At 34.1% G+C, this 72,089-nt stretch overlaps 3 protein-coding genes, 1 long non-coding RNA gene and 1 other non-coding gene across 6 annotated transcripts; 3 read left to right on the forward strand and 2 right to left on the reverse strand.

Annotated features, from left to right (window-relative positions):
- Positions 1 to 7,027: 7,027 nt before the first annotated feature.
- LOC145041601 (protein transport protein SEC31 homolog B-like) lies at positions 7,028 to 12,842 on the forward strand. The gene is made up of 21 exons (XM_078989739.1): positions 7,028 to 7,606; positions 7,955 to 8,009; positions 8,120 to 8,242; positions 8,432 to 8,528; positions 8,606 to 8,642; positions 8,747 to 8,852; positions 8,932 to 8,989; positions 9,064 to 9,161; positions 9,253 to 9,415; positions 9,496 to 9,602; positions 9,676 to 9,803; positions 9,895 to 10,429; positions 10,512 to 10,604; positions 10,690 to 10,875; positions 10,962 to 11,175; positions 11,256 to 11,371; positions 11,456 to 11,578; positions 11,665 to 11,796; positions 11,888 to 12,167; positions 12,260 to 12,498; positions 12,584 to 12,842. Exons 1-21 carry the CDS (start codon positions 7,278 to 7,280, stop codon positions 12,671 to 12,673), a joined length of 3,309 nt encoding a protein of 1,102 aa, XP_078845865.1. The 5' UTR covers positions 7,028 to 7,277; the 3' UTR covers positions 12,674 to 12,842.
- Positions 12,843 to 14,061: 1,219 nt separating this feature from the next.
- LOC145041603 (uncharacterized) lies at positions 14,062 to 17,983 on the forward strand. 2 transcript variants are annotated; one of them, XR_013680302.1, is made up of 6 exons: positions 14,062 to 14,304; positions 14,421 to 14,488; positions 14,592 to 14,906; positions 15,970 to 16,594; positions 17,274 to 17,331; positions 17,809 to 17,983. It is a non-coding gene; the product is annotated as an uncharacterized LOC145041603 (long non-coding RNA). The 2 variants fall into 2 exon arrangements; XR_013680301.1 differs by having other exon boundaries at positions 16,018 to 16,594.
- A 323-nt stretch (positions 17,984 to 18,306) lies between these two features.
- LOC145041602 (serine carboxypeptidase-like 13) lies at positions 18,307 to 26,035 on the reverse strand. The gene is made up of 14 exons (XM_078989740.1): positions 25,880 to 26,035; positions 25,435 to 25,580; positions 24,621 to 24,697; positions 20,639 to 20,761; positions 20,446 to 20,548; positions 20,287 to 20,324; positions 20,079 to 20,180; positions 19,900 to 19,986; positions 19,732 to 19,806; positions 19,563 to 19,634; positions 19,240 to 19,388; positions 18,975 to 19,088; positions 18,736 to 18,790; positions 18,307 to 18,571 (listed from the first exon to the last, which is right to left on the reverse strand). Exons 1-14 carry the CDS (start codon positions 26,026 to 26,028, stop codon positions 18,479 to 18,481), a joined length of 1,383 nt encoding a protein of 460 aa, XP_078845866.1. The 5' UTR covers positions 26,029 to 26,035; the 3' UTR covers positions 18,307 to 18,478.
- Positions 21,438 to 21,539, forward strand: LOC145044380 (U6 spliceosomal RNA). Its single transcript, XR_013681335.1, has one exon. It is a non-coding gene; the product is annotated as a U6 spliceosomal RNA (small nuclear RNA).
- A 3,752-nt stretch (positions 26,036 to 29,787) lies between the features above and the next one.
- LOC145039482 (uncharacterized) lies at positions 29,788 to 30,756 on the reverse strand. The gene is made up of 2 exons (XM_078987537.1): positions 30,462 to 30,756; positions 29,788 to 30,230 (listed from the first exon to the last, which is right to left on the reverse strand). Exons 1-2 carry the CDS (start codon positions 30,754 to 30,756, stop codon positions 29,788 to 29,790), a joined length of 738 nt encoding a protein of 245 aa, XP_078843663.1.
- Positions 30,757 to 72,089: the final 41,333 nt, after the last annotated feature.

Raw genomic sequence — 72,089 nt, forward strand, 5'->3', positions numbered from 1 at the left:
TGCCAAGGACCAACGAACCAAGCACACGGGTCTCAACGAAACAACTATTGGCCCAATTCATGTAAGTGAAATCCACAATGGTTCACGACATTCCATGACACCATCCAACCATTGGAATAGGAAGCTCACAGTTCCACACCGTTCTTGCCATCACCCAACCACATACATGAAAACTCCCAACCAGCACTTAGTGGCCTATAAGCACACGACCATCATCCCATTCACCCGTAGTAACCCAATTAACTGTTGGAAAATCGGTGTTAACCAATTTATAAAAATGGGTTTTCCCATTTCTTAAACACTTCCAAAATGGATTTATGTGAATGACAAATTAATCTTTAAAGTAAGGGTGTTGGAAGAAGTAAATAAAATAGTTTAATGATTGGGATAAAGAAAGGAAAAGTTAAGGAACCTTTCTTGTAAACATTTCTTTCTTTTGTAACTGAAATTGTAATTAATATTACAATTTAATTACATATTAGCACAAATTAATTTTGTGATTAATAGAGATGTTTAATTGGGAGGTTATAGAATGTGTAGTATAAATACTACTACTATACAACCATTTGAGGAGACCAAAAGAATGTAAGAAAAAATTCTTTTCTTCCCCACTTCATCTTCTTCTTTTTCTAGCTATCTTAAGGATATAATCCAGGCCTATTAAGGGTTTGGGTGGTCTAGAAGAACCACTTCAAACTATTGTATCCTGGGAAACAAACACCCGATACCGGGCAAATTTGTTTTAAGGACAATGTGTTAAACACATGTCTCATTTTTTCTATTTTCTTGTTTGTTTCGTACATTACCGATATATTATTGCTACATTAACATCCTACTCAACACTTACCAAGAACCACATGAGCCATATTAGTATGTAACATGAAACCCTTCCACAGTCCAAGCTGCCACTAATGCATCATCAAACGAAAACATGACCGCACATAACCAGAAAACTAGAGAGATAGTTGAAAATTTGATCCAACTTGAAAACACAACATTTCAAACTCCCCATACACCCATCTCGATAATATTTGTTGAACTACCAACATTTCACACTCCCTATGAGAAAACACAACGCTCCTAATGCCGGATGTGTTCCTTCTTTAACATAACCTTACCCAAAAGGTGAAATACCATCGGAATGAACGAAATGACAAACCTCAACCGCTAATAGAAATATTCTCATAACAACCAAAACAAGATCCCATATATTAAATAAACCTGAACAGATCATGACAATGAAAAAAAGACCAATAACACTTCCAATTTCAGAGAAGAATTCCAAAATTATCCATAAACGTTGCCAACACCCTGGTCGAAGACCCTCAAACGACTCCCATATGCTAATGAGGAATGAAATGACCAATCAAGCGGAAATGGATCGAAAAATAAACTCAATGATCTCACATATACTGAACAAAACCCATACGAAAATACTCTTACCAATCTTCGAGGCCAATCAATAGATCAACAATTGCCCATCTTAACCAAAGATAATTAACCCATACGATAGGCTAACCATGTTCTCTATAACTGATGCACAACTTAAGCAGCTCGACACTCCCCTATCAAGATCATTGATGCTTTCAAGAGGAACTACTGTCCACAATAAGTTCCTTACCTATCAGCTTCCAGCTGCGAGGACAACACATGCTTCTTTAAAGATATAAACCTAACGAAAACTTGCTCTGCACCCATGATCTTACCAAACCTTAAATTCTCCGTAACCATGGACGACTTCGATGGATTTTTGAGAAACACAATGAGAAACTTACTAACCACGAGCACTTCGATCATAGCCTACTTTCCTTCTCTTACGTGGTAATAAAACCAAAGCAAAATCTAGCATACATGGACCACAAGTTCCTCTATCTTATTATGTCGAAACCATAAAAATTGAACTGGCCGATAAACCTCCACGTAGAATACCTAGTTCTCCCCTACTTAGGCTGCATACAATCATTGAAAAACGTCTACGACATTAAAGCCTTAGACCGTCTCAACCAGATACATACCACCCGTGACTCTCAGAATACATAACACAACACAAGATGATCCTTCGAACAATAATCAACAAATTATCAGGAAACTCCAAATATCATATGGATACCTCGGAAAATTTCCCCAACATCCTCGCCTCAATCTTAGCGAAATCGATTAGAATACCATTGGATTGATAAGACACTTTACGAACTGAAGTTCGCACAACCAAAACTTGCATTTGAAGAATTTATCTGCAAGTTTACCTTCCTATGAAGCTTTAAGAATCCCTTACAGATGCTCCAAATATAGCTCTGACAAACTTAGCAAATCAATAGAACTCTCATTTCCGAATTAGGAACATCTCAATCCTCCTCGGATACACCCGGTCTTCTCAATACTACATCACATATCCGACTTGCGACATAGTATTTACCTAGGCCACCAAACCAAAAGAATGGTCGAGTCTCGAACATTCCATTGTTGTAAACCAAAAATGATTCACCACGAACCGAACGATACCCCTTCACAGCAGAAACTAATACGGAGGACACCCTCCCTTTCTTCTATCTATTGACTGACACAAATCTGGTCCCTTCTCCCTCGAACACGAGAGGTTGGAATAACATAACCCCATCATAGAAAATGACATCCAAAGCCATCGGTTGACCACCTAACCTCAGGCTGCAATCCTGAAATCAATCATCATAATCACTTCCTACTTGAGTCTTGTGACTTAAACTAGCACAACTTTGTACAAGGCCCTTGAGCCTGTAAATAAGCTAATTCACACAGGTCTGCACTAATTAGACCCAATCTGTCATACACACTAAGGCTCGGAAGATTACCAGACTCGTCTTCATTCTGAATGACCATTACCGAAAGATTGGCATTGACGGAGGTGGCTACGATTAACCCTAGTGTTATACCATACTATGTACCCTCCTTTAGATCCTTAGAAACCTCATACGAATCCTGTGCTTTCAGTAGTGTAGACGCATACTCGTTTACACACTTATCCGTACATGTACCAAGAATTGTCTCAAAGTTCCTAAGTCACTACACACGACCATCACTAACTGTTCTAATCATATATGCCCACACCCAAACAAGTACACACCACTAATCTTACTAGATTCTCTTTCAAGGATCTCTCTTATTATATGCCCACACTAGAATATTCTAACATTCTTCCTAAGTCACTAGGAATTTCCACCCCACCCTACTATCATCTGTAGAAGAATCTTTTATCAATACCAACTATCTTACAGATACAATTACATGCAATAAGAATTCAACAATCCTTCGACTGAAGGATCCTGCACTACAAAAGTTGGACTCAAACAAGAGCTACATAATAGGGACAAATTAAACATTCGAAAACTATTTAATCTTTGTGGCATGCAACTTAACATATTCACTTAATAGTTAACTAACATCAATATACGTTTCATACAGAACAATGCAAGGATCATTCGAGTAGCAAAACTAGTAGGCAATAAGAAATCATAAAGATCAGATAATCCTAACATTAAATATCGAAGATACTTAGGCTACACATTATCATGCATCTCTAGCAGTTCACATGTCACACACAAAAGACATATCTCCTAAGCAAGCACTCTAGCATGTAGCCCTGAGTAAATCCTTTAGCTACTTCTAGCATGCAATTCATACTGTAACGTCAATATCACATCATGTATGGATATTTTAGGAATCACTTACTTGAGCTCCGATTGACTGTACATATCACATATTCTTTTCACCTTTTTAAATTATTCTTTGCAAAAAGACTTATGAAAATTTTCGGATCCTTAGTTTGAGTTTGGAATCACACAAGTGTTCATCCAAATCCCTCAAACAGGGCAGAGATACCAACTTGTAATGTTCCATTTTCACAACTAAAATTTTCATTTTTAAATTAGGTAAAAACATCGTTCACATAAAATCAAGCCAGGAAAAACCATAAGTATCAAAATACAGTCATCCCAAAATCAAAGTATTATAATAATGCATAATCACAAAAGCTGTCAATGAGTGTGTAAAGTCAAGCCTTTGCCTTTCCATGATAATCTGAAGTACCTGAAACACATTTAAATCCACAACTATAAGCATGAAGCTTAGTGACCTCCCTAAAATATCACATACATCACAACTTAATAATTAGCTATGGGTTATCAGCAACCCTATGACTATCAGCACTCCTAAATATCACATATAAGTATATAACACAACAATATAAACAGTTATGGGTTATCAACAACCCTAGGAATATCAACAGTCCTATGGGATCACAATAGCCTTATAGGTTATCAACAAACCTTCATACTATCAGCAATCCTTGAGTTATTAGCAACTCAATAAATACACATAAAAACAATCAACAAATAAGACTCAACTAGTCTAGCATACACACAATTATGACATATGTAATACAGTGAAAAGACTCACGTCTTAAATAACATACTAAAATAACAGATCCCTAATAATAAAGACTATTGCTATGAATCACTTGATCATCAACATAGAAATACCCTCTTAGTCGACACCCTAAAACCCTCAAGTTGACCAAAAGTCGAGTTGGTCAAGAAGTCAACAGTCAAAGTTAGCCCCAACTGACATCCACGTCGTGGCCTCACATAGGCCATGTCATGGCAGCTAAACAGCAAAATAGTCTTGATGACACTAGTCACCACGTCGTGTTAAGTAGATTACCACATCATGAAAAATGGTCTCTCCCAGTTTAATTGATTAAACTTTTAACCCTTAACCCCATGAGCTACCAATATCAGATATGAACCTTCCCAGGGTCTTGATGGGTAAAGTTTTCAAATTTATCCATTAAGATATCACAATAAGTCAATATCTCAAATCCAAATCTCTTAATGGTTGTACTAGAGGCATAAACACCAGACCAAGTCATGAAAGCCCCCTTTTTAACCACAACCATGGTTCAGAAGTCGAATATGGCACACAAAGGTTTTGGAGTTCACTCAAACTCCAAGAATATGAAGATATGGACCAAAAAGCTCATAAAATGATCTAGAATTAGATCTAGAGAACTAATGAGCAAGGTGAAGACTTTATACCTCAAAAATACCAAAAATGTGATGAAGATGCAAGATCTAAGCTAGAACCAAATATACAAGCATCAAAATGAACTCCTTCTTCCTTCAACCTTCACAAAAGTGGCTTCACACACTTAAAACACACATATGGAGGCTTTGGTTTGGATGGGGTATGATCTTAGAGGGTGGAGGCTACCAAAAATGAGGCAAACCTAGGAGTTAATTCCTTTTAATACGACACAAACCCGAAGATCTAGGGTTTTGCACAAAAACAACTATCACGTCGTAGCCAGGGTGTCGCCACACCATGGTGCTTAATGAATACACGTTCCTTATCCTGATGATGCCACGCCGTGGCCAATCTAAAATCCTCCAAAAATTAGATTTATAAAAAATAAATCCGGAAGAAGCATTTTTGGAAAATGGATGTTACAATGTCACATATAGTATAGTGAGGAAACTCACCTGAGCCGATTACCATAATCTTAACTAGCCTATAATCCACTAAAGTTTGACCATAAGTCAATCTGGTAAAAAAGTCAACGATCAACATATAAATGCATCGTGACCCATCTATTGGTCACGTCAGGGATATTAGGCAACAAATTAGTTGTGAATACAAATCCAAACTCGCGTCATGACCTTTCCATGGTCGCGTCACACTTTTCATGGCAACAACTATTTCTTATTAAACACTTAATCCCTTAAAACCAAGGCTCATCTTTTCCAAAATACCTCATAATATGGACTTAATGGATAAGGTTTCTAGTTTTATCCATCTGCATGCCTCAAATACCACTACCTTTAAAACCACATAAAAATTGTGTTCAAAGATGCTCAAAAATCTTGCATGGTCCAAAATGAGAGCAACACTTACACTTTTCACTACCAAGGGTTCACAAAGCAACAAAAGTTAACCTTTGAACCTGTAGTTATCCAAACTCTATAGAAAATCATTACAAAAAGGGACAAACTATGCTCAAAATATTAGATCTAGTAACCAACAAGTATAAAGTTCAGAACTTGAATACTTACAAAGCATAAGGGTGAGGTCAAGAAGCTTGTATTCTATGGATCTAGCCTTTGGTGTGCCAAAAAATGCTTGCTTTCACTTCAAACTTCATTAACATGCACCAAGAACACCAAATAAGATGAGAAAGGCTAGGGTTTTCAAGGTTTGTGTTTTTTTGGGATGGAGGATGAAGAAAAATGACTAACCCTAGAAGTTGGCGTCCTTATCTACTGCTGAAGGCCCGAGATTAGGTTTGGAAATAATCACAAGGAAAATGTGTTCTTGATATATATATATATATATATATATATATATATATATATATATATATATATATATATATATATATATATATATATATATATATATATAATTGAAGTGGAAACAATATACAAGCCTTTTTTTTTTCTGCCTATTTCTAGGAGGATTAGGAAGGAAAATCCAAAAAAGCCTCATCTCACTTTTTAACTCAAAAACTATTTGCTTTTTTCCTTCTATTTCATTTCATTCCATTCTCCAAGCTTTCATTCCTTCCTATTCTTTTTCATTAAAAAAACTCTCTTTCCATCCTATTATTTTTATTAAAAAAACTCGATAACAAGACATATTTTTTTTTATACAAAAAGTGTTGGAAATCATTTATAGGATGTTTGAGATTGCTTATTTATAATGATTTATTATTATTTTAAAAAATATTTATTAACTTTTATATATTATATTACCAAAACATAACTTTAAAAAAAGTATTTATATTAATTACAATAAACCCATAAAATTATTTTTATATTAAAACAAAAAGTTCATATCTTTATAAATTAAAAGAAAACAACATATTCCAACATACAAACAATATTAACAAACGTAACATCCCAAGTAATTCGAACTTTTGAAGTAAAAATATTTTTAGTTAAATATACGCAAATCTAAAAAAAAAAAAAACAATTTAGCGAAAACAAACATAAGGCGAAAATTAGTTTTGGGGTGCTTCTTGTATCGTTTTCCAAATTCTGCCCTCCCCCAAAAAGCTCTCATGAACGCCCAGCACGAAGAACTGAAGTAACAGACGGAGAGAGAAAGCGACCACGTTTCACCGGAGCGAGATTTGTTTCTCTCTCGTCACCGGATTCCCCTTTCGATCATAACCCTAACCCTACACACTCCTCCCTTTCAGATCTCCCAATTCTAATTTATTGGATCGATAATCAAATCAAATCAAAATGGATACGTCGGCCTGCATAAAAGAAGTGAATAGATCGGCATCGGTTGCCTTTGCCCCCGAAGCCCCGTTGATTGCCGCCGGAACTATGGCGGGAGCTGTCGACATGTCGTTCAGCTCGTCCGCGAATCTGGAAATCTTTCAACTTGACTTCCAATCTGACGATCGCAAGCTTCCCTTAGTTGGGGCGATACCCATTTCGGAACCATTTAATCGGTTATCTTGGGGAAAATCCCCGACATCGGGTTCGGAGGAATTCTCACTCGGGCTCGTTGCCGGTGGCCTTGTCGACGGCACAATCGGTATCTGGAATCCACGGATACTTATCAGGTAAACTACTGTTAATGGTAGAAATCGTCGTAGTCGATTCAAATTGGGGCCCTGTAAATCAATTGATCAAATCCTGCATATTCTCATTTTTCCTTTAAATGTGAGAGATTTGATGGGATCGTTTCAGGATATCCATAATTGAATCGAAAATGTCGTGTAATAGGTAATGTGGACAGATATGGTTGCTTGTAGAGCTTAAAAAAAATAATTTTCTGCATGTCCTGTAGAATAATTCTCCCTCATTTCCTCAAGAACTGTAACAACACTAGTTGGCGTGTCCCTGTTCTAATGAAAATATTTATAATTGTGAAAGCCTTATTGAGTTATTGCTATTATCTTTACCAACAGTTCCGAAGAAAAGGAAGGCGCTCTTGTTCAACAACTTACAAGACACAAAGGGCCTGTAAGTTACGTTTTCCTGTTTCTATGATGTTACACTTGATGCTCTCTTGGCATGTAATGATAACCCCTGATGGGTGTAATCTGCATCCATATATCCTCTTCTTTCCTCAGGTTCGTGGTCTTGAGTTTAGTGGTCTTTCACCAAACCATCTTGCTTCTGGCGCAGAAGAAGGAGAAATCTGTATATGGGATATTTCTAAACCATCAGAACCCACACATTTTCCTCCTCTCAAGGTTAGAATATTTTAACATCACCAATCTACATTCAACATCAAATCCACTGTGAATTTCTGGTTTATAAAACAATATCATAATGTTCCCTAAGCTGGAATCTTTTGCTAAAGGAGCATATATCGTGTATTTTTGTGAACATATCATTACCTTCATCATGTTATAGACATCTAATAAACCACTATTATGCAGGGAAGTGCGTCAGCTAAACAGGGTGAAATATCTTATTTATCATGGAACAGGAAAGTTCAGCCTATCTTGGCATCCACTTCCTTTAATGGGACAACTGGTATGGACATAAACCACCATATACTGTTGAGATAATCTATTTTAAGAGATATTTACGTTGTATTCTGTCTTATTCAGTGGTGTGGGACCTTAGGAAGCAAAAGCCAATTATAAGGTAAATATATGAAATTATTAATATCATGCAAAGTTGGTATGATGAATGTCTTATGGAACTTTGAATTGTTTACAAATAACAACATACGGACTTCCAATTTACAGTTTTTCAGATTCAGTTAGAAGACGATGCTCTGTATTACAGTGGCATCCTGATTTTGCCACTCAACTGATTGTTGCTTCAGATGATGATAGTTCACCTTCTTTGAGGGTAATGATTTATGCTTTTCTTTATGTTTCCACAAGCATATATATTCTATTCTTTTATTTACATTTGTTTTGGCATACAGATATGGGATATGAGAAACACAATGTCACCATTGAGAGAGTTGGTAGGCCACAATAAAGGTATGCTGTGTTCTCATATATGTCTTTTAACATCTTCTTTTTTGGATCTTTACAATAACAAAATGGTGTATCAGGTGTTGTTGCAATGTCATGGTGTCCCAGTGATAGTTCTTATTTGCTTACCTGTGCCAAAGATAATCGCACTATTTGTTGGGACACTGGTTCTGGAGAGGTTTGTAAATTTTCTTTCAGTTTTTCAATTTCAAGACTTTGTTAGTTTCACTTCATAAACATCTTATGTTATGCTATCTTGATGTCTACAGATTGTCTCTGAACTTCCAGCTGGAACAAATTGGAATTTTGATGTTCACTGGTATTCAAAGATACCAGGAATCATATCAGCATCTTCATTTGATGGCAAAATTGGTATTTATAATATTGAGGCTTGTGCTCGATATGGTGCTGGTGAGAATTACTATGGACAAGGTAATGTAGCTCTGGATCTTTTTATATATAATTTTATTTACATCTGTTCACCATTTTTATATATGATCCATGTCATGCAGCACCTTTAAAAGCCCCAAAATGGTATCAACGAAAAGCTGGAGTGTCTTTTGGTTTTGGTGGAAAACTTGTTTCTTTTCACACAACTGGTTCTTCTGGACCTTCAGAGGTATTTTTATCATATATCTACATTTCTCCAATAACTTCATTATCTCACTCTCATCATCTTCCCAATTCTTCAGGTTAATGTCCATGACTTGGTTACTGAGCACAATCTAGTTAACACCTCATCTGAATTTGAAGCTGCAATGCGTAGTGGAGATAGATCTACTTTACGTGTTCTATGTGACCAAAAATCTCAAGAATCTGAGTATGTTTATTTAAATCAGTTACATAAATTTTAAGACAATGAAAACATTGGGGATTCTTGAATCTTGAACATGTTTTGATTGTTTGATCAGATCTGAAGACGATAGAGAAACATGGGGATTCTTGAAAGTGATGTTTGAAGATGATGGGACAGCAAGAACAAAGCTTCTACACCATCTTGGATTCACTTTACCTGTTGAAGCAAGTGAAACTGTTCAAGATCTGACACAAGATGTAGGTGGTTTAAGTTTTGAGGAACATGAAGGGACTAAAGATGGATTCATGGGTGAAAACCAAGCGTTAAATACACCCACTGATTATGGGGAAGATTTCTTTAACAATCTTCCAAGTCCTAAATGTGACACACCTGTCTCAACTCCTGGAAGGAATGAAGAATTGGTGAGCTTTGAAGATGCACTAAAAGAAGGTGATGTGGGAAACGACCCATCTTTTAATGATGCTGTTCAACGTGCTTTGGTTGTTGGGGATTACAAAGGAGCTGTTGCACAGTGTATAGCTGCAGATAAAATGGCAGATGCTTTAGTTATTGCTCAGGTTGGTGGTGCTTCCCTGTGGGAGACCACACGTGATCAGTACCTTAAAAAGAATCGTTCTCCTTACCTAAAGGTGATTTTTTCACTTTCTTTTACTTTCTCATTTCCATTTTTTTAACTTTTTGTATCTTTATTGATGGGTTTCTTAAACACAGGTTGTTGCTGCTATGGTAAATAATGATCTTGTTAGTCTAGTAAACACCAGGCCCCTGAAATCCTGGAAGGAAACACTTGCTCTCTTATGCACTGTAAGTTGTTTCCTTGAGTGTGGTAAAAACTAAAAACTTACAGTTTATGCCTAGTTTTTTACTGATTTACTATATATATACACAGTTTGCTCAAAGGGAGGAGTGGACTTTACTTTGTGATACCCTTGCTTCTAGACTTGTATCTTCTGGAAACACGTTAGCTGCGACTCTTTGTTATATATGTGCTGGGAACATTGATAAAACAGTTGAAATTTGGTCAAAGAATGTTACCACTGAGCACAAAGGAGAATCGTATGTTTCCCTTCTTCAGGTAGACACTTGTTTCTGAAAAGATTTTAAGTTAAAGTTTGAATAGTAAGTGTTAATTTGTGTTTTCTGTATATATGTGTGTGTTAGGATTTGATGGAGAAGACTGTGGTTCTTGCTTTAGCAACTGGACAGAAGAGATTCAGTGCTTCTTTATGTAAACTTGTTGAAAAGTATGCTGAGATTTTAGCAAGTCAAGGACTTTTGACAACAGCTATGGAGTATTTGAAGCTAATGGGCACAGAAGATTTGTCTCCTGAACTTGTGATCTTAAGAGATCGGATTGCCCTTTCCTCTCAACCAGGTATTAATTTTTATTATATTCAGTTCGTGCTAAATTGCTATTTTTAATAATTCTCTTGTGTTTATTTATTTATTTTGCAGAAAAAGAGGCAAATGGTTCTGCTGATTATGGTCACTCTCAACCACAAATGGGAGCTGTATATGGTGCAAACCAGCATACAAACTCTGTCATGGAACCTACTAGAAACTATTATCAGGTATTTATTTATTTATTTTTATTTTTTTTTATCATGGAATTTAATAAAATTAATTAATCTTGGAATTGTGTTTTGTGTTTTCAGGATGAGAATTCTTATCAACGTGAAAGCTATCAACAACCACCTGCTCCTTTATACAACACGCAATATCAACAGCCACAACATCCCTCCATGTTTGTTCCATCTCCTGCAGCTCAAATTCCACCCGTATGTATTTCATTCAAAACTTCTTCAATTTTCCTCCCTTTAATTCACTTAAACTTACAATTTACATCCCTCATGTTTTGTTTTAGACAACGGGGTTCAATCCAGCTCCAGTTGCAACTCAAGCCGCCCCGAAAGTATTTGTTCCTTCAACTCCACCTATCATGAGAAACGCCGACCAATACCAGCAACCTCCGACCTTGGGGTCTCAGCTATATCCTGTATGTATGTTTTTCTTTAATTAATTATTTAATGTTTTTACAGTATATATTATAATTGTAAGTCTGATGCTGATGGCATAATAAATATCAGAATCAGGTGAATGCTAACCCTGGTTACCAAGCGGGACCACCTGGACCGGTTTCAGTTGGGCCTGTCCCATCTCCAATGGTCCCCACCAGCGGGCTGAAAATCACACAGGGTGTAGCACCACCAGTCAGGGGGTTCATGCCTGTAAACAACAACAATAACAACAACACAGGATTACAAAGAAGTTCCTCAAATCAAATGCAACCACCAAGTCCCTCACATCCTGCTCCACCTCCTGTTGCCCCTCCAACTGTCCAGACTGCTGACGTGTCCAATGTCCCAGGTATAGCAATTAATTAATAATAATTATATATATATATATAGTTATGTTTTATGAATGAATGTTCAGTGTTGAGTGTTGTTATGTGTTGATAGTCCAACAAAGGCCAGTTATTGGGACTTTGACAAGACTTTTCAACGAGACATCGGAAGCATTGGGAGGGGGGAATGCAGTTCCAGCTAAGAAACGTGAAATTGATGACAACTCAAAGAAACTGGGGGCGTTGTTTGCTAAACTTAACAGTGGTGATATTTCCAAAAATGCTGGTGAAAAGCTTGTGCAGCTTTGTCAGTCGTTGGATCGTGGTGACTTTGCTACCGCCCTCAAGATTCAGGTAATCTTTTCTGGTTCCATTTCAGTCAACATCACAGGACTTGAGGGGTTAAAAACTAAAATATATATATATTTTTAAAAAATAGGTGGATCTTACGACTAGTGACTGGGATGAGTGTAGCTTCTGGTTAGCAACACTGAAACGGATGATCAAGATTAGGCAGACTGCCAGATAAATGGAATGGAGTCTGTACACAGGAAGTTGGTGGTCTAGCAAAGTTTAGTTCCTTTTCTTTCTTTTCTTTTCTTTTCTTATTATATCCAAAGGATATTATTAATATTTGCATGGATTTATTGATATTTATTTTTCTTACTTTACTTTTTATAAAGCAATTGATGACCCAAGATAGGTTTGTTGATGATGGATGGATTTTTCTTCTGTTTTTATTTGTGTATGGAGTTAATAGACATGACATAATTTTGTCACAAGTTTTGACTTTTCACTAACTTTTTGTTTGATTGCGATGCCATCTCAATTCCTTATACGAGGCTTGCTTTGGCCTTTGAGCTTTTTAACTCTAATTGTATAAAGTTAGCATATCTTCTTATGTATCATGTCAATATATAGCAACAAAATTTGCAGCATATTAATATACGCTACACCACATACATTGACAACATATTGATTAAATATTAATATACGCTACACCACATACATTGACAACATATTGATTCCTTAAACTGTTAAGTCTGTTTCTTTGCATTAGAACTATTTGTAATAATAATAACGTTGTCATGTTAGAAACAAAACCTGAGTTAGGTGGTGCTGATAATTTTTGTGTGGGAAAGTTTTATGGTTGGCAAAAAGAAATTAGGTTTGATTGTACATTTGATTGATTGTGTTAAATAAAAAAAAAAAAATGATAATATTACCTTACTGTTCTATACTGTGATAGATGAAATTGTTGAATAATTATAAAAACATACAAATTATCATACAAAATCAAAATTACATAATAATCATTTAAAAATCTAAATAGAGTGTTGATTAAATTGTTTTTAGTTTATTGTTTTTCAAATTGATATTATGCTGTTATTTTTTCTAGCTATTTTTGTTTTTTTTTAATAACTCAACATGTGATTCTTAACCCGATTTATATCTAATAGTGGTGAGATGAATGAAAATTTTTTAAAATATATTAGAATGATGGTGTTATCCAAAAAAAACAAAAAACAAAAAAGAATTAATCCAATAAAAATAAATTATAAAAATTAACTAAAAGAAATTAATAATCTAATAAAGTAATATTTATTAATATATAAATATTATATATTTATAAATAATATTTATTAATATATAGTAATTTAATAAAAAAGAATTAATCCATAAAAAAGAAATAAAAAAGAATTATTTACAAGAATTTTATAATCGAATAAAATAATACTAGTTATATAATTATATAAAAAAGAGTTCCTAATTCAACAGTTTTTACTGTTGATTGGATCAACCTTTTTTTTTAATTTTATTTTTCTTTCTATTGGACCAAAAATACTTTCTTTCTATATTTTTTTATTTATTTACTGTAGCTTTTGGGTGGTATACGTGTTATTCACTGCTTCAGCCTCCCCATTCTTTCAATTAGACACCGACAACAGATGATAATCACCGCCTCTCTCCATTGAATGATTTCCTCTCCAACCTTCTCTCTCATTTCAATTCCACCCCTCACTGCCTGCCACATCCTCCGATTGAGGAATGTGTTAATCTTTCTTCTGGAATTGATATTGTTGGTCCTTAACCTGTGCTTTCTTCGATTGACCCTCTTGCTTTCGGTTTAGGGCTTTAAATTGTTTCCCTTTTGTGAAGGTAAATGGCAGAAGATGCTTGACGCTTTTAGTTACCAATTTATTTTGATTTCTTTATTTTCATATTATGACATGATTCACTTTGTTGTTTTTTTAATTTTTGGTTTCTTATTCCAGGTTTCTCAATCGGGTCTCTTTCATGGAAGACATGCACTATAGGCCATGGTTTTGAGCATTGAATTGGGGTACGTTGATTGACTATCTCTATTTCTATTTTGGTTCGATTTTAAGAATCTAAAGCATGATTTCTAGGTTTTGATATTCAATCGACTTACCAATTTGTCTTAGGGCTTTGATCTTATCGTACAACAATCGTACAACTCCTCTTAGTGAAGGCTCATCAGGAAGTCATTCGGCCTGAAGTTGTTATCGTGACTATCATTTTAGGCCGATCTTTCTTATGCTTTTCACTGTTTGTGATTCTTTTATTTGTGATTTCTCTCTTTTCATTTATTCTAAATATGTGTTCTTCACAAGCAAGCTATTGACAGTTAACTGAGATAAAGAAGCAAATCAATTTGTTTATATTTCTTCATGATTTCTCGGACCAGTTATGTTCAATCGTCTTCCCATAGGCAGCTACATCATCACCATCTGTAAACGGTACAATTTTTTCGTATCTAAAGCCCTAGTTGAATGTTTATTTTTGACTCTTCATTCCCCTTTTATACGTATTTGAGCTCTTTTTTCATCTAAGTTGGATTCAGACTTCATTCTATCTTACCTGATTTGTTTTCTTGTGTTTTATTCTTTAGCATATTTGTAGTTTGTAACGACCATTATTGATTTGTTTGTTGCTTGAGTCAAGATTTCGATATTCTCACATTCTAACATTAAAAATAAACCTTTTGCATAAGATTTGCAGTCTTTATAGAGATTAACAAGAAATTTGCAAAGATTTAGGTTGTGTTGGTTGGTGTGATGTATTCTGTGAGATCTTATGGAAATATCTAAAACTGGACATCGACATCCTTTAAGCATACCATGTAGGGTAATTACACAATTTTACATATCCAAGGGTAAATTTGTCCGTTTACACATTTCAGATGACTTATTGGATCATTCTATATAATTACAACTAAACAGAACCACACTGCTGATAATACTCTTCTACATTTGTCAAAACTCGAATAAAGCTATACATGTATGATAAAACTTTTGCGACATCTATCAATAATCTAATAATCGAAAAATCTGGTAAGTAACTAAAAAAGTATACTTGTCTGTATGATGGTCAGAGGCAACATCGAATATATAGTGTGCATATGCTTAAAAGTTTGTTGTCATTTTCATATATATTAATTATAAATGAATCTATTCTTTTTGCCATCTGTTATCAATCTAACCTCTGGTAGTCTCACTTAAGTTCATTTTCAATTGCTTCGTATAATTTTCTTTCTCTAATTTCAAGGTTTGCTGCATAAATTTATGTGACTGACCTTTTGATTTCAAGTTTGTTAGTTTGATATCAATTGTATCTACTTAAGTTGAATTTCAACATTCAATTCGTGCTCCATGTATGATTTTTTTTTTTTTTTTTTTTTTTTTTTTTTTTTTTTTTTTTTTATCGATTTTAATCTCTGATTCCATAACTGTTTTATTTTTCAATGGTTGAATCTAATATCTTAGTTCAGTTTTTAAAATATGATATATGATCAATGTACAGGAGAATTGCAGATAATAACAATGTAGTTTACTGTGGCTACCATTTCAGGCAAATCAGACGACCAATCCATGGAAGACAACCTGGCGTTTATGATTGGTTTAATCCAAATCTAACCCCCACTACTCGGGGGCTCTTTTCTAGTATTAATTAATACATAAATATTATATATTAAAAATGATAATTATTAATATATAATAATCCAATAAATGTAACGCGTCGAACCGAGCAGGTATATTTCGAATCCCGCCTTCTTTTGATTATTTTCTTTTATAGCCCTCGGAGAAGTTATGTTGAGTGCCGAGAAGTGTAGGGACCTAAAGTTGAAACTTTGGGCCAAAGGGGGAAGGGTACGCTAAGCGTAAGCCTATGTACGCTGGGCGTACTCGCATCAGCTAAAAACCCTAATATTCGGAGTTGGGACTATATAAACACCCTCATGGCTCATTCTTTACCCTCACCCCAGTCTCCATACCTCAGAGAACGCCCTAAAACCCTAGTTTGTGTGGGAAGAGTGAGTTAGTGTGCATCTTGAGCTTTGGAGAGTGGAGTTATAGCACCAAGAAGCTAGAGGAGGAAAACAAGGCCTTGGATCTGAGGTTGGGTTACACCATTAGAGCTCCAGAAGGTAAAAAGATTGAACCTTTATGCTTATTTACCTTAGATCTAGACTTTTTAGCTTTATGAAGGTCTTTTGGTCCCTAGATTTTCCAAGTTGATGCATGTGAAGTTATAGACAAAATAAGTTGTCCTTTCAGATGTGTTGAGAGGCCTTAAGTGATAAAAATCAGTCCTTTTTAGCTAAACTTGATCCATGCATGTGATAAGAAGGTCTTGATAGATTAAGACTATGAGTTAAGGACTTTTTGGACGTCCAATGTGATAAAGTCCAAAACTTTATGATTCTATGACATATTTGGTCGATGGATCTGGAATATGGGTTCAAGAGCTCAACCCATTAAGCACTTAATAAGACTTTGGTAAATCCGTGGGTACGCCTAGCGTAATATCTGTACGCTCAGCGTACGTGGTCAACATTCCCGATGGTGGTCAGCGAAGATCTATGCTACGCCCAGCGTAATTGGGAGGTACGCCCTGCGTACGCTCCCTGTTGGACTTTTGGCTTGTGGGCTTTACGCTATGGGCCGATTATGGGTCAATTGGGTTAATCCCTTAATGGGCCAAGTTGGACTTGTAGGTTACGTGTAGGCCCAATAGAGTGATGGGCCCCATTTAATAAATTGGGCCAATAATAGATTTGGACAATTTGGGTCTAGTTGAGTAATTCGTATTCTTTTATCTCTTAGTCGAGGGTGTCGAGCATAGCAGTTGAAGACTCTCAGTTCAGTTCTGCACTATTGCAAGGTGAGTTATCCTGACTATACCATCAAGGTCTACGACACTAGGTCGGTCCCTTGGGATTTATTCCCGGTATTAGTATGTGTTCCATATTCATGATCACTTGGGTTGGTAACTTGATGGATAGAATGCTACTATGTTAGCCGTTAGTATGATCTGTGTTTATTGTATGATTATGTGCTATTTATATGTCGACATATATGGGTGGGTTGGGTTGAGGCGGTGTCCTGCTTTGTGCGGTTGAGGCCAACATACCCGGAGCGGTCCGGATAGGCTGTAGGCCCGTAGGAGGCGGTCCAGTCATGCCGAAGACTCGAGAGCGGTCCAGATAGGCTGTAGGCCCGTAGGAGGCGGTCTAGTCAGACTGAAGACTCATTATGCATGCTGTTAATTATTATTCTTTTGCGATGAATGCTAGAGCTTGGTATTTTGGGGGTAACTCACTAAGCCTTCGAGCTTACTTTTTGTCGTTTATTGTTTCAGGTACATCAGTTGACCATGGCAAGACGAAGACGTGACGTACACATCCCCGTTTTTATGATTCTGGATTTTGGAAACTCTGATATGAAAACATTTTGAAAAACAATTAGAACTTGTTGATGCTGAATAACTTTTAATTGTGTAAAGATGGTTTTGAAAAGTTTGAATTTCTTTTAAATTTTTTTGGGTTGTTACAATAAAAAAGTAATAATTTAATAAAAAAGAAGTAAAAAAATTATTTAAAAGAAATTAATAATCCAAGAAAGAAAGAGGCGGGGGTTGGGGTACGGTTGTCTTTCCAATCTATTCAACTAGAAAGATATGGTTTTGGAGCTTTCTGAGAAAGACCTATCTTACCAGGAAAGACTTATTTTCTGTGCATATCAAACAATCTTTCCGGTCAATTCAACCAAAAATATCTGTTTGAACCTGGAAAGATGTCTATTAAACGGATCTTAATGATTGCCCTCACTCCATAACGGAAGCTGTGTCACATCTCAATATTCCAAAGTTTAAATCATATTTTATTGATTTTCATGTCTTGAAATGTCAGCCAACAACTATGATACATTATACATAGAGAGAGTGAAACAATGCATGATACATAAAAAGTCCAATAAATAAATAACAAACTAAACGTTGTTAATTATTTAAAGAGCCTAGCTAGCAAAGTTTATTTTGTAGAATTGGAATGAGAAGCAAGCCATGTTTCTATAAGCACCATAGATTCTTCCGGCTTGTACAATGCCACTGAATGACCCGCACCCTGCAATTGCATTTTAAATTTTAATCAAAATCACCATTATATTTGATTTTGATATAAAGAAAAGCATTCTGGTTGGATTTTTTTAAAGCATGATCCTTCCAAAAATAATTTAACAAAATCTTGAAACGCCCACACATATATATAAATACGTTACAACTTCTTACCTTAACAGTCGCATATTTCAAAGAGTATTTGTGTTTTGAGTATGTCTTCTGATACCTACATAACAAGAAAATGGCCAATTTTCGATTATTACCAATGAACTTGATTTCCACCTACTGCATTTGTTACTTCATAATAAAATAACCATGAGATTAAACATGAAAAAACAATATCCTTAAACTAATTAATATATAGTAGGAAGATGTCTACAAACATTAGAAAGTAAAGTTGTTGAACTCACCCTGCAACTTGACTGCTAACAAACCATGGTTTCCATGTGGTTTCAGTTTTAAGATTAAGACTATTGATCCATTGCTTCGTGCCCATATATGGAAACGTCATGTCATGATCACCACTGCAAGTGCAAATCAATTCAGTAACCTTTCAAATACACTAGAAATATATAAACCAAATTTAAAACTTATCTTTTCTTATTTCATATATAATACATTCAAAACCTCAAGCATATATAATTAAATTAGATACAAGTTTGAGAGAGAGATTACTTGATAATCAAAGCATAACAGTTTTTGGTAGTAAGTTGCTTATGGGAGGCTACACTGCTGAAGATATTGTAGGAGTAAACTACGGTGTCGTTTTTCCCCAATAAAGCATGAATGCTTGTGTTCCTATATTGCCATTTATCCACTGTACCCTGTACATTAAAAAAAAGATTCCTAGCTATAATGAAAAAGAAAAAGGTACGTAATATTATATTATGTTTTGGCTATTATATATATATATATATATATATATATATATATATATATATATATATATATATATATATATATATATATATATATATATATATATATATTAAGATTACCTCACGAATGTGTAGAGCTTGTCGGACTTCTTTTGTGTTTGCCCAAATATTAGAATAAGAATAAATGGATTCCTACATATAAAGAGAAAAACATGATATTAATTAGTATGTGTACACGTGTCATGCATTAACTAGTTTTGAAAAAAAAATGTTTATAGTTATGATTTACTGGACAGATGGATTTTGGAGCTTGTGCATCGCAAAGGGGATCTAAGATGTTATTTACGTTAATTCGAGATAGACACTGCAAGTGAAAACGTTTAATTAATTATCATGAGTTAATAATATATCATTATTTAGAACATATTCAATTAATTGTATATTAATCATCACTCACCTCATTCAAGGGCTGAAGACTATTCAAACACAATGTGTTGTTTGGATCGACGTATACGTATTTACCTCCACAGTTTTTTTTCGCTGGCTGACAAATCCAGATTACAAAATAACAAATCACATTTCAGTTTTTATATTAAATACACTAAACGAGCCATGTATATATATTATGTATAGTACCTTGTAGAGTTCATCTTCTATAAGCCCAACTCGATAAGCAAATTCAACTCGTGTATTGAAATTTATGAATTTATCCGTAAGAGGGTTCACAATCAAGAAACCCTATACCAAATCAAGTACATGATGACATGAGTATAAGTCCATAAGAATTACAACAAAAGTAAAATGTTTATTATTCAAGCTTATGTGAGATATATATGATAAATACCTTGATGTTTAATCTTGGTTGAATGCTTTGTTCATTACCTACAAAATACAAATATGGTAAAAAGAATGTTTTCAAGACGGTGGTCTCGTTTTTTTGTTTTTTTTTTTAGTTAAAAGCATGATGTAATTAATTTTGAACTAAAACTACAAATTTTTGTACCATTGTATATTTTTAAAACGACATTTGGAATGATAATTCCCATATAAGAACTCCCCGTAATGTACAATGGATTGCTGAGAAACTTCGGATGATCCATGAGCCACTGCAAAATGAACATACCAAGTTTTATGTAGGAAAGATTGACATACTAAAGTATCATGGTAAACTAATGCGTTTTATGTGTGTGCCTTACCCGTCTTATAAAAGCATACACATTAGTAATCACAAGAGAATCACTACTCCTTGATGATTCCCATGTTTTAGCATATGAAAATCCAGCACCAGCAGGTTGATCTATGAATATGATGTTAGCTGTCTACAACATACACAAAAAACTTTAGATTGTTACATGATGCAATTATTAAAAAAATATTATAGAATCCTCCAATCTTACTTGTAATAGATAAAACGCTTTAGGCATATAATTGTTTAGGTTTATTTTCTAATGGACGTGCATTGTACTTTTTCATGTGTGAGGATGATGTTCATGGATCAAAGTGATATGTTGATGGGCTAAGAAATGGATTGGGCTGAGTATTCTAAAGATGTAGATGAGCTAAAATTGATGGACTATTTCTAGCAACTTGTGATTTCCCAAGGACCGAGGCTGACTATTATGGAACCGGATAATGACTTGGAAGGGTAATAAGGTTTCCAGTTTGTCCGTATTAGGTCACTAAGGTTTTTTTTGTGCGTATTAGACCAATATGGTTGTTACTACCGTTTAGAAATAGTCCTTTTACCGGTTTTAATGGGTAAAAAGGACTATTTCTAAATGGTAATAACAACCATATTGGTCTAATACGCACAAAAAAACCTTAGTGACCTAATACGGACAAACTGGAAACCTTATTACCCTCCTAAGTCATTAACCCTAATTTTAAAGACATTGAGAATATATGACCATCAACAGTAAACTACTTCGTTTAGAACTCGCGTCGTCCCATATAACCTGCTACTCCTCTATATGGCGAAGCTCTTCATCTATAGTCGTCCCTTTGGGGACATCCGATAAAATTGGAACGATACAGAGAAGATTAGCATGGCCCCTACGCAAGGATGACACACACAAACAAGAAATGGTCCAATTTTTTTTAACCCTAATTCCCTTTTTAAATGCTAATAGAGTTCAATTGCATTTCTTGCGTTTCAGTAGTTCATCTACTAAAGTCATAATCAGAAAACATGTGGATTCTATGGTCAGATTGATCTTCTTGTTGATGTCTTCAACCATTTGTGGCAAGTAAGAGTGATTTTTCTTTCTATAAAGTCTCCTTTAAGTTTTTTACTTTTCCTGTCATTAAGTTTCATGCTTTATAAACTTCCGTTTATGTGTTGTATATAGTCTGTATGTGTTTGTTTATGTGCTGATTTTGATTAATTTTGCAACTTCAATTTCTTAGTTCATGTTGTGGTTTTGCTTTTTATAAAATAATTAATAATAGGCATCATCTGCAAGTCCCTGTTGGTTTTACATTTCCATTAGTTATCAAATGTAGACATTGATGGGAGGTATCAAAGTGATATTTTGTTTTTGTACATATGGATGTGTTCATGTAAACATTTAAATGACAAAAAAGAAGTTATTGATAAAATGTTGCATATTTATGTAATGAAGATCATCAATCATATGAGTTTCTGGACTTAGAAGTTCTGGAAGGGTTGTGAGATAAGTTTAAATGGAAGCAACTATTTTCAATCAAACAAATCAGTCACATTGATTAGTAAGCATGTTTTCTAAATAATTAGGGTTAATGACTTAAGAGGGTAATAAGGTTTCCAGTTTGTCCGTATTAGGTCACTAAGGTTTTTTTGTGTGTATTAGACCAATATGGTTGCTATTACCGTTTAGAAATAGTCATTTTTACCCATTAAAACCGGTAAAAAGACTATTTCTAAACGGTAATAACAACTATATTGGTCTAATACGCACAAAAAAAACCTCAGTGACCTAATACGGACAAGCTGAAAACCTTATTACCCTCCCAAGTCATTATCCCTTATGGAACTCAGTATGTGTGTGAACACACATACCCACAGGTCTATCCATAGTCCGACCCGTGATTGACGCAAAGTATATATCGAAGTGATGTTGTATATGTTTGGTCATTCATCAGAAATTCACTCTTACACTTGTTGAAATATTCTTTCTTCCTTTTTCTATTCTTTTGGTCCGTTGATTAAAGTTTGTTCTCTGTGAACTCTATGTTTTCCTTCTTGAAATCATTAGAGTTTTATAGCTATTTTTTGTTACTTCGTTGAATATGAATACAAACTATGTCATGTTTTATGGTTGGTTCTGATTAATAAAAGTATCTTTTAATATGATATCACTGGTCAGTAAGACCCATATATTACATGGATTAATTAAAAAAAAATAATATAAAAGTTAAAATATTTGAGAACTTTGAATTTATAAAAAAATAAGAAAAATAATGAATTATTATAATAGAAATGTTTTTTATCTTTTATATTTAATTAGATAAACGAAATTAATGGCTTTAATTTTGAAAAATTTGAAATTTAAAGTTAAGCTCATTAATAAAATTGATATGCATTTATTAATATATTTATTGCAATTATTACATTTGAATCCATACTAATAAATGAAAATCTTTTTGCCACATGTTACATTTTTATTATTTTGACACATGTAATTTTGTGGTTAATTCTTAGAAATTAATTTCCACTTGTCATTTTGTTGTAATTTTTGATTTTCTTAATTAATTATTCGAATTTTTAGGTTATATAAAGTAACTAGTTTATAACCCGTGGGAACCACGGTTATAAAAATTAATTAAACTTTCATAGTAAAAAGTTAACATTATTAATCAGTTATTTTAAATAAATAATTAATTTAAGAGATATTTTTTTTAGTTATGTGAAATTATAATCGTAGATTCAAATAAATATGTAAAATTAATTTTTAATATATATTAGATATTTTTTATTTGTGAATGAATGAACACATTAATATAAAATTTAAATTTTAAAATAGAGAATAAATACATTGACAAATAGCATAATATTAATAAGGAGATAAAAAAAATTTAAAATGGAAAATTAATATATTGACAAGTGACAATACATTAATTAAAAAGTCTAATATGATGATACATGACAAAAGAACTACTCTTTTATTAGTATAAGGATTAATGTGCCATTAATTTGTTTCTTTATATTTTTAAATTTTAATATGTTTCCTTCAATATATATAATTCAAAATTGATATTTTTCTTTCAAAGTTCATTGTCATTTTAAGCAAAATAGTCTACATGTAAAAAATAATCAAACTTTGTTGTTTTTCATTGATAAACTAAAAAAATGGTTGTGTCCAAAATATAATTATTTTTATGTAGTTTATTAGTATAAATTGAATTATTTATTTATTCATCATTTTGTTTGTATATATTTTGAAATTTCACTTTAAAAAATATTTATTTTTACACTTTGATATTTAACGTTTTTTTTAAAATACTTAATATTCAAAATTTTATATATAATTATTTTATTAATCAGCCCGTATAGTATACGGGTCTCACACCTAGTTTAATAAAATAGAAAACTCATAAAATGACATTTGGAAAAAAAAAATTAATTCAAAATAATCACAAAATGATATTTAACAAATTAAATGAGAGTGTGGTAAATGACAAAAAAAACCTTTATTTATTATAGAGGATATGTTAAAGGTTTTGGAAAGGAGTAGTGATATGTACGAGTATTATTATCGCCTTAATATTTAAAAAAAACTTACATTTGACTTGAATTACATTGCAAATTAAATGCCCCTATGTTTTTCTCCATTATTCACAAACCATCCAAGTTATAGAAATAGTCCCTAGACTTCTCTTTTTTGAAAAATCACACGACACTCATTTCTTCCTAGACTCCTCTTTTTTTAAAAAATCACCCAAACACTTCTTTCTTTTAACTTTTTGGTGTTTTGTGGCCCATTATCATGCACAATTTTCCTGTTTATATATGAGATTTTCTATCGTTTACCATCTTTATATAATTATTTTTTTTACAACCTGTTTTTGCTTTTATGTATATTTTTAGAATTATAACTGATGCATTTTTTAAACCTTTGTGTGTTTTTGTAATGACACCTTAGTTATAAACATATATGATGAAGCTATGCGTACATATACCCACGAGTAAATAACGCTAACCTTTGTCCATGAATATGGGTTCACATCCAAATTTACTTTACTTCTCCTTGCATCCGCATATCTGAATTTAAGTGGGCCTACAATAAAAGTTCATCGAATATAATGTTTTATATGATAGCAAATGATAAAAATGATAAACGATAATAATACACATTGCAATGTATCTTTGAATTGACTTTGGACTCAACACAAATGAAGAGAAATTAAGTCGACATAACACACAACACATAACTTAATATTTATTTTCACAATATCATTTATAACAAAATTTTTATGACACAAAATAAGCCTTAAACTTTCAATTGTGTAGATATTTGGAATTGATATTTTATTATAGTATCTTATTATTATCATTTGTGTTAATAACAATTTCAAAAATATTAAAAAGACAATGACATAAATAATTATTTTTAGTGAATCTTTTTTTGTTTTTGGTAGGGTATGAATTGAAAACATTCTGACAAAGATTATGGATTATCGATAAAATCTAAATATATTTGATTGCGTTCCAAAAAAAACATGTGGCCAATAGGAAACATAGAGTCAGTGGATCTCAGATCTACTATTTTCTTCTCCCTATATCTAACTATCTATTTTGCTTATTATGCATATAGAAATTCCTCATTCCGAAGCTAAACGTTGTTAACTTTTTGACAAAGACAAGTGTTTGATGAAACTACAAAATCAAATGTTTGGGAAATTTCATTATTTAAAGTCGCTAAACTTGTTGTAGCTTTTAGTTTTCCAAATTGTTACCTGTTTAGAGTAATTAGACAAAATTTTAAATAAATGTGAAGCCAAATAAAAAACATACCCAGTTGAAAGAGGAAGGCAAGAAGGCCGGAAGTTCCGGGACCACCGGTGAGAAAAAGGAGCAACGGATCTTTCTGCGGATTTCTTTGAGACTCCACAAAGTAGTAAAATAATTGCACTTCTTCGTCTTTTCCGACTCCAACATAACTTGAAAACACAAATTCAATCCGATTAACTTTTTTCTAAATCCCTAGAAACCATATTCAAGGGGAAACTTCTGTTGTAAAGTTCATTTGGCGTTATATAAACTCATCATAATATCTATATGGAGAAAAAACATGTAATGTAATAAGCAATCTCTTTTGGCAGTTCAAATTTTGAAAACCCGTAGCTGAGATTTTTCTGGTTAGAGGTCGACAAGACCATGTTTTAAGAAGATTTTGAACGAAGCAGGTGATGTTTGAAATTTGAAGAGCAAAGATCTCGGTAGATAGGTGCATACATACCCGGTTTCAAGTGTAAATGGAAGCTCGTCTGAAAAGCCAGGGAGGTTTTTCACGATTGACTTCGAATGTGAAAAAGGTAACATGCGCGATTGTAGTATGAACATAACAATGAAGAAAGAGATTCTCATTTTGCTTCTTGGCTCCATCATACTTCACTTCTAACAGCTCCATGACTATATATATATATATATATATATATATATATATATATATATATATATATATATATATATATATATATATATATATATATATATATATATATATATATATATATATATATATATATATATATATATATATATATATATATATGAGTTAGGTTCAAATGTTTTTAGCAACTATTGTGTGCCTAAATGCACCAATGAGAATTCAAGAAATAATAAAGAGTTAATTAAATCATTAAAGGGTATTTTAGACTTTTGGTACTTATAATTAAGGAAATGATTTAATTGAATTCATTCAATTAAGGAAATAAAGTTAATATATTTGACATAGTTATGTTTGGGGCTGAACACATTCATCATCGGCTCACCATCGCCGATTATGCTTCTTCTTCTACAATTGATGTATCCTCTTGTCTCGCACCCTGCTTCTTCCATGTACCTATTTGCACCACCGCCTGCAAGGACCTTCAACAATATTCAGGCTTTATTCGATCTTATTTTACAGTCGTTATCTTTATCTCTCTCGTTCCAAATCCATGGACCGATCCTAGAATACAATGATTTATACTCACCAGTCATAGGTATGTAATTATATTTCTAAAATATTATCAGTTCAATCAAAACCGAAGCCACATAACCATTTATGTTTTTTTTTTGTTCGATCGCATGGAAACCGAACATAGGAGGTATACCCTCCTGTGTAACTCATTTGATGTTGCTGGTTCTGAATTGGTATTTTTTTCATTCATGATTCATAGAAAATTTGGTGATTTAGGGAGCACCCTTAAAGTGTTTGATGAAATGCCAAAGAGAAATATGACAGTCTCGGATTGTATTCATGGTTAGTAATGGAACACCGGTTAATGAGGAGATGCTGGTAAGTTTACATGAACTTTATTGATCTTTGATTAAGTTTTTTGAGTTGGGTTTTTGTAATTTTTTTATTTTTTTCAGAAATTCAGAGACACCATTCTTTGATGGCAAAGAACTTGTAGCTTGAAGTATAGATGATTCAATCTATGTTTATGATGTTGAAGCAAATATCTATCCTGATCATAGATTTGATGTTGAAGCAAACTGACTTGTCCTTATGTTTATGATGTTGAAGCAAACATACATATGGGCTGATCATAGCTTTGACCTTGTTTACCTTTTTATAATATTTCCATTCTGAAAGAATAGTTTATTATATAAGAATATTATTGCTTTATTCTGATAGAACTTGTAGTTAATTAATTATATGTTTAATGTGCAGTTGTTAGAAGTGTATCACTACAAAGTATTTGGCAATGAATTTGTGATCGAAATGGCTTGGAAGAATGGCTTGAAGACCTGATGGGAAAGACTCCTTGTATAAAATCACTCTCATGCAATCCAATTCTGACAGAATGTCAATGTCACAAAATATCAATCTCATAGAATGCTAGCATATTTTGAATTGGCTTAGAGGTCAAACATACACAAGACATCTAGAATGTTGTTATTTTTTAAGAATTATACTTGTTATTCTTTCAGAATGTTTGTTATAATTCAATGAATCACAATCGTACAATGTAATTATTTGGTATATTATTAGTTCAAGAATCGATTTTGTGTATTCTTTCAGAATATATTTAGTAGTTTATGGTTGACATTCTGTCATTCTGACAGAATAAAATCAAAAAATATGTTTACTACTTTATGGTTAATATTCTATCATTCTGACAGAATAAAAATCGGATTTTTAATTTTAAATTAATTTAAAATATTTAGATTTTTAAAAATAAAGGAATTAATTATCCCTAAAAATCCGAAAATTTTCTTTTTTAATATAGGTTAATTGACTAGAATGCCCTTATGTTCAAATTTGTGTGATTATATGGTACATGTTATCCTATTCTACTATCATAGACCCTCAGATCATGACCTTTGATTATATTCCATCTAATGGTCCAGATCTGTGCATTATGGCACACAATAGTTAGTAAAAACAAAATAACCTAACCCATATATATATATATATATATATATATATATATATATATATATATATATATATATATATATATATAGAGAGAGAGAGAGAGAGAGAGAGAGAGAGAGAGAGAGAGAGAGAGAGATTCAAATGATAACCACAAAAGATTAATAACCTCATAATCCTAATTAATTATTAAATACTAGTTTATAACCTATGAGAACCATAATTATAAAATTAATTAAACTTTAATAGTTAAAATTTAAAATTATTAATAACTTTTTTTAAATAAATTATTAATTAAGAAGTTTTTTTAGTTATATAAAATTATAATCATTGATTTAAATAACTATGTAAAATTATATTATTTTATAATTTGTATTAATTTTATTTTAATTTTAATTCAAATGTTGTTAATTTAGTGTAATTAGAATGAGAAATTTAAAATTTGAAATTTGAAATGGAGAATCAATATGTTGACAAATGGTATGCATTAATTATAAAATATAATAAGGTAAAACATGACAAAAAAAAATTGCATTAATTATGAGACTTAATATGGTGACACATGTCAAAAGGAGATTAAAAACTACTCTTTTATTAGAATAAGGAGATTTACACGATACTCTTATTAAACATGTTAAAATCACAACTTTTTGTGTTTTTGGTAAGAAAAGACAAACTTATAATTTTTACAGTCAAATATTTTTATCCGTATATGCTATTATATTTTAACATAAAAACTTATATAAAATACATATTTATCGAGTTCTTTTATAGTTTAATGCAAAAAATATACAACTTAATACAACCAGTTTTACAATAATTCATTAATTCAAAGAAGTCAAAAACTCAAATTCTACCACCACATTTTGCTACCAACCATCTGTATCAACATAGTAGTCGTCATTTCTTCTAAATCAGATATGTATATAAAGTCATGCATTAACAACTTAAATATTGTATTCATAGTCTAATAAAACCTATTAATTCACTCGTTTTGAATTTAACGCAAAACAATTATAAAAACTAATGGATTCTTACAAATTTATACAACAAAAAAATAAATAAATATATATTCATAAGAAAATTAAAACATAAATTTATACATAAATCATTCATATTTTAACACAAATTATAAATAATTCACAACAAAATACAGCTAATCCATAGTTTAAACAGAAAATTCATAGTTTAATGTAGTCAATTCACATTTTTAAACACAAAAATCACAGTTTAATATAAAAAAATTATAGTTTAATATAGTCAATTTCACAATTTAAATAAATATTCACAACTTAATGCAACTAATTCAAAGTTTAAAATACAAAAAGCATAGCTTAATACGTAAAATTCACTGTTTATTACAATAAATTTACAGTTTAATACAAAAATTTTAAATTCCCAACAATATATCAATTTAAGGGGCTGTTTGGCAGGATCTGAATTTTTAAGATCTGAATTTTTAAGAGGTTTAAATTTCTAAGAGGGTCTGAAATTTTAAGAGCTGAATGTTTAACATGCTGTTTGGTTGAGACCTCTGAATTGCTGTGCTGAATTATTAAAATGACCATTTTACTATTCTGTTTTATTTTTTATTGAATTCAAGTGTTTGTTTAGAAAATAACCTAATAAATTTCTTAAATAGGTATCAAAAAAATATAAACACCATATAAAATCCCAATTTAACATAAATTTAAAATTAAACACAAATCCAAATCAAACATAAATAGTTTTAAATCCACCCAATCATACTAAAATCCAAATAAGATCCTATAAATTTAAATTTAGCCCAATTGATTCGCAATCTGATCACGCAAACTATCCATGTATTCATTGCCTTGTGAACCCCATTCCATATCGTTTATATTTTGGCCATCATTCTCTCCCCCTTGTGTGTGACCATTGTTCTCCTCGAATGCCATAAATAACTCATCATGAATATTGCACTTCCTTATGAAATTATGGATTGCAAAACAAGCGACAACTATATCTCTTTGCACTGAAAATGGAAAAGGAGCCATTCGCTTTAGGATTGAGAATCTCGCCTTCAAAACACCGTATCCACGTTCAATAACATTTCTGAGTTGCGTATGTGCATGACTGAATTTTTCTTCCTTAGTTAACGGACGTCGCCGTCGATAATCGGATAACCAATATCTCGTGTTGTGGTAAGGAGCCATAAATCCACGAGTGTTGGTGTATGCAACATCGCAAAGGTAATATTTATCTATAAACATGAGTGAATGAAGTATTATGTATAGAAATTTAAAATCCTATTTTATAATAAATTTGAAAAGAATTGAACAAACCTGGAGGAGGGAATGGAAAGCCTGAGGTCGAGTTAAATACAACTTCTTTCAAAACTAGTGAATCATGTGTTATGCCCTCCCACCGGCCCATACGAATGTGAATATCATATCAAAATCACAAATTCCTAACACATTTTGAAAGCATTCACCTTTTCCTCTTCCCCTGTAGCGAGTTTGTTGATCAGCAGACACGACTGCATGTACAAGAGTTCCATTTAACGCAACTATTGCTCCAGGAAATATTTCTTTTACCCTACGATGTCTCTCTGAGGAATTGACAGTTGCATTTGAATTCGTTGGCACTATAACTTCTTTTGCAAAAATCATCATTGCATTTAGCACCTCATGAAAGCATCTATGAACAGTTTCTGTAGAGTGTTGAAACCCTCGTTTGATAATCCTGAATCGTTTATTATGTGCTATAGTTGTCAAGAACATAGCCATCTTTTCTTCAACGCTTATATGTCTACTACTTTGCAACCAATTGCTTCGTCTAAAATGATTGCATAAAAGTACATACGCTTCACGTGAAAGACGCATTAGGTCATGACATTGTGTAGAAGTTCCATGTAACAATTATTGTGTATGTTGATGACTGCTCATTTCCGAATCGTTATCAACTGCCCTTCCAATTCTATTGGATGCTAGATTGAACCAATAGCAACATAGTAAAATGAAAAATGCAATTTCTTCATCCGAATCCATAAGCAATCTGTTATTTTGAAAATACATAACAATTATGTTAACATATAACATAAAAATTCATCCAAAAACATCAAGTCATTCATGTCATATAAAAATCTAGTTCAAACCAAAGATCAAGTAATACAAAACATCAAGTCAAAACATCTAGTTATCCAAAAAAACCATCAAACCATTCAAAACATGTAGTCATTCAAAACATCTACTTATAAAAAAACAAAAAACCATCGACTCAATCAAAACTTAACGAAACATTCCATAATGTGCTCCAACAGTCTTGACCCAATTCTCACAAATAGCTGGATCAATGGTTAACCACACATGCCTCTTATCCGCACCTTCACCAAAAGAGCAACAACAGTAGTGTATCTTGGGTCAAATATTCCCCATCCTAACTTCTTCAACTTTTCCATACATGCTCCCAAATTTGAAGAAGTTTGTTTTTCCACAAATATCTTAGCAACTGTTGCAATATCTTCCCCGATTTCAAGCAATCTTGAATTCGCTGCATCTTTACCCTTATCTTCACTTTTATTTTGACTCTTTGCCGAATCTGTAGTCTTTTGTTTTTTTTGATGGAGCGGAGGACTCTTCATTGAGACCTACAGTTTCTTGTTGAGTGCAGTCAATGTCGTCAAAGTCATGCAAACTATACTGACTTGAATCTTGAGTAGGACGGGGAATGGTAGAAGTTGGCCCCTAACTATGAATGCCTGTCACAGTCACGCCTTCAAACAACTGTGTGCAAAGTTCGGGGTACGGTAGTGGCGTGCGTCTCAAAGAATCCACATGTTTGTTTGACTGTTTGGAAAAATATTTTATTATTTAAACATGATAATATATTTTTTATAACTAAACAAATTACCTTCGATTCTAGTTCCTATTCTTCTTTGGAAAGATTGAAGGTGTTGGTTGTTGGATTATACACGTTACCTGTTTTGTTTTTTTACTTCAAAAGGCACCAAACTTTGACTTTAGCTAGTCATAGTGGTTCTTCATTTGTTTTTGGTCAGCAATAAAATTATGTTCAATTTTTAATGTTTCAGCTACATTCCTCCAAGATAGTGCTTTCAAACTACTCCTTTCACGTCCATTGATTGTAACTTCACGTAAACAAGCTTCTAGAAACATTTTCTCTACACCTTCAACCATCCAACTAATCCTATCCTTCTTTTCTCCCATTTCTTTGATCAATTCAACAAAAAAAAATGCATGTTTTAGCAACAAGTTAAACATTAGAAATACACATTTTCAACAACAATTTACGTAAACAAAGGCACATTTTCAATGACTACTTCAACAAAACAAATGCACATTTTCAACAACTGCTTCAACAAAAAAGGCATAATTAGAAAAACTAATGCATATTTCATGATAACAACAAGATTGAACATTAAAAGTTGTGTATAAAAAATCAACCAAAACATCAAAAATTCAAAATCAACATTTTATCATATCCATTGAACACATTCAAATTCAATCTTATATCATCAAAATCGAGCATATAACATCAAAATCGAGCCTATACCATCAAAAATTCAACATCAACATTTTTTCATATCCATTGAACACATTCGAATTCGATCGTATATCATCAAAATCGAGCATATAACATCAAAATCGATCCTATAAGATCAAAAATTCAACTTCAACATTTTATCTTACCCATTGAACACATCAAAAATCAAGCATATAAAATCATAAAAATATTGATTACAATTGAACAAAACAGGGCCTGATTACTATAACATAAAAACTTGATTTCCATTATGTATTTTCGCATTAGGGTTGAAAGAAGGAAGAACCATAAGAAGATCAATTGAAATCATATAGATTAAAATGGAATAAATTAAAAAAAAGCACCTGTTTTACGTTACAGCAGGAAGAAGACGAGATGGGTGGTCGGCGTCGGTGGTCGGCGTTGTCTCCGGCGGCGCAGGGTTACAGGCGAACAGATGTAGGCGCCACAGGGGAAGAAGCGGCAGGAAGAAAACGTGAAGAAAGACGGTAGCAAGAAGATAGTTCGATCGTGTAGTTTAGGGAAAAACAAAACACACGTTCCTTTTATTATTTTTTTCAGACTTTGTTCCTTATCTGATAAATTAAGAGGTCTTTTTTTAATTTTAAGAGGTAAAAAGTAAGACGCAAACAAATGATCTGAATCTAAAATTTTCAGATATTGCCTCTTAATTTGCTAATTAAGAGGTAAACAAACAGGGCTTAAAACTCTTAATACAGACAATTCATAGTTTAATATACAAAATTCACTACTTAATATAATAAATTCATAATTTAAGACAATTTTTTTTTAATATTTATAATCATATTTTCAAATTAAAACTTATATTTAGACGTTAATATATGGAGACATTTATATATATTAAATTGTGAATTTAATATATTAAGTGTTGAATAAAATTTACAATGTAATACACAATTCACAGTTTAGTATACAAAATTCATCAAATACATTGTGTGCACCACATAAGTTCACAGTTTAATAGAGCTTTTGAGAACTCTCATTTACAATTTAATAATCAATTTAGGACTCTCATTCATTGTATTTATAACATAAAAACATATTAATTCACGTATTCACAGTAACTAACTTAAATAGAACTAAACAGTAGTTGAAACATTAAAACATCACAGTTCAAAGCTTAAAAAAATCAAAATTGATATAATTTGAGAAAACACTAACATAATAACACACATTTTAAATTCAATTCACAGCTTAACAACAATAAAACATAAAGTGAATAAAAACTTGATGCAAACATTATAAAAAACATAATAAACATGGATTAACTACTTAATAGTAGAAAAAAACTATGTTTAACAAAAGTAAACAACAAATGAGAGATTAGAACATTGAGTTCATAACTTAACAAAAAGAAAAAAAAGTAAACAAATATCAACATACCTGATGCAAATATGTGTTTGAGCTTTTGAAGGCGAGTGGGAGTGTTTAGATGCAAGAAAAATAACCCAGATCTTATTTTGTAGTTTAAGTTTAGAGGTTCTTCGGGTTCTTAACATTTAGGGGTTCTCAGTGGAAGATTGAGTATAGAGAGCATATTTTGTTGAAGGAGGAGTGAACATAAAGGGATGAAGCTAGCTTATCAAACCGTTTCGCCGGAGATTCCATCTCTGCCATGGTGGATATGAGTGGTGTAGTTAGGATGAAGAAGAAGAGGTGAACAATAGTGGAACGACATTTTGCTAAAACCCTCTGCCCAAGATTAGGGATGTCAAAAAGTCCCGTGGGACCCCGTTCCCGTTGGGGCCCCGTCCCGTTTGGGGGATTTTTTTTTAAAAAATCGGGGGCGGGGACGGGAGCGGGGGCAAGGTTAACCCCCATTTTAATTTCGGGGGCGGGGGCGGGGGTAGGCAATCCCGTCCCGAAATCCCCATGGGAACCCTGTTAATAAATTACAAATATATTTACATATACTAATTATATAAATATAATAAACTATAACATGATTTTGAGCTTCCAAAATTCATCAAAAAACATGTTTTTAAGCTGTTAGTATAATTTTTTACAATGCCATAACTTTTTTATTTTTAACATATAAAATTTTGCTATAAATAATTATTTGTTACCTAAAAAATAGCTTATATTAACCTAAATAACAACTTATTTTAGCTAAAAAAAAAGTAGCCCAAAAGCAATCGGGGGTGGGAGAACGGGGGCGGGGGCGGGGGTAGGAACATTGGACATTCCGGGGATGGGGGCGGGGGCAGGGGGCAGGGAAATTTCGGGGGCGGGGGTGGGAGATGCACTCCCCGCCCCGTTTGCCCCCGTTGACATCCCTACCCAAGATGAACTTGACTAGGCAAAGATGAACTTAAGAAATCAAATGACTTGACAAATCTTGACCTAGATAGATCCGTTTAGCCTAACAATACGATGCTTGGATAGGTTGAGCAGGGAGATATACATGAGAATCCACTAGTCACACTAAAGAACCCGTATCTAGAACTGTGGTTTTACTTTTCCTCGATGTACAGATTCTGTCCTTCATTCTGGTATTGACAGAGTGACTGGGGAATTCCGATAAAGTAGGTCTGTAGAAAATTATTTTCTTTCTTTCTTACTGTTAGTCATATGTTGCCTCCTTTACGTGATTGGAAGAGATCCGACCTGGACTGCAACATATGCAAATGTATTTCTCTGCATATTATATCTATGAAATTCTTCCTATCTGTTAGCCATATGCTGTCTCCTTTGTGTGATTAACAATCCGACCTAGTACACATCATATGCAACCTTCTACTTCTCAATCCCTCTATAACTATAATTAATTATAATATAAATCTATCCTCTCTATGAATAATAGTCTGCTCACCTAAAGTAAGGAGTATCTCGGAAGTTCTTGATTATTGGGGTATATCAGGAAGCGGGAAACATGTTCTAGTACATCTAAAATTGAACAATTCTAGATTGTTTGTAGATTTCGCTGTTTAATCTAGTAACGTAGGATCAATCAGTCATGTCACTGATAGCATTCCTAAAATTTGTCACAATTTTTCGTGCTTAAGTGGACCACAATACCGACGATCGACCAGATCTATTCATGAAGGGGAAGGTACTGACAAACCGATTAAGACGGTCTAACAACTTTGATCCCAAATATTTTTGTTTTTGTTAAATTTGTTCATAGTTTTCCTCTATGCACAAATTTAAGGGGAGAATTAAAAAAAAATCAAAAATCAAATAAAAATCAGAAAAATTCAAAAATCAAACAAAAAAATAGAAAATTAAAAATAAAAAAAATTGTGTTATTTCTGTTTTTTTTTCCCCAGAAAATATCAAAAATCCAAAAATATTTTTTGTGTGTTAATTTTTCTTTTAGTTTTGTTTTGTCTTGAAAAGTGATTTAAGGCGTAGATGAGACTCGTGGAGACTGTATCGAGATTTTTGAGCCAAAGCTTCATCCGTGACCATCGAAAAATTCTCATTCGAAGGAGCAAGAAATGAAGATTATTCTTTCGACATTCGATCCTTCAATCCTAGAAGCAAGGTGAAGTTGACTTCAAGATTATGTGACGGATTGCATTGAAGCCTCCTCAATTAGTGTGCTAATATCTATAAACTTGCGGAAGTGATCCAGAAGATTCGTTCTCGCTATTCTCTCTAAAGATTCTCAAGCTGAAAGCGCTCTCTTTCAAGAATCAGTACATCAAGCCTCCTCACCCAATGTACGTTCAATGTCAAATTTTGAAGAAAAACCCAACCGCTCGAGATGAAGTCATTCATTGAAGATTAATATGTTCATCTTGAAGCTGTGAAGATATCGAAGATAAAGGCTGAAGCCAAAGCTCCCAATGAAGACTAACAAGAATAGCTAGCTACTTTTTAGGGGGAGTTTGTTGGGTTAATTAGAAAAGAAAGATATAAATCAAGGGGAGGATTGTTGGGTCAAAAAATATGGTTTATACTTTGCTTTTCTAGGAAAATATATTTTTCTATAATGTAATATGTAATTTTGTGGCTGTGTACGGCTGTACATGTGTGTGCGGCCACACACCCTGTGTACGGCCGTACATGCGTGTGCAACTGTACACTTGTGTACTGCTGGGAGTGCTATAAATAGAGGAGTGCATGTGGGAGTGTAAGGCTAGAGAAGAGAGAGAAACTAGAGAGGAACTAGTATGTGTGTGAATCTCTTGTAAGGAGCATAATCAATACATTAGATTCTTCTTAATTATTCTTCTCCTTCTCTTCTATATTGATATGAAATCATCCAATTAATTGGGATTCCGCACCATCAATTGGATCTGATTGATACTCAAGCAATTTGGGGACTTACACCTAAGTACTTGTTCTTATTTTAAATTCCACTTATTGCTATTTAAAATAAATATATTATCAATTAAGAATAATAAGTGTAAAGATATTCCAACTATCATTAAGTTGTTATTAACTTATTTTAGTCTTATTTTTATATTTATATCCGAGTTGAAGTGTTTCTCTAATAATTTGTAAGTATTACACATACATAATAGATTGATTGTTACTTGTTTTCGTTAAAGTTTTTACATTTTGGTAATGTTGTGAAGCATTTTGACTTTGTGGTCGTGAACAAGATGAAACGTAACTATTTTTGTTATTGCAATTTTCTTTATGTAAAAGTGTTTGTCTAATAATTTAGACAATTGCTTGTGTAAATTTTTATTAGAATAATAATATATGAAATATGTTTGGTTAAAAAATTTAGGGTCCTTATGTATAAGTAGAGTTTTCAAAATATGAAAATAAACAATTATAAGACATTGATTACTTTAAATTTTGGTTTTAGTATTTGCTATTAATCAATTTTTGTTCTATCTATCTGTTAACATTACCACAAACAACTATGTTAAATGTAACAGAAAACGTAACATACATGTTACTGCACCAGAACCTTGGCCAAGACCCGGTCTCGGCCTAAGAGAGCCAAGACCAAGGCGACAACTCACTTTCCTTCAGAAGGAAATAATATTCCCCGTGATCCTCTAATTCATTCACGACCAATTAGGACGTGACAAGAGGTTTAGGTGATGCCCAAAACTGACGTCACCAGAGCAGGCCATGTGTCACACTCATTGGACGAGATCCCCCGATCCGTTAGAAACAGATATAAAAGGATATTTTCCGCCTCAAGGAAGGGATCCATCTTCTATCTCACGAATATGACCCTAAAGTTACCTTTCCCAAAAAATTTACTTGATCGTCGGAGCGACGTCTTGGGAGAACACTCGGACGTCCCTTAACGATTCTTTTGTGTTTGTGTTCTCATGAAAGCCTCCAGGACAGATCCATCATCCAACATCTAAACCCCTGTGGAACATGTCACAACATTTGGCTCCATCCGGACGCATCCTCAGAGTGATACAACCAATATACGACACTGGTTCTCTGCGAAAGGGGGATCTAAGCCCAATGGTATCTGGGATGACAACATAAGATTTGTTCAAAATACCGGTGACGTTCAACAACAACCACCGGAAGTGTAGAACACAGGAACCACTCTAGGTGCTAATGCCATAGATCCCACCGATTATGATAGGAACAATAGAGCCAATACTCCAAAGCAGTTTCTAGCAACTATCATCAGATGTTTCACAACCTCAGATAGCGATATCACATCCCAGTATGTTGCACACAAATCCATATGACGACACTGTGGTACTCACTATCTCTAACCCTAGTAAGAGGAACACACCTCACTACGCGGAAGACGTTATTAAGGCACTCTCGAGAAACCTACTCAACATTAGTTTCTCGAGCAGCGATCCCAGACCGTCGAATTGGGATCCATGAGACCCATTCCTTATATCTGGATTCATTCATAACATGAAACTCCACCGAATATACATTGACAATGGTAGTTGCTCCAATATACTTTATGAGCACCATTTCCAACAACTACTAGATACGTGGAAGGAAGGGATACATCCCCCAACCCATGAACCATCGGTAGGATTCATCGGGCATAGCTTGTGGCAACTGGGCACTATTCAACTGCCCTTAATGTTGGCCAGTCACGATGAGAGGGACCGACTCACAAGAATAATCGAATTCTCTATGATCCGGTACCCAACAGAACACAATATTATGCTCGGACGATCAACAATCTCCTTACTACACCTCGTACCATCAACGATCCATGGAATTGTTAAATTTAGCACACGCTAGGGATCGGTGACAGTCCTTTCCACAAACACCAGGGTATAACATTGCCACAAGATCATAGCCACCCCCGAACTCGTGCCCGCGCCAAAGAAGTCCAAGGAGGGATGTTCCACCGAGCAACACCAGTTAAACATGGAATATCCAGAAAAGTTTGTGTGAATCAGCGCTCACTTATCAGACAAAACCAGGGCATGACTGGTAGCGCTCCTGAAGCAATACTCCACTGTCTTCACCTGGAAGCCAACAGATCTGACAGGCGTTGATTGACAGGTTATAGAACACAACCTTAATATCACGCCTGGAAGTAATCCGGTTAAGCAGAAAAAGAGGGGCTAGGCGGTAGAATAGAACAAGGCCATAAATGCAAAGGTGGCGTACAAGGGCTACCATTAAGTACAGATGAAACGAGAGGACGAAGCGAAAAATGCCTTCCACACCGAAAAGGGCACCTTCTGCTACCAAAAAATTCCATTTGGACTCAAGAATGCAAATGCTACTTATTAAAGACTCATGGACAAAGTATTCGCCAATCAAATTGGTAGGAATATTGAAGTTTATTTCGACGACATGGTAGTTAAGAGCCGCAATGAAGAAGCATTAATCCATGATGTGGAAGAAACCTTCCAAACGATTGCCAAAGCAAAGATGAAGTTAAACCCAACTAAGTGAACTTTTGGAGCAGAGGAAGGGAAATTCCGTGGATATCAAATATCCAAGGAAGGAATTCTGCCCAATCCCAACAAAATCCAGGAGTTCTTCAAATCGAAAACACCTCACAACCTCAAGGGTGTGTAGGAGATCAAAAAATGGTTGATGGCATTAGGGGGATTCATCGCCAAATCTATAGAAAAAGCATCCCCTGTACCAAACACTTAAAGGGTGCATAGACAAAAAATAGTTCAAGTTGACAGAAAAAACGGATGCGACATTGTAACAACTGAAAGACGCCCTACACCAACTACCGGCTCCTGTCTGCTCACTGCCAGGGGAAACACTGTAGATGTACCTAGCAGCTTCCGAAGAAGCTATCTCCTTTGTATTAGCGGTGGAGAGTGAAGGCAAGCAGGTTCCCATCCATTTTGTAAGCACGACCCTACAAGGACCAGAGGTCAATTACCCGAGCTTGGAAGAGATCACTTACACACTATGATTCGACTTCCAAGTATCAAACAACGATGCAGAGTACGAAGCGATCTTAGTAGGTGTGAGGCTAGCCAAGGAGGTTGGCACAAAACAACTAGCGGCTCTCAGTGATTAGTTACTTGTCACGACCAATTAAGCGACTCCCAGAACTGAAGTCACCAGGCGGTTAGTTAACATTATATAAGGATCTTTTCCGCCTCAAGGAAGGGATCCATATTCTCTCTCACGAATATTACCCTAAAATTAACTCTCGAAGAAAACTAACTTGATTATTGGAGCGACGTCCCGGGAGAACACCCGTGTGACATCTCCGTTATTACGGCCAGAAAAGACCGATTATGTTTATGCTTTATAAAAACTAGAGTACCATTTTTTAATAAAAATGTTGCGGAATTTGTTCCCAGTAAAACATGATAAATACGTTATCAAAGCATTTCCAAAGAAAAATATTTTTATTCATTTTAAAACATTTGGGATTTCATCGTCAATATAGAAACATTAGCATAAACAGAACTTACATTCATTATCACTAGTGATTTATATCTCCTTAATCTCTCAGTGTAATGTAACTTCATATCAACACCTGTGATATAAATAAACTGAGTGGGTCAGGTTAGGAAACCTGGTGAGTACATAGGGTTTTCAACCCACAATAAATAAGTTTATTAACTTTATCAAACCAAACAAACCTGTTTACTCGTTCCCGTTATCCTCACTTTACGTCCCTAAAACATCTAACACAAGGGACCTAGTCTAAGGACTTTCATTAGGGTGACAACACATGCTTTGGGGGTTCCTCAGCAATTCATGTCAAATAGGGCAACCATGTGGGGAATGGAGTACTGCTAGTGAGCACACAGTTCAAATAAACACCTACAGGTTGTGAGCCTGCTAGCGTTCCACTAGACTATCTAGAACAGTCCGTGGTCGTTATCTATACTCTGCTAGATGATTGTATCATCAATAACATCTATAACGAGGTCTCTCATTATTTTATTTGGTCACACAACAACTATTACACTTGCCTATGTTTTACCCAACATATTTTGTAGGTATAAAATATATAAACAGTTTAAATCATTTAAAACATGTATAAAAATATATCACCCAGCATAGAAAGCAAGTATTCAGACAATATGCACACATAGCATGCAATTTATATTAAATACTTCATATCTATGTGTAAGATGAAAGGGACCATGCACTCACCTAAGAAGGTGGTGACTCGGTACTCGGACAACGCTTCGTTTACTTTAAAATAATTTCCTTCGACGAAACCTAGTATTATTACAGGTACATTTTAGTCTAATATTTACCGTGACTAATTATTATTCTTATTATTATTATATAAGCGTTTAAACAATACTTTCCAACCACTATGTACAGACAGGGGCCAGACATAAAACACCGGAGGGCAGGACCATTTTGGCATATAGCACTTCTGAAATCCAACAACCCTATGCGGTCCTTTAAACCAGATTCCTCGTACCGCGAGAAGTTAAAATGATATTATAACGACACTTATATAATAATAGCTTAAATATTTATTATAAGTTCATAATAACAATACTAATTTTAAATATAAGCTATATTAAAATAGGGTAAGCATAATTTACTTACAAGGGGGTTTTAGCTAGGAGTCGGGCTCTGCAGGGGCTGAAGTTCGTCGCCGAATCTTTCTAAGAAAGATTCGTGTAGCGCTTCGATGCTCACCTTATTATACTAAAACTACAGAAAGAGAAGACGAATCATGAGGAACCGAAATGCTCGGGGGATAAGAAGAAAATACTCTTTAATCAAGAGAACGGTGCAAGAAATATGAGAGCTAGAGGCTCTTATTTATACTAATTGAATTTTTAAAAACTACCCTCCATAATTACTTAATGACCTTATAATTATATAAACAACTAAACACCAATTTATAATACTATTCTAAATAGATTTAACGATATTTTTACTAAACTAATGTCGAAAGAACTCAACATTAGTCGTATAAAGACCACATCGTTGATACCTTTCTAATGATATATACATATGTATATATATGTGTAAGTATATATGATTTATACTTTATTTTAATACATAAATATGCTATTATAATTTCTAACTCGTTTATACAAACTCCGTTTTTGATGTTATTTATATCCACGCGTAGGTGGAGACGTACTCTAGAACTTTCATTTAGACTCCATCGGCTAATTTTGACTTTATTTTTAAAGTTATATTTCTAACAGGCCGGGATAGGATTGGTCCGTTAAAATCTCATAACTTCTTCATTCAATGTCCATTTTCGTCTGTCTTTTTATTGTTACGCTACTAATAACAAGATCTTCAATTCTCGTTTAGGTTGTGTTGGCTAAAAACTGCTCGATCTAATACTCGAACTTCGGGCTGTACACCGCTAAGCCGAAACTTTGAAAAATCATAACTTCCTCATACGAAGTTAGATTTGTGCGTTCTTTTTATGGATGCTCTCAGGTTAACATATTCTACGACTTTAATTTAGATTACTAATGATAAAAGTCACTCTATCATAATTTCACTATTTATGTCTTCCCGGTACCGTGCCGATTCCGTCGCGAAACTTCGACGGATCATAACTTCTTCGTTATAACTCGGACTTCGGCGCTCTTTATATGTACAGAACCCTTGAGACATATTCTACAACCTGGTTAAGATTATTTATTCTAAATAATCTTTTGTCAAAAAGTCGTTTTCGACCCTTATTATCTCTAAATTAATTAGCCCGGATATATGGGCGTTACGATTATCTCCCCTTAGGATGATTACGTCCCGGAATCATCAACGAAATAAGGCTCACATGATGAATCCATACGTTGTGTCTTCATCCTAAGTAATAACCGTAACTTCGATGTTTCTTCGAACGAATATCTAACTCTAAGACTTCCTGATTGTAGGTGGTGCTCGATCTTGCACTTGCTCCCTATCTTACGTTAGACTCCAAATTATGACCTTCAAGTCACAATATCAATCCTTACTGGAGACTGCTTCTTCTTCTTAACAAACTTAAGATAAGTTATTTTATTACTAAAATGGACCGATGTGTCATATTCTAATGACTTATCATCGTATGTTCCCACACTTAGACTCAGGTCTCTTAGAGTCTTCCAGAACAGACTATACATTTCTTCATGTTCTAATCACATCTTAAAAGGTAGCATTTCTAGCTACAAGCAACTATCGTGATACCTCTACTGATCGCTTTGATTATCTTTTATTTCAATCTTCCGACTTAAGTCAGATGCTACATCAAACTTGGTTCTTTGAACCACGTAACATACTTATTGTAGTCAGACTCAATTTGATATGACCACTAGGTTCGGCATAACAATCATCCTCTTAGTCATTACCGAAACGATGGTAATGACATATTTGAATAAAACGATATCAATTACAAGCTTCTTGGTAACCTTGTGACTTTCCTTGATCCAAGTGTGAGTCCTGTGCTTCCGGTAGTATAGGCCTCTACTACCTTTCACACCTACTCATACTCGTCTCAAGTATTGTCTTGCTGTTCTCCAAGTTATTATCACAAAAACAATTTTAACACATACAAATATGTCCAAACAACCATATAATTTTCTCTAGACTCTACTTGGACTTCTTCCACGCGTATCTTTAATCATAAATTCTACTTCAACTCGGTTGATGGTGGAAATGTCAGACGATGGGATAACTTCATTGATTCTACCAAAAATCTTTATTTCTTCTAATCGAAAGTGAACTTCTTCCGTACTAGACGTATTATTTATTAGACGCATTCTAAAGGCAAGATATCACTCTTAAAATATCTTCCGATAGGTATCATTCACTATCGTAAGCCTTCTCGTTTCCTCCATTTTCTCAGTCTACTATGAGTCCTTATCATGAGATTCTATACACCAAAGCAGGCGTTCGATGTATTGAGACGAGAATATAGATAGAAGAAGATTTAGACGTGTATTCCTCAGTATTACTCCAAAAAGTTACATGTTAGTTTTAACATCGTAATTAAACATTTAGAAACCTGAGCACATAAAATTTCTAGATCTGGTTGGCAACAGACCATAGATCCGATCAAACGATAGCATAAAGCATCACAAATCATTTAACACATAAAGCATTTTAGGCATCTTTCCTAATTAAGCTACTTCTTTTGTCTATTCAGGTGTACTTCCTAAAATATATTAGACACACTCCTCACAAGCATCACATAGCATTCTAAGTTTAAGTCTTGAAATAAATCCTTATTCCTAGTTCGCTTAAACTAATGCTCTGATACCAAATGTGACATCCCCATTATCACGACCAGAAAAGACCGATTATGTTTATGCTTTATAAAAATCAGAGTATCCTTTTTTAATAAAAATATTAAGGAATTTGTTCCCATTAAAACATGATAAATACGTTATGAAAGCATTTCCAAAGAAAAGTATTTTTATTCATTTTAAAACATTTGGGATGTCATCGTCAATATAGAAACATAAGCATAAACAGAACTTACATTCATTATCACTAGTGATTTATATATCCTTAATCTCTCAGTGTAATGTAACTTCATATCAACACCTGTAATATAAATAAACTGAGTGGTTCAGGTTGGGAAACCTAGTGAGTACATAGGGTTTTCAACCCATAATAAATAAGTTTATTAACTTTATCAAACCAAAGAAACCTGTTTACCCATTCCACGTTATCCTCACTTTACGTCCCTAAAACACCTAACACAAGGGACCTAGTCTAAGGACTTTCATTAGGGTGACAACACATGCTTTGGGGGTTCCTCAACAATTCATGTCAAATAAGGCAACCATGTGGGGGATGGAGTACTGCTAGTGAGCACACAGTTCAAATAAACACCTACAGGTTGCGAGCCTACTAGCGTTCCACTAGACTATCTAAAATAGTCTGTGGTCGTCATCTATACCCTGCTAGATGGCTGGATCATCAATAACATCTATAACGAGGCCTCTCATTATTTTATTTGGTCACACAAAAACTATTACATATACCCATGTTTTACCCAACACATTTTGTAGATATAAAATACATATATAGTTTAATTCATTAAAAATGTGTATAAAAATATTTCACCCAACATAGACAGCAAGAATTCAGAAAATATGCACACATAGCACGTAATTTATATTAAATACTTCATATCTATGTGTAAGATGAAAGAGACCATGCACTCACATGAGAAGGTGGTGACTCGGTACTCGGACAATACTTCGTTTACTTTAAAATAATTTCTTTCGACGAAACCTAGTATTATTACCTGTAGATTTTAGTGTAATATTTACCGTGACTAAGTATTAGTCTTGTATTATTATTATTATTATTATTATTATTATTATTATTATTATTATTATTATTATTATTATTATTATTATTATTATTATTATTATTATATCAGCGTTTAAACTATACTTTCCAACCACTATGTAAAGACAGGGGCCAGACATAAAACACCAGAGGGCAGGACCATTTTGGCATATAGCACTTCTGAAATCCAACAACCCTATGCGACCCTTTAAACCAGATTCCCCGTACCACGAGTAGTTAAAATGATATTATAACGACACTTATATAACAATAGCTCAAATATTTATTATAATTTCATAATAACAATACTAATTTTAAATATAAGCAATATTAAAATAGGGTAAGTATAACTTACTTACAAGGGGGTTTTAGCTAGGAGTCGGGCTCAGCAGGGGCAAAACTTCAACACCAAATCTTTCTAAGAAAGATTCATGCAGCGCTTCGACGCTCACCTTATTATACTCAAACTTCAGAAAGAGAAGTCGAATCACGAGGGACTGAAATGCTCGGGGGATAAGAAGAGAAAGACTCTTGAATCATGAGAATGATGCAAGAAATATGAGAGCTAGAGACTCTTATTTATACTAATTGAATTTTCGAAAACTATCCTCCATAATTACTTAATGACCTTATAGTTATATAAACAACTAAACACCCCTTTATAATACTATTTTAAATATATTTAACGATATTTGTACTAAACTAATGTCGAAAGAACTCAACATTAGTCTTATAATAACCGTATCATCGATACCTTTCTAATGATATATACATATGCATATATATATATATATATATATATATATATATATATATATATATATATATGTGTGTGTGTGTGTGTACGTATATATGATTTATACTTTATTTTAATATGTAAATATGTTATTATAATTTGTAACTTATTCATACGAACTCTGTTTTTGACGTTATTTATATTCACGTGTAGGTGGAGACATACTCTACAACTTTCGTTTAGACTCCGTCGGCTAATTTTGACTTTATTTTTAAAATTATATTTCTAACAGGCCGGGACATGATTGGTCCGTTAAAATCTCATAACTTCTTCATCCGATGTATATTTTCGTTTTTCTTTTTATCGTTATGCTACTAATAACTAGATCTTCGATTCTCGTTTAGTTTGTGTTGGCTAAAAACCGCTCAATCTAATACTCGAACTTCGGGCTGTACACCGCTAAACCGAAACTTCGAAAAATCATAACTTTCTCATACAAAGTCTGATTTGGGCGCTATTTTTATGGACGCTCTCAGGTTAACATATTCTACGACTTTCATTTAGATTACTAAGGCTAAAAGTTGCTCTATCAGAAATTCACTATTTACGTCTTCCCGGTACTGTGCCGGTTCTGTTGCGAAACTTCGATGGGTCATAACTTCTTCGTTGTAACTCAGATTTCGGCGCTTTTTATATGTACGGAACCCTTGAGACATATTCTACAAATTGGTTAATATTATTTATTCTAAATAATATTTATCAAGAAGTCATTTTCGACCCTATTATCTCTAAATTGACTAGCTCGGATCTACGGGCGTTACAACCCAGACGTCCCTTAACGATTCTTTTGTGTTTGTGTTCTCAGGCAAGCCTCCAAGATAGATCCATCATCCAGCATCCAAACCACTGTGGAACATGTCACAACACTATCTTTATTAGTTAGTTTTGTTATATGCTTTACATTAACATGAAAAAAACAATCTACTATTGACTGGTGTTTGAAGGAAAATGCACCATTATATCTAATTAATAAATTCAATTGTTGTAGTTATTTAAATTTTAGGAAATAAATAAGACAAAATAAATCATATAGATTAAAGATGATATTAGTTCATAATGATTTATTTTATTAATAGAAAACAGTGTTTCTATAACATATTATATCTACAAAAGATTTATCAAATAAATATAATTACTACTTTTTAAAATACATGTAATCATATGCAATTAATACATATAATTATACGTGATTAAATAAACGATAATAAGTAGTAAATCGATAACGCGATAACATATTTTGTCTACATAAATCAAATATGATTAAATACATTTAATCACATTTAATTAAATACACAAGAACAACTACTGAATCGACAACACGAAAAAACTCGTGTCCACATTAATTATATGTGATGAAATACTTATTATGACATATGATAAAATTCTTGAATCGAGAATACGAAAACGAATATTGTCCACATAAATCATATGAAATTAGATAAACATAATCATATGTGATTAAATACAGGAAACAACTCTTAAATCCAGAACAAAAAAAAAGAATCCTATCCACATAAATCACATGTGATTTAATACTTATAATCACATGTGATTAAATACATGAGAAATATTATTGAATTAAGAATGCTAAAATAAATATTATCCTCATAAATCACACGTGATTATATATATTTTATCATATGTAGTTAATCACATGTAATTATATATATATATATATATATATATATATATATATATATATATATATATATATATATATATATATATATAATCACATATGATTTATTTTCACAAGATACGTTTTTACGTGCTCGATTTAATAGTTGCTTTTTGTGCACATTACTCATACGTGATTAAATACATGAGAAAAAAACTATTGAATTGAAAATATGAAAACAAAGCATTTCCATATAAATCTTATGTGATTATACACATATAAATCACATCTAATGCAACTACAAGGTATTTAATCACATGTGATTGATTATATGTATCCAATCACATATTATTTATGTGGTCAATATTCATTTTCGGTTCTTGAATTAATAATTGTTATCTATACACTTTAATAATATGTGCTTAAATATATTAATCACATGTGATTATATGTATCTAATCACATATGATTTTATTTGGAAAAAACGAATTTTATCCATATAAATCATATTTGATTAGATGCATATAATCACATGTGATTATATACACGAGAAAAACTATTGAATCAATGAAACGAAAACAAATATTATCCATATAAATCATATATGATTAAATACATACGATCACATGTGATTATAATTATCCAATCACATATGGTTTATGTGGACAAGATTCATTATCGCGTTATTGATTTAATAATTTTCTTTTTCAACCTGAATCATTTGTTATTAAAGACATCTAATCAAATGTGATTGTATGTATCTGATCATATATGATTTCATGGACAAAAAAGAATCTTGCCAAAATAAATCATATGTGATTAGATATATATATAGTCACATGTGGTTATATGCACAAGAATAACTATTGAATAAAAAATGCAAAAACAAATCTTTTTTTCACAATAATCGTATGTGATTAAATATTATATAATCATATTCGATTAAATACATGAGAAAAATTGTTGAATGGAAAACATGAAATTGAATATTGTCTATATAAATCGTATGTGATTAGATACATATAGTTATGTATGATTATATATATTTAATCACGTTTAACTTATGTGAGTAAATACATATAATCAGACACGATTTATGAGATTATATGCATTCAATCACATTTGGTTGCAGATAGTACATGGTGGAGGTATGGTGGAGATGGGTAGTGATGGGTGGTAGTGAAGGTGGGGGAGGGTGGTGGTAGGTGGTGGTCATAGGTGGTGGGTGATGAAGGTTGTGGCTGATAATTGGTGTGGTGGTGAAAGGTGGTGAGGATGGCATGTGGTAGGTGGTGGATGAGTTGATGAGTGGATGATGTAGGGTGGTGGTTACATGTGGTAATGTTGGTGTTGGTGGATGATGGTGGTAGGTGGTAATGATGTTGGCAGGTGGTGGTAGGGATGGTGGTGGTGGGTATGTGGTTGTGGTAGTAGGTGGTGGTGCTGGGTAGTGGTGGTAGTGGGTGGTGTTGTTTGGGTGGTGAGTGATGTTGATTAGTGGGTTTTTTAATTTTATTATTATTATTATTTTTTAATTTATATTACTTTTATATGACGATCTTAATTTAAAAATTGTGTGGGTTATATTTGTTCTCAAATGTTCTCGCAATAACAAATGTTTTCGATTGAACGCTTCCTTATATATATATATATATATATATATATATATATATATATATATATATATATATATATATATATATATATATATATATATATATATATATATATATATATATATAATAAAGATTGAACAAAATAAAACATGATAAAAAAATTAAACAATATCTAAAACAATATACTTTAAATAATATTTTATTAAATTTAAGAGTGGATAGAAAAACAATAAATGGTTTTATAGACATAGGGGGTGCTTGTTTTTTCTAAAAAAAAATCACTTCTGACCACTTATTGTTGCGCCGCGTAGCACATAAGCAACACTTGGCTCTTAATAATCGTTAGTTTTTCAGAAGACTTCTAACTTCAAAACTGTTGCGCGTATGATGCGTGATGCAACACTTGATATTCTGCTTCAAATATCTTCACACCTTACTTTAACTTATTGCAAGAGTTTGCAGAGGTTAAAAAACAAACAAATTTTTTATTCCATGCTACAGCCGTTTGACCCACTCTTCTGTTACAAAGGGTTGCAGATGTGGTCCGTAAACTTCAGACATTTTCGCTTTAAAAAAACAAACGTAAAGTTCAGACATTTTCGCTTTAAAAAAACAAACGACACGATAGTGTCTATGTGTCTATATACCCAGTGAAGATGACATTTTCGAAACACCATTTTTTTTAAATGGTGGTTAGAATACAACTTTCTATTTCAAATGAAATTTTTGAAAAACCATTTTTTTAAATGGTGGTTAGAATATAACTTTCCATTTTAAGCGTTCATTACGTAAACTTTTGTTAGAAAAAAAAGTATTGGGTCCATAACCCATTTTATTATTATAATAATGTAGATTATTATTATTATTATTATTATTATTATTATTATTATTATTATTATTATTATTAAATCTGTAAAATTATTTTTAATCATTTTTTTTATTTTGAAAATTTCCTAATCAATCATATATATATATATATATATATATATATATATATATATATATATATATATATATATATATATATATATATATATATATATATATATATATAAAGTAGGTTGATTAGTCTCTAGGCAAGCTACTCACGTTATTTGAGACGCTTAACGAATAATCTCTGCCTACGAAAACAAAATGAACGAAGCTGTAGAAAACGATAAAATTTGAGCATTTTGAAAAAAAAAATTCTATTTTAATAGAAACTATTTGATGAATGGTTGGTGCTATATTAATCATATTAATTTATTTAATTACGGTATTAGTAGTATTTAAGAACTTTGTTATGATATTAATCATATTTGATTTTTAAAATTCAATGAATTACCAATTTAAGGTCAACGATTAATCCCCCGTTTAAACTTCGTTTATCTGATTAATCCATTAACCTAATTCACCGACTAGCTAACGTTGAACGTTTTTTTTACAACATTGGTATATATATATTCCTAATATTGTTATTGATAATATTTATTTTTATTATTTTTATGATAATATATTATTATTAGTTATTATTATGTTGTTGTTTGTCTTTATGGAATATTTGTTCGATATGAAATCATTATATGTCTACTAATAGTATTTTTTTCATTAAAGCCAACATTTTTAATAATAATTTTTATCTTAAGGGAATTGTTATATATTGTCCAATCAGGAAAACATATTGTGGAACGAGCCAAATGGTTGTTATGCTCCTTAAAGAGGGGTGTTAAAAACCCCATGAGACCCCATTTTATGTTTTGTATTTGGATAATTAGTGTAATATGTAATATTAAATGAAATAAACGAATGAAAAATAGGAAAGAAGTTTAAACACGGGGTTTCGTGCCAAACATGGTTAATTTGGGGTGGGGTTGCAAGGGAAACGAGGTAAGTAGCAGGGTTGATTTTGATTTTTTTGGGGTGAGGTCGTGTAGGAGGAAACATAGGCATTCGGGGGCAGGGGAGGCAATCTTTTTCCCTCGATTGTTCCTGTTTACATCCATATACTTGATAGGTATTTCTAAAACTCTCTTACACTTCAAAAAACGGTTAGGCTTGGAAAGTTTCGTTGAGGGGTTGTATGTATTCGGGAAAAATCACAACTGATTATTTGTTCATAGTTATTTGTATGGAAATCAGTTGGTTGTCCATGTTACAAAAAAGTGTTTCACTTTAAACCAAATAAGAGTACATAGTTATTATGGAAGTATGCACAAAGCTTTTATGTTTGAAGAACTTTCTAGCAAAACTAGGGATACAACATGGAGATTGTATATTACATTGTGACAACCAGAATGCAGTTCACTTGACGAAAATTTTTGTGTTTGATAGTAGAAAAAACACATTCATATGGGTTTATCCGAGAACTAATAAGTGACAGGTCTTTGAATTTGATGAAGATCCTTGGTACAATGAATCCAACAGACATGTACCAAGGTGCTTAGAACAAAGAAGTTGAAGTCATACATGGTTACAACTGGCTTTCTAGTTGCTTGAAGCAAAGGTGGGGGCTAGAGAAAGTGAGACAGAGGTTACATTGCTTGGATGGGAGTAGAGATTCGATCAAGTTCCAAGAAGAAGATTGTTAAGATATGAAGTCAGATGTAAGGTGATATAGGTTTCAAGAATAAAGTTTGTGGTTCCGAGTACAAATCTTATGATTCTTAGAATTGAGGTTTCATGAATATAGGTTGCGATTCAATGAACAAAGGCTATATATAGTAGAGAAGTGTAAGGTCAAACCTTATAATCTGATGAGTCAAACCTTTATCATGCTTCCACTTTCATCAACACCATCAACCTCTGACTAGCTTCTCACTGCAGCATGATATTACTTTTGTTACAAGTTTCTGATCAATTATCCTGGTGATAGGATCCTTTGAACTTTATGGAAATTGGATTTTTGTTTAGAAGGCCTTAGGGCTGGTATGAGTTGATAGAAGCGTAGGGCTTCTCGTCATTTTTCGTAGATATAAAGTTTGTTGGAAACGAAATTAATACAAAGAAGTTATGGATTTCGGAGTGTATTAGGGTTTTAGAGGGAACCCTAGTATGCGGGGCGTACCTAGGGTGTAAACGGGCATATTGCTGCAAAGGTTAGTATGCTTGGCATAATTTGGTTTACACTTAGCGTACTGCAAAGGGTGGAGCAGGAGTACGAGGCCTCGTACGTCGAGCGTATGAGAAGTATGCTGGGCATACGAGGGTGAGTAAGAAAACCCTAATTTTCATGATGTACCCTATATAAGCTTTATGTTAGCCTCTTTTGATAATTTCTAAGCCAGCCCCCATACCCTAAAAACTCTAATTCATCCCTTAGCCTATGTTTGGTGACCTTGAGATCTTGTGGGGTTTTTGTGGAGAGTTTTATGGATCTAGAAAAAGAAGGACAAGATTGAAGACTTGTTATTTGGAGGAAGGCTTTGAGATCCACCATTAGTATCTCTTTTTGGTGTCTTGGGAGGTATACCGTTCAAACCTTGACATTTTATTTCATGGATCTACTTCTTAGCTCATTTTTGGTCCTTTTGGTTAATGATTAGGAGTTAAGGTTGTTTTGGGAACTTGTCTTTGAAGATATGGATGTTTTATGGGTTCCTTGGTCATAAAGGTGCAAACTTTAAGTCAAGTATGAATCTCCTTTGAGCTCTAGAGTCCCATTTAGCTATGCATGCACATAAAGTTGGCAACTTCATGTGATTACCAAACTGGGGAAGTCAAATCTGATTTTGGATGAAAGTATTAATGGATTAAGGGCCAATTTGGAAAGTTAGCCATGGATGGTGAGTACATTAGGTGTATAAGTATGTACGTCGTGCGTGCAAGTGTAAGTCCCAAACCAATGAAACAACTAGTGATCAAACAATATGAACAAGCTAAATGATAAATCAAGAAAGATAAGAGGGGAGATCAATCCAAATGCACACAATTTTCTATTGAATCCATTGTCAGGTACAAAGGATATTAAACACAACAATGACCGAAAACAACTAACCCAAAACCGGTCATCTAAGTCTCTTATTTATAGAGAACATAAACAACACCCTAGTTTCCAACCGAAAACGTCATAGGACTGAAAACGGGACGTTTTCGGTCCACCCTACCGAAAAATCAAATCAAGCTCTAAATAAAACAAGAAATGCCTATAAAACATATATGCCTAGCACAAACCAACAAATTAGGTCCTAACAGTAAGCCTTTTATGTCGTACGTTGAGCGTACAATCTGATTACACCCCACGTACTCAGTAGACTTGGGCTTCTTTGTTTTGGGCTTGGTTGTATTGGGCCATGTTGGGCCATCTAGATTTTTATGGTTGGGCTTTTGGTGACTTGTTGGATTTTCTTGGGTGAAGGCCATGAAAGGAATTCGGCCCAATTTGGAAAATTGGGCCATATTTGGGCCTTAGAAACTTATTTTGGATTTAATGGCTTTTGGTCATCTAGTTTGGGCCTTGGTCTTGGGCCAAGTTTGAGGAAGGGTAAAAAGGTCTTTTACCCTAATTTCGACTCATGGTGTGAGTTAGGAGCTAACTATTAATGGGTTGTCATTTTGGTGTTTGATAGCGCGAGGATTTTAGAGGATCTACAGTCAAGGATTTATTCGTGGGTTTAGCTATTAAGGAGAGTTTTCCACACTGTACTTACGGGTTGAAGGCACCAAGGCTAGCCCATTGGTTTGATATCCTGCTATTCGCTGATATGCAGATTATGGAATAGATATGCATGAATATGCTAGTTGTCGATATGCTAGTTTGGTAGATCTGTAGGAATACTTGTGATTCTGTCTGCCTGATTATCTGTATATGTTTGTTATCTGTTTTATGTCAACACAATGTGTGGGATTGAGGCTGTACTGCTTCGTGCTGTAGCCAACAAACCCTGGAGCATTCTAGATATGAGCTGAGGACAGGGTGGTATGCCAGACTCATAGTGAGGGCTCAAGAGGAAAGCCAAACATAAACTGTGGGGCCCGGGGGGCTTGCTAAACTTATGATGTGGGCTCAGAATCAAGCCATATTTGAGCTGTGCACCCGATAGGCAAACCATACTCATACTGTGGGCTAAAGGTTAATCCAGTCTCTTAGCTATGGACCTAATGCAAACTGTTAGTGAATATGTTATTTGTTCGTGTGTTGGTATTTTAGGGGAAATTCGCTAAGCTTTGTGCTTACAGTTTTAGTTTATGGTTGCAGGTACTTCAGTGGAGCGTGGCAAGGCAAAGGAACGACCATACACATCCTTGGTGTTACAACTATTTAGATCTTAGGAGACTATGATTTTATATAATGTTTTGAAACAATGGTTTTGTAACACTTTTATTAGTAAATGGGTTGTTTTGAAAAGTTTTAAATTTGTTAAATTTTTTGGGATGTTAAATGTTGGTATTAAAGCCTTGGTTTGAGTGAATTGGAGGACCACTCGTGTGAATCCAGTCTCAAATTAAGGAAGATGGTTTTAAAAATGATTTTTAAAGTAAGGGTTTTACAAATAATTTTCAAAGTTGCTTTCCAAATAACCAAAAGAGGATGCGATGCCTACGATCAGTCGGAGCCAGTCGTTAGACCCTAAATTACCACACTGTTATTGACATCATTACTGTGGTCACTTAAAGTGTGCATCATAGTCGTACATAACAAAGATTCTATAGCCTGAGATGTTTGATCTAATGTTACTTCCTATTATTGTCTGATTAAGGGATTGGAGTAGCGTCAAGTATTCGAATGTTTATAGGATCCAACGTTATGTGTGATTAGCATGCACATGCGGCTGTGGGGTTGGTGGAAGTTTCATGAGTGGGTGCAGCTCATCGCTGGATAGCACGTGGAACTGTTATCCACTCTTGAGAGAGTGAGGGTAGGATGAAGGTGTATCTGAGATGCTGAATTAAGAGATCGAGAATTTCATATGAGGATCTGTCTGATTTTATTAGTGCTAGTCAGCTCTTCTATTTGAATGTTGCTGGCTTTGTGCTTTTAAGGAACCATATTGATGTGAGTTAACCATCAAATGAATACATTAAATTACATGCTATGAAGGTTAAATAATCTTAGAATGAAGGACTTGGACCTATTTCACAAATCTTATATGAGTCCAACCGTTGTAGGGTTGAGTCCTTTAGTTGTAGGATTATTTAAGCTTTGTTTCATGTAATTGTATTCACAAAGTGGTTAGCTACCATTGGTAGGGGTTCTTTAGCAGCTGATGGCAGAGGAGGTGTGGGTGGAATCCTAGGAGAGCCTACGAAGTATTTTAGCACGGTTGTTTCGTAGTAGAACATGTGTTGGGAGTATTTTTAGGTAGGTCTTAGAGGACCCAAGATGATCCTTGAGGAAAAGTATGGATATGTATAGAAGGTAGTAATGGGCCCGTACTAATGGAAGTAAAGGATCCATACTCGACCTAAGGAGAGTCTCGGGGATTCTAAGGGCTGGTCGGGGTGATAGCATGGTTTGATACCATGATTCGTCGCAGTGGTTCCGTACCTGTTGATCTTGTGGTTATGGTTGCCCATGCATTAGGATGGGTCTGGTAATTGTTTTGGGCCCTAGTGGAGATATCGATTTAGGTTGAATGGTTCAGACCTAGATGAGTTTGTTGGTTTGGAGGTCTCGAGGGTTTTGCTCGAGGCTGTGCTTTGAGTCGCAGGATTCCAATAGGAAGCGATGGTTACAATCGGTTTTGGGATTTTAGTTGGGAGTTGAGTGCGTGATTTTCAAATTGATTTTTCGCTACCTGTGGCAAGGATCATGCCCTTTTTAGTTTTCTGAGTTTAGGGAAGGAGTGAGCAGGCTTGTGACTTCCAGGGTTAGGTTGTAAACTCAGCTTGGGGTCTGTTGGCCGCAGTGGTTGGCGACAACACGTCAACACCGATGTGCGTATGTAGATTGATGTGGTATGGGTACTTTGTGATGTGAGAAAGAGTCTGTATTCTTGGGATATAGGAAATCTAGGTGCCGAATTGACGGTTGGGATTGCATGCAAGGATGGTATGTCTTGGATCATAAGTGGGTATTTGCTTATGTATTTGAATGATTGGGAAATTTCAAAGGTCTTCTGTTGAAATCCAGGATTTTATAAGGATTTGTTTGATACTTAGCTGGAATATCATCCCGCATATGTTATACACTCAGAGAGTCAAGGGTGGTTGTATCTGCTTAAGCTGTTTTGAGATGTGGTTTGTTCGCAACACAAGTGGAAGGTAGTTCGAACCCTAAGTGAGGGAGAACTAGGTATTCTGCCAGGAGGCCCATTGATCTGTTAGAGTTTGTTATATTGAAAGTATGGTTCTTAGGGGTATTGTGCAAGCAGTGTATTTGATTACTGGGTTAGTTTTCAATGCAGTCTCGCTCATTGGTCTTTTCATTCATCATTCAGTGGAGGTTCTCTGAAAGTTCATGTTGTGACAATTGAATTTCAATGGACGGATCAAACTATCATCAAATTAAGTATGATCTATGTTCCTTTGATTTTTGAGTATGTTTACCCTCAATTGCGGAGTGGAATTTTGGCTCATAGCAGACTCAAGTTTTGGTAACATTCAAGATCACCTTGGAAATCTTCTCGAGCTAGTTTTGTATTGGTGGAATCTATTCAGTCTCAATCAAGTATGGGATCTTGTTTCGACCAATCATGAGTGTGTCTTTTATTATTGATTGAGGTGTTGTTTCGATTAAAATCTCGCACTTCTTCCCTCTTAGATGAGGTTATGGGTACCCTAAGGAGGTGCATCGTGGTAAAATTTTTATATATTGCCGAGAGGGAGATATGTGAGCTGGGCAAGATAGCATTGGAGCACTTGGTTCAAATTATGTGCATGATTCTTTTGGGTTATAGCCATCGAATTGGACCAAGATTTAGATCGTTATCCTATTCTCGGGTCGCGTGCAACCATGTTTTCGTAGGGTTTTTCTTTGGTAGCAGCATGTTCCATAAAGGGAATCATGTGTGGTAAGATCACAACATTGTTGTTCTCGGTTGGCGATGGGAGGTACGTTGTTTAGGTCCCTTCAAGGAAATGAAATAAGGTAGGTATCTTTAGGTTCGGAGTGCGGGGCGAATGATGTAATGCCGACAAGGCCGATGTTACATCAGGAGCCTTCTAGTCGTGGGCTAAGGGTCAGGGAGGGCATTCCAGAATCTGGATGTGGGGTTGGGGGAAATCCAACCTATGCGGAGGACCATGTAGGGGTATTCAAGTCATAGGTTGTGGGCCCACTGAACATGATTGCTTATTTTTTCTACTTGTGGTACTTTTGGTGTTGGCACGTGGATTGAAGTCGGTAGACTCGCAAATTAGTTGGTGTGGATAAAGACATCATATAAGGGTTGTTGGGAGTATCATTTGTTCATTGGAAAGAGTCTACGAAATGTTTGCGGTGTAATCTCATTTGTTTGCAATATATTATTAGGGGTTCAATTATCATGATTGGGTATCGGTTATGAAGTCTCGAATCATAAAGTTTTTGGTGAATGTCCTGAGTGATTTGCCAGGTGGGGGTACACCTGAGTTGATAAGGATTGGAGGCAAATGTGAAAATTCTTGGATTCCTTATCTTTGCTCATGGGAGAAGTGGTTGTGAATGGCGTGTCAGGGAGTCAAGGGTTTATTAAAGGCTTTCGGTGCATATTATGGATTTAGAGTTAGAGGGAAAATTTTACTGTTAATGGATGAGGCTCACATTAGGAGTCATCATGGTATTGATGTATCAAATGTTTTCATCATCAATTCATGGTTTATGTGATGGTATATTGGGCTGAGGCGATCCGGTCATACTAGAGGTTTTGTATTTGGGTTAACCTGCGTGGAGATCACGCAAGTTTGGGCTTCAGATTCACCAGTAGCATTTGTTCGTCAGTAAAAGGTTCAGTGTTTGTTCTCAGTTATGGTGTGGGTCGGAGTGTTTAGTTCCCAGGTGGGTTATAAGGAGCGATTTCGAGGACGAAATTTAATTTAAGTGGGGGAGAGTTGTAATGCCCTGTTCTGAATCGATTCCTAATCTGAAGCCGTGGGCCGAAGATCGGTCATCTTAAGGCCTAGGTCCTTTGGAAAGGTGAGATCTAGATCTATTTAGGTGCGAGTAATGTAATTGAGGTGATCTGGGTATTCAGTTTATATCTTGGAGCCTAGGGGTATTTTAGTAAATCGTCCGTTCGGACTTTATGGAAATTGGATTTTTGTCAGAAGGCCTTAGGGCCGGTATGAGTTAATAGAAGCATAGGAATTCTTGTCTCCTTTCCATGGATATAAAGTTTGTTGGAAATGGACTTAAGACAAAGATTAGGGTTTTAGAGGGAACCCTAGTATGCGGGCGTACCTAGGGAGTATGCGGGGTGTACTGTTGTAGAGGTTAGTACGCTTGGCGTAAATTGGTGTACGCTTAGCGTATTGTGAAGGGTGGAGCGGGAGTGCAAGGCCTCAAATGCCGGGTGTACGAGGAGTACCCCCGACGTATGAGGAGTACGCTGGGCATACGAGGGTAAGTAAGAAAACCCTAATTTTCATGATGTAACCTATATAAGCTTTATGTTAGCCTCTTTTGATAATTTCTAAGCCAGCCCCCATGCCCTAAAAACCCTAATCCGTCCCTTAGCCCATGTTTGGTGATCTTGAGTTCTTGTGGGGTTTTTGTGGATCTAGAAGAAGGAAAAGCTTGAAGACTTGTTATTTGGAGGAAGGCTTTGAGATCCAGCATTAGCATCTCCTTTTGGTGGATTGGGAGGTATAGAGTTCAAACCTTGTCATTTTATTTCATGGATCTACTTCTTAGCTCATTTTTTGGTCCTTTTGGTTGGTGATTGGGAGTTAAGGTCGTTTTAGGAACTTGTCTTTGAAGATCTGGATGTTTTATGGGTTCCTTGGTCATAAAGGTGAAAACTTTATGGTGGTTTTGGTTCCATGCATGTATTAAGTCAAGTATTAAGCTCCTTTGAGCTCTAGAGTCCCATTTAGCCATGCATGCAAATAAAGTTGGCAACTTTATGTGATTAACCACCTTGGGGAAGTCAAATCTGAGTTTGGATCAAAGTCTTAATGGATTAATTGCTAATTGGGAAAGTTGGCCATGGCTGGTGAGTACGCTGGGCGTACAAATATGTAGGGTGCGTGTACAAGCCTTTCATGTTGTACGCTAATCGTGTTGGCCGAGTACGTCCTGCATACTCAACATACTCGGTCTTCTTCGTCTTGGATTTAGTTGTCTTGGGCCATGTTGGGCCATCTCGGTTTTTATGGTAGTATACCTTGCATACTCAGCATACTTGGTCTCTTTCGTTTTGGGCTTGGTTGTCTTGGTCCATGTTGGGCCATACGAATTTTATGGTTGGGCTTTTGGTGACTTGTTTGATTTTATTGAGTGAAGGCCATGAAAGGAATTGAGCCTAATTTTGAAAATTGGGCCATATTTGGGCCTTATAAACTTATTTTGGATTTTAGGGATTTTGGTCATCTAGTTGCGGCCTTGGCCTTGGGCCAAGTTTGAGGAAGGGTAAAAAGTTCTTTTACCCTAATTTGGACTCATGGTGTAAGTCAGGAGCTAACTACTAATGGTTATTCATTTTGGTGTTTGATAGCATGAGGATTTTAAAGGATTTGTAGTCAGAGATTTATTCTTGGGTTCAGCTGTTAAGGTGAGTTTTCCTCACTATACTTACGGGTCGAAGGCACCACGGCCGACCCATTGGTTTGATGTCCTGCTATTAGATGATATGCTGAGTATGGAATAGATATGCATGATTATGCTAGTTGTCGATATGCTAGTTTGGTAGGTCTGTAAGACTACCTGTGATCCTATCTGCCTAATTATATGTATATGTTTTTTATATGTTATATTTCGACACATTGTGTGGGGTTGAGGTTGTATTGCTTCTTGCTGTAGCCAACAAATCCTGGGGTATTCCAGATATGTGTTGAGGACCGGGTGGTGTGCCAGACTCATACTGAGGGATCAGGTGCATTCCAGATACAACTTGAGGACCGTGTGGTATGCCAGAATCATACAGAGGGCTTAAGGGTATTTTGGTATTTCAGATATGATATGAGGGACGGGCAGGGCATGCCAGACTCATACTGAGGGCTCAGGTGCATGCCAGATACGAGATGAGGACCGTGTGGTATGCCAGATATGATATGAAGGACGGGCAGGGCATGCCAGATACGAGATGAGGACCGTGTGGTATGCTGGACCCATACTGAGAGATTAAGGGTATTGAAGTATTCCGGATATGATCTAAGGGCCGGGCAGGGCATGCAAGAGTCACAATGATGGCTCAGGTGCATTTCCGATATGAGTTGAGGACTGTGTGGTATTTCAGACTCGTACTGGGGGCTTTAGGGTATTTCAGTTCGATGACTGAATGGGCTCATTGGACAAGCCAGACATAAGTTTTAGGCCCCGGATGGCAATCTAGACTTATGTTACGGGCTTAGAAGCAAGCCAAATATGAGATGTGGGCCCGATGAGCAAGCCAGACTCATACTGTAGGCTTAAGGGTAACCCAGTGTCTTAGTTGTGGACCCTGTGCATGCTATTATTGAGTATGTTATTTCTTTGTGTGATGATATTTTGGGGGAAACTCACTAAGCTTTGTGCTGACAGTTTTGGTTTATGGTTGCAAGTACTTCAATGGACCTTGGCAAGGCAAAGGCGCGATCGTACACATCCTTGGTTTTACAACTGTTTGGATCTTGGGAGACTCTGATTTTAAATAATGCTTTGAAATAATGGTTTTTTGAACACTTTTATTAGTAAATGGGATTTTTTTTGAAAATTTTTAAATTTGTTAAAATTTTTAGGATGTTACATTTTTTGTTATCTTATTGCTTGAGATTTTCCGTTAAATCTTGATCCTTCAACTGGAATCAGAGCATGTATTATTATCAAGCAATGTTGAAACCATCTTCATTTTCTGAATCCTAAATTCTTGATTAGTACTACCTTAGGAAACAAAATTCCTCCTTTTAATGAGAAGAACTTTCCTATGTGAAAAAACAAAGCCATGGTTGTTCTCGAAACCATGGATCACAATATGACGAACATCATCGAAAAAACTCCTCACATTCCATTTGTTGAAGAGACTAAAGACGGTATTAAAAATGGTGTAATTAAGAAGACTCCAAAACATCAATTCACTGAAGAGGATAAGTAGTTGTTCAATCTTGATGTTCGTGCTTGTGTAGTTATTGGCAACTCTCTTCCTTATGACATCTACCATCTTGTTCAGAACTGTGTTTTAGCCATGGATATGATTGATATATTGAATGTAGCATATGAAGGAACCAAAGACTTTAAGGTAACTAGGGAAAACTCTCTCAGCTGAAAGTAGGAACACTTCTTTGCTCAAAGGAATAAATCTCTTACTCAAAAATTTAATCGTTTTAACTGTTTGATTAATGACATGAGAATATTATATATATATATATATATATATATATATATATATATATATATATATATATATATATATATATATATATATATATATAAACATGAATCTATTTTAGTTTTGAAGTTTTTAGATTCTCTTGATGATGAGTGGGAACATCATGTGGATGTTCTAAAAAGGTGAGAAAATTCACTCCATTGATCTTCAAAGCTTGTTTGGCAATCTGAAATTTTTTATTCTGAGAAAAGTGATTATGAGAGATAGTTTTAAGGAGAAATCTTTAGTGTTTTTCTTAAAAAATTCAAGCTTTGTCCCTGATAGTGATAGAAACAAATAAGAAAATGTTGATTCTGAATAAGAATATCATGCCGGCCTTTATTCAAGCATTGCAATGATTATGAATCATTATGAGAAGTCAGAAAATAAGAAGATTGGAGGACCTAGAAGGTTTCAAACAAACTATGGATTTTCAGTATCCAAAAGGTTTGATGGATCATCAACGTCCAAAAAATTGAGTATGGAAATCTCAAGAAAGATGAGGGTAAATGTTTCTATTATGGAGGTGATGATCACTTTACTCATGATTGCAAAATCAAGAAGAATAATTCAAAGGATGAATCTTATGAGACTAAGTACAAGCGATTGGTAGCTTCCCTGAAGAAAAAAAATTTGGAGTCCAAAGTTCTTATCACTGAAGGTGAAGAATGGGTTGATGAAGAAGAGTCATTTGATGAAGAAGTCAAAAGGGACGTGTGTTTAATGGTAGTCGCTAGTGATTTTGTTACCAATGAAGGAGGACACAACTCAAGTACTTTTCAAGGTGATCTTGCTAATGTTACTAGTGACTCTAAATTTTATAATTGGGATTCCTCAATGTTGTATCAGGTTGATAAGTTTGTATCTTATTTAGAAAATGAAAAATCCACAATGTTTGAGTATATGGGTCTTGATCTTTCAAAATCTAGTCAAGAAATTTTAAACAAAGAAATCAAATTGAATCTTTACAAAAATGAATTTTCCAAAAACGAGAAATCTATTTCACTGATGAGCTTACGACTTCATAATGTATCTCTTATAAATCATGATCTCAACAGTGAGAAAGAATCTACAATTGAACTTGCAAAAAAATGTCAAAGTATTACTAAAACCTAGGATCTTTCTCATTTTAAAACGACTAAGATTGTAAATGATCAAATTCATCATAAATGTGAAAAGATCATTGGAGGAAATATTGATTAAGTTGTTGATATTTTCAAAATCATTGAATTCGAACCAATTTTTTCCTTCTCAGTATGAGCTTATTCATGAATACAAAGTTAAATTCATAAGAGGTGGTATTATAAATCATCAAGACCTTTAGAAAAACATTATGTTACTAATACAGATGGTCATACCTCATCTGTTTCTCCATTAATTTCTGGTGACTTTTGTTACACCTCTTGATCATGTATATGAGGGTCATAAGATTTCTAATTTATTAAGTTTCCTATTTATAGTGGTCATATTCGCATTTTCAAGGATATTCATTGTGAATTCTCTGAATGCACCACTAATTACTATGATATTCATGACTGCTTGGTGATTTCTTACAGTGATCATTTTGAATGTTCATCCTCAGGGTGTCATACCATTGGGACCACATCTTGTTTCATTGATCACTCTAATTTTTCCAGAACCAATAAAAGAGTTTTTAAATTAATTGAAAATACTTATACTCCATCGAAACCCAAGTCTTTTGAAAAACGAAAACCATATTTTCGAAAGAAAAGTTGTTTTGGAATTACAAAGTGCTATACATGTGATCCATCTCATAAAGTGGAAAATTGTAGATTTAAGGAAAACACAAAAAGAGCCGACAATATTTTGATTTGAAAGAAAAAACGGTTAAAGAAATAAATTCATTAAATTCTATTCCTGTTGAATGTTATAACATCCTTAGCTCTACTAGGTCTTCCATCGTTAAACCCATTGCAAAATGGGTTAATATAGTCATCTAACTGTTTGCAAGTGGTGCATGGTCAAGAGCATATCTGACATATCAATAGTGGATCCTCTTGACATAAGAGATGATTTAAGTCTCTCTTAGAGGATTTTGTGAAGAAAGATGGCCATGTAGTCACCTATGGAGACAATGTCAAAGGAAAAACAAAAGGTTTTGGTACAATCCTCTTGTAAGATGAGATTTGTCAAAGATAATGTTTATGCCGCATATGAAAAAGGGAAACAAAACAAGTATTATTTTAAACCAAAGTTGTGTTCTTTCATCCCTGAAACATTTCATCTTCTACACATGGACTTATTTGGTCCTGTACTCATTAAATCTCGTGCTGCTAAAAGATACTCATTATTTATTGTTGATGAATTTTCAAGGTTCACATGGGTAATGTTTTTATGCAAAAAATGATGAAGCTGATGATATCATCTCCCTAATCGAGTAGAGTATAGTGTTATATGATTTAAAAGTCAAGAAACTCATAAGTGATCATGGCACTAAGTTTCGAAATATCACTCTTGAAGGTTTTGTGAAGAGAAAGGAATTGTTCAAAATTTCTCAGCTGTTTGAACTCTGGAGCAAAATGGATTTGTCCAACACTGAAACATGCATCTTAATGAAGGGAGGAGAACTACGGTTGCTGATGGTATTCTTTCTCTTTTGTTTTGGACTTAAGTTGTTGATACTTCTTGCTACACTAAAAATCGATCTATAACCGTGAAGCGTCATGGAAAAAAATTCATATGCTCTTATTAAAGGTAGAAAGCTAGACATTTATTATTCTCACGTTTTTGGTTGTGTTTGTTTTTATTTTGAACCAGAAGGATTAACTTCCCAAGGTACAAGCGAAAGCTGATGAAAGAATATTATTGGGCTACTCGTCCATTTCTAAGTCCTTCATGGTTTTCAATTTAAGAAAGATTTTTTTTAAGAATCCGTCCATGTTAAGTTCGATGAAGACTCTTTCTCTAAAGATTATGTCGATCATTCTGAGTTCATTTTGGATGAGCTTATCTCTTTAAATATCTGTCCTGATTTTGAAGTTCTTGTTAATGATGATTCTCCTCACCTAGAAACTAAATTTCTCACCGATAACAACACTCCTTATGATAAATTTAATCTTCATGGTGTTCATGATAACCCTCTCTCTCAAGTCATTGGAGATCCTACTACTGGTGTTCGTACTTGTTGTCAAGAATCCTTTAACTTTTTCATGTTCGTTAACTTTGTTTCTATCAATGAACCTAAGAAGGTTGATGAAGCTTTAAATGGTCCTTATTGGATTAGAGCAATGCAAGATGAATTTCATGAATTCAAAAGACATAATGTATAGACCCTTGTTCCTCGTCCTCAAAGAAAAACTGTTGTTGGTACTCGCTGGATTTTTTGAAACAAGATGGATGAACATGACATCATTACAAGAAATAACACTAGGCTTGTTGCTCAGGGCTTCACTCAAGTATGGGGATGATACTATGATGAAAATTTTTCTCTTGTCGCTCGTCTCGAAGCCATTAGACTCTTTCTAGCATATGCCTCTTTAGTTTTTTAGATGGATGCAAAGACTTCATTTCTACATGGAGATCTCAAGCAAGAAGTCTTTCTAAAACAAACTTTTGGATTTGAAAGTAAATAATTTTTTGATCATGTTTATATGCTAGATAAAGTTGTCTATGGTTTGAAGCTAGCTCCCAGGGCCTAGTATGATACACTGACGTTGTATCTTCTTTAACATGGATACAAGAGAGGAGCTCTTGACACCACCCTTTTCATCAAGGAGTTAGGATCTGATCACATTATTGCTCAGGTGTACATCAATGATATTATATTTAGATTAATAAATGAAGAATAGAGTCAAGAGTTTGCTGATGTCATGTCTAAAAGCTTTAAGATGAGTATGATGGGTGAACTAATTTTCTTTTTGGGTATCAAGTCAAGCAATTAATGGATTTTTATCAAACAAAGAAAGTATATTGTTGATGTGATGAAAAAGTTCTCATTCTTCGATTGCAAATCTGCAAAAACTCCTATGTCCTCTTCTTTAAAGATTTGTACTGATTCAGATGGCCCCGATGTTAAGCCTACACCTTTTAGAGGAATGATCAGATCTTTGTTATATCTTACTACTAGTCTCCATGATATTATGTTTGCTACTAGCATGTATAGACATTTTCAACCAAAGCCTAAAGAATCAAATCTTCTCACTATCAAGTGTATTTTCAGATATCTTAAGCGTACACCCAATTTTGAGCTCTGGTATACTCATGATTCTGATTTCAACTTAATTGGATTTACGGATTTTGATTATGTAGGTTGTTCTTCAAATAGAAAAGTAATTCTAGAGGATGTCAACTCTTACAAAATAGTTTGATAAGCTGGTCAAGTAAAAATCAAGCATCAGTGGCTTGCTCAATCATTAAAGTAGAATATATCGCTGCTGGAAGATGCTGTGCTCAAGTTTTATGGATTCAAAATCAACTTCTTGGCTATGGATTTACCTAAAACTCTGTCTAATACTCCAAGACCAAGCAAATTGAGATCATACATCACTTCATCAGGGACAACGTGAAAAAAAGGAAAAATGAGCTGATTTATATTCCCATTGATGATCAACTTGTTGATATCTTTACTGAGCCTTTGGATGAGAAAAAGATTTCCTTTCTTATTTTCAAAAAAATTTAATAGTTATTTTTAGCTTTTTATGATAAAATTCACTCCACGGATCTTCCCAACTTGTATGGAAATCCAAATTGTTTTTGAAGAAACAAAGTTATTAAGAAAAGAGATTACGAGAGACATTTTTATGGAGAAATCTTCTGTGATTTTCTTAAGAAATTCAAGCTTTTTCCCTCAAAGTGATAGTGACAAATAAGAAAATGTTGATTCTGAATAAGAATATCATTCCGACCTTTAATAAAGAACTGTAATGAGTGTGAAGCATTATGAGAAGTCAGAAAATAAGAAGTTTGGATGACCTAGAAGGTTTCAAACAAAGTATGAATCGTCAATGTCCAAAAGGTCTAATGGATCGTCAACGTTTAAAAAAAATTATTCAAGAAATCTCATGAAAGATGAGGGTAAATGTTTCAATTGTGGAGTCGGTGATCGCTCGTGATTGAAAAATCAAGAAGAATATTTCAAAGGACGAATCTTATGAGACAAAGTACAAGCGATTTGTATCTTCATAGAAGAAGAAAAATTTGGAGTCCAAAGCTCTTATAATTGAAGATGAAGAATGGGTCGACGAACAAGATTCTTCTGATGAAGAATTCAAAAAGCATGTGTGTTTAATGGTCGTAACTGGTGATTTTCTTAGCAATGAAGGAGGCATCAGCTCAAGTACTTTTCAAGCGGATCTCAGTAATGCTGCTGGTGACTCTAAATGTCAGAATTGGGATTCCTCTACGTTTTTTGAGGTTAATAAGTTTGTATCTTATTCATAAAATGAAAAATCCACAATGTTTGAGTATCTGTGTCTTGATTTTTTAAAATCTAATCAAGAAAATTTTAAACTAAGAAATAAAATTGAATCTTTTAAAAATGAATTATCTAACACCGATAAATCTCTTTCACTAATGAGCTTACAACTTCATAATATATCTCTTATAAATCATGAGCTCAATAGTGAGATAGAATCTTCAATTGAACTTGCTCACAAATGTCAAAGTATTATTCAAAACTAGTCTCTCTCTCATTTCAAAACCACTAGGATTGTAAATGATCAAATTCCTCATCACCGTGAAAACATATTTGGAGGAAATATTGATGAAGCTATTGATATTTTCAAAATCATTGAATCCGAAACAAATTTACCTTTTGAATATGAACTTATTCATGAATACAAAACTAAATTCATAAGTGGTAGTATTATGAATCATCAAGACCTTATAAACAAACATTGTGTTACTAATCCTGATGGTCATACCTCATGTGTTTCTCCTCTAGCTGTTATTGTCCCTTCTGTTAAACCTCCTTATTATGTATATGAGGGTCCTAACATTGCTAATATTATTCAGTTTCATATTTCTAATGGTCATATTCACTATCAAGGATATGCTTTGTGAATTCAATGAATACATCGCCATTGATTATGATACTCATGACTAGTCAATTATTTCTGATACTAATGATTATGAATGTTCATACTTAGGGTATCATACCACTTGAAACACATCTTGTTGCACTAATCACTCTCATGTTTCCACAACCAAGGAAAAAGCTTTTAAATTAATTGAAAATGCTTCCGCTCCATTGAAACCCAAGTCTTTTGAAAAATGAAAACCATATTTTTGAAAGAAAAGCTATTTTAGAATTAGAAAGTGCTATAGATGTAGTGATCCATCTCATAAATTGGAAAAGTATACATTTGAGGAAAACACAAAAAGAGCTGATAATATTTTGATTCGAAATAAAACCGTTTAAGAAAGAAAATTCCTTAAATTATCTTCTTGTTGAATGTTATAACTGTTGGATTGGGTGTCTAAGACAATAAATAAATTAATATGTACTTGAATTAGAAGCATAGTAATTTTGGGTTGCCCTCAAACCTTGTAATTGACAAAATGATTTTTGAGAGATAGGTTGGTTTATTGATCTAAGATTAATAAATAGTAATAAATGATTTATTAATATATTATGAGGTTAATATATTAATTAGAAATAATATTATTTAATTAATAATTAATCAAAAATTTATTGGATTAATTTTGGGATTAATTATATTAATTAAAAGTATACTGACTAAAGATGATTACATTCAAAGGTTGAGCATTGAAGAATTCCAGAACCTTCCTATAGATGGGACAGTTTTGGAGAAGAGTTATAGGGCTTCTTGGAAGCATTAGGGAGCAATAAAATGGATAAGGGTTATCCAAGGAAACCTACCTTATCCTAGCTTACTTACTCACTTATATAAATCCCTTATGGGTTTATAATTTCGGCCATACCTTTCTAACAACGTAGAGCCAAAATTACTCCCCTTCTCTTGTCTCTTCTAAAATTATACATAAATTTTATTTATGTGCGACCTACGAATAAAGACAATAAAAATTATACAATTGAATATAAGTATTATAATATATGTTTTAAATGCCAAACCTTTTAATAAAACATCTCTTTTATCAATTAGTTATATATAACATCGTATGTATGTTCTATAATTTTGACAATATAATTTTCTTCATGCACAACCTGCGGTGTTCGACTAGTAAGTATGAGAAGCAAGCCATGCCTCATGACTATAGCTTCTTCATGCTTGTACAATGACATTGAAGGACACCCACCTTACAAAAACCAAAAAGTAATCACAATTAATCACCATCATAATCCCAACAACTTTATTCTTACTATCACCATTATAACCCCTACAATATTTTAATTAATGTATTAAATTTTTTCTTAAATATATCATTAGAAAAATATTTTTAAATTATAAAACGACAAATAGTCTAAAATTCTAACATCCTATTTTTAGGGCTAGATTTTTTGGGGTTTTGTTAAAAAAAATCAATTTAAATTAAAATAAACAATTAAAATGAACAAATAAGTTGTATTATTTAAAATTTGATCAAATAATAATAAAAGATCATGTTTTATTAGATATTTAAAATAAAATAAAATTTTAGTGTTGAACGAATTGTTTTTATTAGAAGGGTCATTTGTGACAAGTTGGTGAAACTTATGTTTGACTTGAGAGTTGACCAATTTGGTGACTAGTACTAAGTTTGTGATTCTTAGTATGCACAAGGATCTTATATGACTAAATCCTAAGTCTTTAGTGAGTTTGGATCCATTTTTAGAAGATAGATTAAGGAGGGTCCTAAATTGCCAAATTAACTAGAGTTGTGTGTATTTAAGATCCTTCCTCCTTTTTTTCTTTTCCATTCATTCTAGCTAAGTTTCCCCTCTCCATTAAGCCTTGAACTCTAGCTTTCCAGAAGGTCTTATAACTCCATTATACACTGGAAAGTCAATGCTTTTAAGGCATATATGTCCAATACATGTCTAGATCTCATTTGGGTAAAAAGTTGAAGAAAAGACATCCACCTTTCATGCAAGGTTCCTATGCTCAACCATTTTCTAGATTTAAACTCCATAACACTCTTAAGACCCTTATAGCCATAAAGTTACCAACTTTATGGTTTCCATTCATTCAAACTTGCTAAACAAAGGAGAAAATTGGGATAAAACTTAGATCTTGCCTCATATAACAATAAAGGTGGAAGCTTTGACACTAACAATGGTCTAGAAACAATGTAGGGTGATGATAATGATGGATCCTTGCAAGCCTCTACAAAAGATCTCTTTCTCCTTATAATTTTCTTCTTCTTCACATAAAGAAAGGCTCCAAAATGACCAAAAATCAAGCAAGGAAGAAGACTAGGATTTTTATGAGGTGAAAGAGGGTTTGAGGCTAATACAAAACCCTAAAATGAGCTTAGATGTGCTTAAATATGAAGGACTTAGATGTGCTTAAATATAAAGGAAACTCTAAATGATCATGGGCTTGGGCTGCATCAGTTCTCACGTCGTGAGCCTCTAAGTCTCACATCGTGAGACCAGTCCCGATTAGAAGTTCATTTAAACCTTTCTCACGTCGTGAATACTCAAAGGTCACGCTACAAGGATCCAATTCTTCTAAAATTTGACCCTCAGACTCCTTGAAACCCCAAATCGATTCATCCTACATAACGATTGTTATAACTGTCCCCCACTTAAATTATATTTCATCCTCGAAATCGCTTCTTACTACCTTCCAGATATGCTAGACAACCCGGATAATACTCCCACAACCTCGATACAGGCTGAGAAGACTCATTCATACAACGATCTTTCAAAACTATAACCGAACCTAGCCTTAGAAAGGCTATCATATCGTGTTGAAGAATAGACCCTTGCCCCATTAGCATTAATCACTGAATAATATCCATCACTAATCTATCCGAAAACTGAAATCCCAAAACCCTGTGTGACTCCCTGATAGACAACCCATTCTGAAACACTACTAATTTGGCTCCACTTCGGAATCCAATCTAAGCATAAACCCTTCCAACCCTAGACTATCTTATTACTTCCACTGGGATATAGGATCCATGACCATTCTTCGTTGTTGAAACCTTTCACTTGAGAACAAGGCGACTCTTAACACGAGTTTCCAACATTAGTACCATATTAGGCTCATCTTGTTGTCCCATAACTGTAATTGTTTTGCAACCGAGACCTCCCTCGTCTCATACTTACCTACCAATTAACAGATATACTTGATTTATAAATAGTTGTTGAGGCTGATAGCCTCATATAGTCATACAACGCGACTCCTAAACGATAGTTTATATGGATACAACTGTCCTAGCTCGCATGTCATAACGGCTCCAACCGCCCTCCTGGTTCAACCAAGAATAACATGACCAACCATTCATCACTATTTAATCTTTCAATAGATATCAAGGGGAACTCCCAACGCAATTCTCATGCTTAAGTGCCAGACCAATCTAAAGCTCACATCCTGATAACCAACAAAATTTTACAAATTTGATCTATCTGAAATCTCCTGAATCCATGGTGACCTCCCATTAAACTGAGATGTAAACTCCCCAATCAATCACGGAGACTGAAATTCTCACACCCGGTCCCACCACAAGACTTTGACTAAATGTCTAATTAACACAGGCTACCCCATCCTAACCATCACACGGGTACTAACCATTGAACACAGAGTTATTCCACTCTAAATGTCATCCTATACCTTGCTCAAGCCAATTTCCACCGGGTCTCACCTACTCTGTCATAACCAAACAGGCCTCGCTCATGGGTCTCATCCAGTCTGCACAATCGAACATGCCTTACCTATGGGTCTCACTCAATCAAGTGCTATACGTGCCTAAACTTGCTTTGGATCTGAAGATCTTAATACCAACACAAAGTGAAGTCCTACAACAATACCATCCTACCATAGTCTAATCCCACCTAGAGGAAACTACAAGCCAAATCATAGATTTACCATGCTCTCACAATTACTCAAGAACTAGGTGAAGGCTACGGGCTACCCCACAGTCTTATAACACTTCCACACTACCTTCCAACCTAGTCAATGCTATGACCACCCCTATAGTCTTAAAACACTTCTATATTATCAAGGTCCCAACTTATGGTATTACCGCTCATTGACCACACCAACCATGATCATCTTGAGTCGAACCCACATCCAACTATACCCCAACCATGTGCTTGGGTTATGCTTTGAACCCTAAAGCCTTAACATGTTCCTACTAACATAACCACCATGTGTCACTTAGAACATTTCCATACGAACCTGAAACTGACCACAATATGAAGGTATGAACTTGACAACTACTGATCTTACACCCACGATCAATGCAAATCCTCATTGTCTTGAAAACAACAAGAACCCCTACATATCCTGCATTCAAACCCGACATGCCCACCCTGTGGATTCCTTGAATTATTGTTGATACCACCAAAGACCAAATCAACTGCTGATATTTTCTCACCTTAAGCATGTTCTGATGATGGCCGATGCCT

This window comes from Lactuca saligna, chromosome 4 (assembly GCF_052625555.1).
Source record: "Lactuca saligna cultivar CGN05327 chromosome 4, ASM5262555v1, whole genome shotgun sequence".
Lineage (NCBI taxonomy): Eukaryota > Viridiplantae > Streptophyta > Magnoliopsida > Asterales > Asteraceae > Lactuca > Lactuca saligna.

Coding starts and splice junctions, on each gene's coding strand:
- LOC145041601 (XM_078989739.1), top strand. CDS start 7,278: ATGGATACGTCGGCCTGCATAAAAGAAGTGAATAGATCGGCATCGGTT. Junction 9,416..9,495: donor TGAGAATTACTATGGACAAG/GTAATGTAGCTC, acceptor CATGTCATGCAG/CACCTTTAAAAGCCCCAAAA. Junction 9,804..9,894: donor CAAAAATCTCAAGAATCTGA/GTATGTTTATTT, acceptor TTGTTTGATCAG/ATCTGAAGACGATAGAGAAA.
- LOC145041602 (XM_078989740.1), bottom strand. CDS start 26,028: ATGATGGAGCCAAGAAGCAAAATGAGAATCTCTTTCTTCATTGTTATG. Junction 20,325..20,445: donor CGTTTTAAAAATATACAATG/GTACAAAAATTT, acceptor TGTATTTTGTAG/GTAATGAACAAAGCATTCAA. Junction 19,389..19,562: donor AAGCTCTACACATTCGTGAG/GTAATCTTAATA, acceptor TTTAATGTACAG/GGTACAGTGGATAAATGGCA.
- LOC145039482 (XM_078987537.1), bottom strand. CDS start 30,756: ATGGCTATGTTCTTGACAACTATAGCACATAATAAACGATTCAGGATT. Junction 30,231..30,461: donor CTACAGGGGAAGAGGAAAAG/GTGAATGCTTTC, acceptor TCATGTTTATAG/ATAAATATTACCTTTGCGAT.